Source organism: Anolis carolinensis, chromosome 2 (genome assembly GCF_035594765.1).
Source record: "Anolis carolinensis isolate JA03-04 chromosome 2, rAnoCar3.1.pri, whole genome shotgun sequence".
Classification (NCBI taxonomy): Eukaryota; Metazoa; Chordata; class Lepidosauria; order Squamata; family Dactyloidae; genus Anolis; species Anolis carolinensis.
Genome location: NC_085842.1, coordinates 8098232 through 8170320, shown reverse-complemented (window position 1 = coordinate 8170320; position 72089 = coordinate 8098232). Strand labels below are relative to the sequence as shown.

The following is a 72089-nucleotide window of genomic DNA, read 5'->3' as shown; positions in this document are numbered from 1 at the left end:
TGGAACATCGGATAATACGGATAACCGAAACTGTCGGATAATAGGGAGGCCCTATCATCTCTCCCGGCAAGCCGGGTGCTTGCCGAAGGGAAAAGTCTTGCTGGAGGGAGGAGTCTTGTCTCTCCGGCAAGCACCTGGTTACTAGGCAGCAACATGCACCAGGCTTCTCCAAAGTGCCGGGTCCTTGCTGGAGGGAAGAGTCTCGTCCCTCCAGCAAGCACCCTGGGCCATGCGGCCTGGAACATCAGATAATATGGATAACCGAAACTGTCGGATAATAGGGAGGCCCTATCATCTCTCCCGGCAAGCCGGGTGCTTGCCGAAGGGAAAAGTCTTGCTGGAGGGAGGAGTCTTGTCTCTCCGGCAAGCACCTGGTTACTAGGCAGCAACATGCACCAGGCTTCTCCAAAGTGCCGGGTCCTTGCTGGAGGGAAAAGTCTCGTCCCTCCAGCAAGCACCCTGGGCCATGCGGCCTGGAACATCGGATAATACGGATAACCGAAACTGTCGGATAATAGGGAGGCCCTATCATCTCTCCCGGCAAGCCGGGTGCTTGCCGAAGGGAAAAGTCTTGCTGGAGGGAGGAGTCTTGTCTCTCCGGCAAGCACCTGGTTACTAGGCAGCAACATGCACCAGGCTTCTCCAAAGTGCCGGGTCCTTGCTGGAGGGAAGAGTCTCGTCCCTCCAGCAAGCACCCTGGGCCATGCGGCCTGGAACATCAGATAATATGGATAACCGAAACTGTCGGATAATAGGGAGGCCCTATCATCTCTCCCGGCAAGCCAGGTGCTTGCTGAAGGGAAAAGTCTTGCTGGAGGGAGGAGTCTTGTCTCTCCGGCAAGCACCTGGTTACTAGGCAGCAACATGCACCAGGCTTCTCCAAAGTGCCGGGTCCTTGCTGGAGGGAAGAGTCTCGTCCCTCCAGCAAGCACCCTGGGCCATGCGGCCTGGAACATCGGATAATACGGATAACCGAAACTGTCGGATAATAGGGAGGCCCGATCATTTGCTTTCCGAAGAAAAAAGTCTCGTCCCTCCGGCAAGCACCCAGTTTGGAGAAGCCCGGAGCATGTTGCTAGGCATCAACACACACCGGGCTTCTCCAAAGTGCCGGGTCCTTGCTGGAGGGAAGAGTCTCATCCCTGGGCCACGCGGCCTGGAACATCGGATAATACGGTACATCGGATAACTGGAAGTCGGATAACTGGAACTCTACTGTAGTTATTCTACTCCAGAAACTTTGTTTTTGTGGCTGCTACAAAGTATGATGCAATTGGTTGCGTCTTGATGAGGAGGCATTCATTGAAATCTGCTGCGGGATGATGTCCCTCCCGCAAAAGACAAATTTTTGGCACTTTAATAAACTTTCCCTCCATGTTTTTATGACAGAACTGATTAGGAAACGGCATTTATAACCCAGGGACAAAAAAATCCTGTTGCGTCGTGTGATGGGAGGCCTTGAAGCCTCTGAACCCGTCCTGGAAACAGGCCAAGAACGGTTGCATAAAACTCGCGTAATAATAAGAAAGAGCCGTGGCTTTTCCCAGCAGGAGCCCCGGCAACTCCTTGCCAGCCCCGTCTGCAACTCCTGGGAGCCCAAAACCCTTTGGAAAAGTAACTTCTCCAGACTCTGGGACGGAACATCATCCAGCCCTGGCTGTATCAGAAGTGAATGTAGAACTTCCTGCAAGTCGCTTCTGGTGTGAGAGAGTTGGCCGTCTACAAAGACATTTCCCGGATGTGTTACCATCCTGCTGGGAGGCTTCTCATGTCCCTGAATGAGGAGCTAGAGCTGACGGACGGGAGCTCACCTGACTTGAGAATATCCTGCAAGTGGTGTTACCATCTTGCCGAGAGGCTTCTCCCATGTCCCTGCATGAGGAGCTAGAGCTGACGGACGGGAGCTCACCTGACTTGAGAATATCCTGCAAGTGGTCTTACCATCTTGCCGAGAGGCTTCTCCCATGTCCCTGCATGAGGAGCTAGAGCTGACGGACGGGAGCTCACCTGACTTGAGAATATCCTGCAAGTGGTGTTACCATCTTGCCGAGAGGCTTCTCCCATGTCCCTGCATGAGGAGCTAGAGCTGACGGACGGGAGCTCACCTGACTTGAGAATATCCTGCAAGTGGTCTTACCATCTTGCCGAGAGGCTTCTCCCATGTCCCTGCATGAGGAGCTAGAGCTGACGGACGGGAGCTCACCTGACTTGAGAATATCCTGCAAGTGGTCTTACCATCTTGCCGAGAGGCTTCTCCCATGTCCCTGCATGAGGAGCTAGAGCTGACGGACGGGAGCTCACCTGACTTGAGAATATCCTGCAAGTGGTCTTACCATCTTGCCGAGAGGCTTCTCCCATGTCCCTGCATGAGGAGCTAGAGCTGACGGACGGGAGCTCACCTGACTTGAGAATATCCTGCAAGTGGTCTTACCATCTTGCCGAGAGGCTTCTCCCATGTCCCTGCATGAGGAGCTAGAGCTGACGGACGGGAGCTCACCTGACTTGAGAATATCCTGCAAGTGGCTTCTGTTGTGATAGAATTGGCCATCTACAGAGACGCTGCCCAGTGGATGTGTTACCATCCTGCCGAGAGGCTTCTCTCATGTCCCCGCATGGGAAGCTAGAGCTGACGGACGGGAGCTCACCCCGTCTTGCGGATTCAAACCACCAGCCTTCAGGTCAGCAGTTCAGTCAGCACAAGAGTTTAACTCATAGCACCACTGTGGCCTCTGGCTGTAAGAAATATTGAAGCTAATCCGTGCAATCTCTGCCCGAGGTCCCATCCACACTGTCATACAATGCGCTGCGTTATGTAGGAGTCCACACTGCCTCGCTTCTGGTGTGAGAGAATTGGCCGTCTGCAAGGACGTTGCCCAGGGGACACTGTCCAGATGTTTTACCATCCTGGTGGGAGGCTTCTCTCATGGGAAGCTGGAGCCTGCAGAGGGAGCTCACCCACTCTCCATGGATTTGAACCGCCAACCTGTCATTCAGCAGTCCTATACACACACACATATACATATACACACACACACACACACAGACACACACCTGCAAATATATATATACACACACATACACACATATATATACACACACATACATATATATACATATATGTACACACACATACACACACACATGCAAATATATATACACACACACACACATATATACACACACATATACATATATATACATATATACACACATATACACACATACATATACACACACACATATACATATATACACACACATACACACACACACAGACACACACCTGCAAATATATATATACACACACATACATATATATACATATATGTACACACACATACACACACACATGCAAATATATATACACACACACATATATACACACACATATACATATATATACATATATACACACATATACACACATACATATACACACACACATATACATATATACACACACATACACACACACACAGACACACACCTGCAAATATATATATACACACACATACACACATATATATATACACACACATACATATATATACATATATGTACACACACATGCAAATATATATACACACACACATATATACACACACATATACATATATACACACATATACACACATACATATACACACACACATATACATATATACACACACATACACACACACACAGACACACACCTGCAAATATATATATACACACACATACACACATATATATACACACACATACATACATATATATACATATATATATACACACATATACACACAGACACAAACATACAAATATATATACACACACAGAGAGACACATACATACACATACATACGTACATAAATACGTTGCTTACTTGTTAAGAGCATACAAATGATGATGATGATGATGATGATGGTGTCTAGTCAAAGGCTTTCACGGCCGGAATCACTCGGCTGTTGTGTGGTTTCCGGGCTGCATGGCCATGTTCTAGCAGCATTTTCTCCTGACGTTTCGCCAGCAAATGTCGGTGAAACGTCAGGAGAAAATGCTGCTAGAACACGGCCACACAGCCCAGAAATCACACAGCACTCTAATAGTAGTAGTAATAGTAGTAGTACAGTAGAATCTCACTTATCCAACACTTGCTTATCCAACGTTCTGGATTATCCAACGCATTTTTGTAGTCAATATTTTCAATACATCATGATATTTTTGTGCTAAATTCGTAAATACAATAATTACTACATAGCATTACTGCGTATTGAACTACTTTTTCTACCAAATTTGTTGTATAACATGATGTTTTGGTGCTTAATTTGTAAAATCATAACCTAATTTGAAGTTTAATAGGCTTTTCCTTAATCCCTATTAATTATCCAACATACTCGCTTATCCAACATTCTGTCGGCCCGTTTATGTTGGATAAGTGAGACTCTACTGTACTAATAATAATAATAAAATACATCACACAGTCCTTGACACTTGGGAAGTGTTCGACTTGTGATTTTGTGATACGAAATCCAGCATATCTATCTTGTTTGCTGTGCCATAATAATAATAATAATAATACATCACAGAGTCCTAGACACTTGGGAAGTGTTCGACTTGTGATTTTGTGATACGAAATCCAGCACGTCTATCTTGTTTGCTGTGTCATAATAATAATAATAATAATAATAATAATAATAATAATAATAATACATCACACAGTCCTAGACACTTGGGAAGTGTTCGACTTGTGATTCTGTGATACAAAATCCAGCATGTAGATCTCGTTGGCTGTGTCAGACTATGTCTTTGTGTCAATAATAATAATAATAATAATAATAATAATAATAATAATAATAATAATAATAATAATAATGCATCACACAGTCCTAGACACTTGGGAAGTGTTCGACTTGTGATTCTGTGATACAAAATCCAGCATATCTATCTTGTTTGCTGTGTCATAATAATAATAATAATAATAATAATAATAATAATAATAATAATAATAGTAGTCCTGCCCTTACCTCTCAGCGGACTCTCCCGGGTTCCCAACGAGGACCAGTGCCAGGAACACGGCCACAGGGACAGAGGAAGCGCCCAGCATTTTGGAAATGAGAAACTGAAAAGAACTGGAGAGAGACAGGACTCTTGGGTTAGGAGAAAAGACATGCGCCCCATGCAAAATCACAAAGCCCGCTCCCCTTGCAGCCAGGTACCTTCCAGAGACGCTTTGGGGTCCAAGGGGGGACTGGGGCGCTGCTGCTTCTGCCTCTCCTCCTCCTCCTCCTCCTCTTCTTCTCCTCTTCTTCTTCTCCTCTTCTTCTCCTTCCACCGTCTTTCCTCCTCCTTCTCCTTCCTTCCTTTTAAACGCGGCTCCTGGCACCCGTCAGACGTGGGCACCAGGCCAGGATCAGCAGCGGTTGTGTAACGGGAGTTTTGTAACACCCCAAAACACACAAACACCCCCTCCCTCCTTCCCCAGGGGAGGTGTCCGGGGGACAAAGGGTCAGCATGTCCGGCCCAGGCCCATTTCGCCCCCAAAGAAGGCCCGGCTCAGCCTTTCCCTCCAGAACCTGCTGAAGTTGCCCAGAGAGGGCAGCTGGGGACAACAGGCCTTGCGGTTGGGGACGAGAGGCTCTGGTCTGGCCTGGGTTTTGGAGTTGGGGATAATGGGTCCACGGTTCTTCTTCCTCAATGGGGTGCCTAAGCATAGCTCCCATCTCCCTTTCTCTGCTCCAAGCTCAACAGCCCTTCTTCCATCCAGACTTGAGACTCCTCTCGATGTAACACAGGATCGCATTGGCATTTCGAGCTGCTGCAGCACACTCCTGGCTCACCTCCAGTTTGTAGTCGCCTCCAAGGCCCTTTTCACTCTCCAAGTCCCACCCGTCCCGCCTCTATGCATTTCCTTCCTGTTGCCTAAGTATCGCACTGCACATGCTGTCAGGATTTGACAAAGCAAGTGTCCGATGCCACCGGAAACGTGTGCTGGCCTCAGGCAGAAGAGACCACCATGAATGTATTATTGCATTGTGCGGATGTGAATAAAAGCAGGACAGGCACCGTGTGTTGTTTAACGGTGGTGTTTGTGGGTGGAGAGGAGAGCCTGTATGTTCGTATATACTTGTTGTGACTCAGCCACAGTATAGACAGAGTCAGGACGAAGAAGGGGATTCTGGGTTTCAGATACAAGAGCCAGTTGAGCCAGAAGATGATGGCATGGGAATGCAGGCTGATTCAGAGGCTGGAGAACTGCAGTTTGAGCAGAATGAACTGTTGACCCCAGAAGCCATAGATAACAGCCAGGATGACATTCCCATGGGAATTAATGAGCGAGAAAGCTCTCAAGTCCCGGTTCAGGTGCAAGATAACAAAGACCTTGAATTATCTAGGGCTGACTGTCTGTTATGGAGAGGTTTTCAGGTCCGTAGGAGTGAGAGGCTAGTGGGAAAGAAAGAGGCCAGTTCTGGGAAAAGAAATGCCTTTCTCGGGTACTTTTAAAAGAGTGTGTTTGCAGGTAGTTCATTGTCACAGCAAATCCTCGCTTCAGCTGTGTGGATGTTCTTGTTTCATGCTTAGGAAGAGTTTTCCTGGATCTTTGTACCTTTGGGCCTTGTTTTTTGGGATCTACTGACTACTGCCTTGCCTTATGGATTATTAGATTGCTATGGTTTATGGACTAATGGATTTTCATGACTTATGAACTATTTGGATTCCTATTGACTCTTTTACTGCAACTTTGAAAAACCTTTCAACTGCCTGCTTTGATTTATATATTTGCTTTTGCTCAATAAAACTTCAAAAGACTGTCTTGTGTCTGACTGAGTGTCTATAGCAAGGTGAACTATTCTGAGGTGCGACAATACTCGATTTCCCCAAAATAAGACATCCCCTGAAAATAAGACCTAGTAGAGGTTTTGCTGAAATATGGAAATATTGGTAATTCTTGATAGGATTCAGAGTTTCTCTGGTTATGCTGATTTGTGATGACAACTATTGTACAGTATATAATAAATGTTCATTTTTTAGGGTTCAACAATAAATGTGAATTCTTCTTCACGGAAAAATAAGACATCCCCTGAAAATAAGACCTAGCACATCTTTGGGAGCAAAAGTTAATATAAGACACTGCCTTATTTTTGGGAAAACATGGTAGCTGTCTGTGTCTGCCTTGCCGAACTTCCATATGATTTGGAAGGAACCTTTGCTGTCGGCTGTATTTGCTGTTCCTTCAGGTGCCTCCTGAACATATACAGACTGGGGAGCAGGCATGGGCAAACTTCAGCCCTCTCTCCAGATGTTTCCAACTTCAAACAGCTGGTTAATCGCCAGCAGAAACAGATCACTGCTGACCGGAAGGTGGCAAGTTCAAAGCCCAAGTTGGATTGAGCACCCAGCGGTTAAGCGTAGCTGACTATCAACCTAAGCTAGTGGTTCTCAACCTGTGGGTCCCCAGGTGTTTTGGCCTACAACTCCCAGAAATCCCAGCCAGTTTACCAGCTGTTAGGATTTCTGAGAGTTGAAGGCCCAAAACATCTGGGGACCCCAGGTTGAGAACCACTGACCTGAGCAGTTTGAAAACAGCTGAGCTGAGAGTAGAGAAATTAGGGACCGCTTAAAAGCGGGGAGGTGTTTAACGACACCACAAAAATGCCGGCGATCAAAAGAGCAAGGAGGAAATACTACGGTCAAAAAGGACTCGGCATCATAGTGGATGAAGCAACAGCTCTCCCTGTGGCCAGAGTCAGGCATAACCTCCTGAAGCCGAAGTTGGAAAATGCTGAATTACCTCTATCTGTTGTCGAAGGCTTTCATGGCCAGGATCACAGGGTTGTTGTGTGTCTTTCGGGCTGTGTGGCCATGTTCCAGAAGCATTCTCTCCTGACGTTTCGCCCACATCTATGGCAGGCATCCTCAGAGGTTGTGAGGTATGGAGAAAACTAAGCAAAGAGGTAAATATATATCTGTGGAAAGTCTAGGGTGAGAGAGGTCAGTGTGAATGCGTGTAGTTAATCACTTTAATTAGCATTGAAAAGCTTATCTGCTGTCTTCTTCCTGCCTCTGGGGCATCCTTTGTTTAGAGTCGTTAACTGCCCTAGGTTGATTCATGTCTGGAAATCCTCTGTTTTCAGAGTATTGCTTTTTATTTACTGTTCTGATTTTTGAGTTTTTTAATACTGGTAGCCAAATTTTGTTCATTTTCATGGTTTCTTCCTTTCTGTTGAAGTTGTCCACATGCTTGTGGATTTCAATGGCTTCTCTGTGCAGTCTGACATGATAGTTGTTAGAATGGTCCAGCATTTTTGTGTTCTCAAATAGTATCCTGTGTCCAGGCTGGTTCATCAAATGCTCTGCTATGGCTGATTTCTCTGGTTGAATTAGTCTGCAGTGCCTTTCATGTTCTTTGACTCTTGTTTGGGCATTGCTGCATTTGGTGGTCCCTATGTAGACTTGTCCACAGCTGCATGGTATCCGGTAGACTCCTGCAGAAGAGAGAGGATCTCTCTTGTTCTTCGCTGACCGTAGCATTTGTTGGATTTTCTTCGTGGGTCTGTAGATAGTTTGTAGGTTGTGCTTCTTCATCAGCTTCCCTATGCGGTCAGTAGTTCCCTTGATGTCTGGTAAGAACCCCTTTCCTCTGGGTGGCTCTCTGCCTTGACTCTCATGGCTTGTTCTTGGCCTTGCAGCTCTTCTGATGTCTGTGGTGGAGTCTCCATTGGCCTGGAGAGCCCAGTTTAGGTGGTTTAGTTCACCTTGGAGGAGGTGAGGTTCGCAGATTCTTTGTGCACGGTCTGTCAGGGCTTTGATTGGGCTTCTTTTTTGACTTGGGTGATGGTTGGAGTTTTTATGAAGGTATCTATCTGTGTGTGTAGGTTTTCTGTAAACTGTGTGGCCCAATTGTTGATTGGGTTTGCGGATGACCAGAACATCTAGAAATGGCAGTTTTCCTTCCTTTTCTTTTTCCATGGTGAATTGGATGTTTGGGTGGATGCTGTTAAGATGGTCCGGGAACTTGCTGAGTTCTTCCTCTCCATGGCTCCAAATTGTGAAGGTGTCATCTACGTATCTGAACCAAACAGTTGGCTTTTTTGGTGCTGTTTCTAGGGCCTGTTTTTCAAAGTATTCCATATAGAAATTTGCTACTACTGGGCTGAGAGGGCTCCCCATGGCCACTCCATCCTTCTGTTCATAGAAACCAGTGTCCCACTATATTTACCTCTTTGCTTAGTTTTCTCCATACCTCACAACCTCTGAGGATGCCTGCCATAGATGTGGGCGAAACGTCAGGAGAGAATGCTTCTGGAACATGGCCACACAGCCCGAAAGACACACAACAACCCTGCTTACCTCTATCTGTCTGTATGTCTAAAAATGGCACTGAATATTTGCCATTTATGTGTGTGCATTGTGATCCGCCCTGAGTCCCCTTTGGGGTGAGAAGGGCGGAATATAAATACTGTAAATAAATAAACTCCCACCATTCCTAACAGCCTCAGGCCCTTTCCTTTCCCCACTTTTCCTTGCAGTCCGCACAGGCAACAGAGTCTTCCATAGGTTATGGGCCCAGTACTCAAATGCTTCTGTGTCTGGAGTGAACAAGGCTGTGCTATAAAGTGTGGCCCTGTCTACAAATGGGATCAGCATGGCTTTTACTTGTAAAGATCTCAATCAGCCCCAAAAGTCCGTCATGAAAATAAATGATGTATGGCTTGAATGAACTGAAAGAAAGATGAATGAATGAGAGCTAATCATTTTGAAGACACCATTCTAAAAATGAACTACAGTAGAGTCTCACTTATCCAACATAAACAGGCTGGCAGAATGTTGGATAAGCGAATATGTTGAATAATAAGGAGAGATTAAGGAGAAGCCTATTAAACATCAAATTAGGTTATGATTTTACAAATTAAGCACCAAAACATCATGTTATACAACAAATTTGACAGAAAAAGTAGTTCAATATGCAGTAATGCTATGGAGTAATTACTGTATTTATGAATTTAGCACCAAAAAATCACGATATATTGAAAACATTGACTACAAAAATGCGTTGGATAATCCAGAACATTGGATAAGCGAATGTTGGATAAGTGAGACTCTACTGTACCTGCTTGTTGAATTGTAATTAAAACCTGCGAATGAGAAGTGAAATGGTTACTTGCCTGGTAAACTGTGATAAGAACTGTGACAGTGATAAGAGAAATGTCAACATTTTCTGACTTGATTAACTTTTGGGGGAAAACAACGCGTTTACATTAATCAGAGGCAATGACTCTTTCAAGTTAAGGAAATGTTCACAAGATTCATTACTTGAGAAGGCTAACACCAATCAAGAAGAGTCAACATCTGCCAGGAAACTGAGATGGAGCCAGGATGGAAGACATCATTAATTTACAGCTTTGTGAAACTATCGGTGAAATATTGCTATATAAGAGACCTTATAGACATGTCATGATGAATTACGATGTGCAGATTTGATAAATATGTGTGGGTATGAATGAATTTTATGAAAGGTGTAAGGATGGGGCCTAATTTGGCTGAAGACACAATTCTAAGATTAAGGCCTGCAATGACTCACTGCCTGCTTGATGAACTGCCATTAAAAGTTGCTGAACTGTGATAAGAACTGTGACAGTGATAAGAGTAATGTTTTCAACTGTTTACATGTGTCAACATTTGCTGACTTGATGATCTTTTGGGGGGAAACAACGTGCCTGCATTAATCAGAGACAATAGCTCTTTTTAAAGTTAAGGAAAAGTTTACAAGATCCCTTATGTTAAGAAGGAAGTTGCGTTGCCAACACTAATCAAGAGTCAACATCTGCCGGGAAACTGAGATGTGGCCAGGATGTTTCAAGATAAAAGACGTCTATTATTCATTTACCCCTTTGGGACATCAGCGGAAATATTGCTATAGAAGAGACCTTATTACAATCCAAAAATTGTGACGGACAGCGGAGCTGTTCCCCCGCCTCTCTGCTCCTGGGGAAGGAGGTGGTGTATCTGTATGGAGAGGGTCAGGTCTGCCACAAAAAGCAGAATCCTGGACATTTGGCCTCCTTTTCTCAAGGGAAGAGAAAGGTGTGCATTTTGGAGTCATGTTCTTTTTGGCATTCTGATGCTTTAGAGGTTTTGTGCATTGGCAGATTTGCAAGAAAGCCGTCCGGTCCAACAGGAGTTCTTCACGGCGGAAGAATGGAGAAATGGTGATGTATGCATGTAGATGAATTATGTACACGTACATGTGGTTGCAAATCTGATGTAGTTGCATAGAATCTATATGCCTGAATGTCTAAATGTTGGTCATCCAGAGTTTTGGAGTGCGGTGACACCTCTACGCAGATGACACCCAACTCTACTACTCTTTTCCACCAAACTCCAAGGAAGCCCCTCGGATACTGGCCCGTTTGTGTTGGATAAGTGAGACTCTACTGTATATACCTTTATAAGGTAAAGGTTTTCCCCTGATGCTAAGTCCAGTCGTGTCCGACTCTGGGGGTTGGTGCTCATCTCCATTTTTAAACTGTCCGTAGACACCTCCAAGGTCATGTGGCCACTGGCATGACTGCATGGAACGCCGTTACCTTCCCGCCGGAGCGGTACCTATTGATCTACTCACATTGTCATGTTTTCGAACTGCTAGGTTGGCAGGAGCTGGGGCTAACAGCGGGCGCTCATTCCGCTCCCGGGATTTGAACCTGGGACCTTTCGGTCTGCAAGTTCAGCAGTCAGCGCTTTAACACACTGCGCCACCACCAGGGGGCCATATATATATTCTCACTTATCCAACATAAGCTGGCGAAAATGTTGGATAATAAGGAGGGATCGGGGAAAGCCTATTGAACATCAAATTACGTTATGATTTTGCAAATTAAGCACCAAAACTGCGGGCTGTGGCGCAGGCTGGAAAGCAAGCCAGCTGCAACAAATCACCCTGACCAAGAGGTCATGAGTTCGAGGCCAGTCCGTGCCTGCGTCTTGTCTCTGTCTCTGTTCTATGTTATGGCATTGAATGTTTGCCTTTATGTATATACAATGTGATCCGCCCTGAGTCCCCTTCGGGGTGAGAAAGAAGGGCGGGATATATAAATACTGTAAATAAATAAATAAATAAATAAATACTGGACCGGTGCCTGGCCGCTGTGACGGACTGGATGAAGGCGAACAGGTTGAAACTTAATCCCGACAAGACAGAGGTCCTCCAGGTCAGTCGTATGTCTGATCGGGGCATAGGGTGGCCACCTGTGCTTGACGGGGTTGCACTCCCCCCGAATACACAGGTCCACAGTCTGGGGGTCCTCCTGGATTCGGGGCTGACGCTTGATGCTCAGGTGTCGGCGGTGGCCGGGAGGGCCTTTGCACAATTAAAACTTGTGCACCAACTGCGACCATACCTCGAGAAGTCTGACTTGACCAGGGTGGTCCACGCAGAGGCGGCCCAACCACCAGGCAATCTAGGCATTTGCCTGTGGCGCCATCGTCCCGGGGGCGCTGTCGAGGCCCCCGGAAGGGTGGCACTTTGGGACGTGCCTTCCACAAAAATTCCGTTTGCCTACTCCAAAAAATTACCTAAGGACGGCTCTGGGTCCACGCCTTAGTTACCTCTAGAATGGACTACTGTAATGCACTCTACGTGGGGCTGCCTTTGAAGACGGCTCGGAAACTACAATTAGTTCAAAGATCTGCAGCCAGATTGTTAACTGGAGCTGGTTACAGAGGGAGGTCGACTCCTCTGTTTAAACAGCTCCACTGGCTGCCACTAAGTTTCTGGTCCCAATTGAAGGTGCAGGTGCTTACCTATAAAGCCCTGAACGGTTCGGGACCGGCCTATCTCCGTGACCGCATCTTCCCCTACGAACCTGTTCGATCTCTTAGATCCTCTGGGGTGGCCCTTCTCTCGCTTCGCAAACGCGGTTGGTGGGGCGCAGGAAAGGGCCTTCTCAGCGGTGGCTCCCCTCCCGGCTCTGGAACTCCCTCCCCGGGGAGATTAGGTTAGCTCCGACCCTCGCCGTCTTTCGGAAACAGCTAAAAACAGCCCGAGGCTGTGGCGCAGATGGGAGAGCAATGAATCACTGACCAGGAGGTCATAAGTTCGAGGCCCGCTCGGAGGTATGTTTGTTGTTTGTCTTTGTCCTATGTTAAAAAGGCATTGAATGTTTGCCTGATGTGTGTAATGTGATCCGCCCTGAGTCCCCTTCGGGGTGAGAAAGAAGGGCGGAATATAAATGCTGCAAATAAATAAATAAATAAATAAATAAAAACATGGATGTTTGGTCGTGCTTTCCACCAAACCAGTCCGTTACAATTCTGGTCCTCATCTATATTGAAATTTGCTTGGTCACTTTATAGCTGATTTCCACCTCAGAATTCATCTTTACTGGCTCTTTACTAGAGCTTTTAATCTAGGTTAATTTTATCAATATTTGTGTGTATGTATTTTCCCCCTTAACAATTTTATCTTGTAAATCGCCTAGAGCATCTTGGATGGAGGGCGATTAATAAGTAATTAAATGATGATGATGACGATCTTTCCCTTTTGTGGGCCTTTCATGTACGTCCGATCTGGTACAGGCACTTTTGCCAGTTTGGTTGTTGCCCATTCATGTCCTATTGGACTTTTTACTGGCATGTGATGTCTGTTAATTATTTTGTGTTTTTAATGATTTTTTAAAAAATCACGACCTGTTTAAATTGTTTTTATTATGATGTTGCTGTATAACTGATGACTCTGTGATGTTAAATGTGTTTATGGGGCCTGGACCCCATGTGAGCCGCTCCGAGTCTCCGTTGGCTGACAAAAATAAAGTTATTATTACTATCTATATAATCTTTATTGTAATTTTTAATCTTGGATGACTTTTAATTTGATGTAAACTGTGTTTGTGATGTATGTTGTAAGCCGCCCTGAGTCACCTGATGGGTGATAAGGGCGGGGTAGAAATGATGTAATAAATAAAATAAATATATATATAAAAGGGTAATGAAATTTCGGCCTAGGACAAAACTACAAAACTACACATCCCAGAAACACTCAACTTGGCAGCACAACCCCTCATCCATGCCTCTATGTTCATACAACAAAAAGAAAAATCAAGTCCTAATTAGAGGGAGAGGAATAATGGTCTTTTATCCAATTGCTGCCAGTTAGAAGGCTAAGCTCCGCCCACTTGGTCTCCTAGCAACCCACTCAGCCCAGGGAGCAGGCAGAATTAGGCCTCACTTAGGCCTCTTCCACACTACCTATAAAATAAAGATTATCTGATTTCCCATACCACCATACTTCGCCACAGCAACGCGTGGCTGGGCACAGCTAGTTAGTCTATAAAATTTCCGATATATCCTCTCACACTGAAAATCGTGATAAAAAGAACCTTTGTTTAAAAGGTATTCATGACCAGGCCCCCGAAATAGTCCCTCCGAATAGCCACAGGAGGGGAGCTCTCTCTAGGTTCGGCCGTTCAGCCCATTCCCAATTTTTGTTTTGGGGTGGGGGTGTCTTCAATGGAGAGACAAACAAACAGCACCGGCTCCAAACAGATCAATAAATATTTATAGAGAATGCTTTGCTTAATCCTCCCCCCCCCCCCCCCCAAGGTCTCGGTCTGAAAAAGGCCCCAAACCAAAGAGTTTACAAAAAGAGAGGAGACAGTTTCTAAACTACAGAGAGAGAGAAATGAAGGGGCCAAATGCTTAACCCACGGAGGATATTGGGGAGGGTGGGAGTATTATTATTATAAACATATAATAAATATAATGCCGTGTCCCAGGGGACATGGATTGCCACTCCCACAAGGGATCGGCTCCTAGATACACATCCCCCCTGTCAATCACTGAAGTGGGGAGGGGGCTGCCATTCTGCAGAAGAAACAGCACCATGATGGGATTTGTGGGGCAGGGGCTCTCAATGTGCCGTACTTTGTTGCCACGTAGAATCCTAGAATCATAGAGTTGGAAGAGACCTCGCGGGCCATCCAGTCCAATGCGATTCTGCCAAGAAGCAGGAAATCGCATTCAAAGCACCCCCGGCAGACGGCCATCCAGCCTCTGCTTCAAAGCCTCCAAAGAAGGAGCCTCCCTCCGCCCAAAGTGTGCGTGTATGATCTCCTGTTCTTGCAGAGGGCAAACCCTCCCATTTCCGAAAGTGAGACGTTGCGGCAGGCTGAGGCCATGGGTCAAGGGAAGCAAGTACGAGGGTGATCCGGAAAGTGAGGTTACAATATAAAGAATGAATATATTTTAAGAAAACTGACATGGATTATAGCAGTGATTCCCAAATTGGGTGCTACCGCCCCCCGGTGGGCGCTGGAGAGATCCAGGGGGGCGGTGATGGCACCCATTAGGACACGGGGGCGGGGCCAGGGAGGGGCGGGGCCTCTTCCCAAGTGCCGGAGACAGGGCTGAGCACCTGAGGCGCCTGTTAGGAAACAGGGGGCGGAGCTAGAGGAGTGGGCGTGGCTTCTTCCCAAGAACCAGAGACAGGGCTGAGGATCTATACCTCTCCTGAGGCGCTTGTTGGGACACAGAGGGCGGAACTAGGGAAGGGGGCGGGGCCTCCTTCCAAGAGCCTGAGACAGGGCTGAGCCTCTATACTTCTCCTGAGAGGCCTTTTAGGACTAAAGGGCGGGGCTGGGGGCGGGGCCTCTTCCCAAGAGCCTGAGACAGGGCTGAGCCTCTATATCTCTCCTGAGAGGCCTTTTAGGACTAAAGGGCGGGGCTGGGGGCGGGGCCTCTTCCCAAGAGCCTGAGACAGGGCTGAGCCTCTATATCTCTCCTGAGAGGCCTTTTAGGACTAAAGGGCGGGGCTGGGGGCGGGGCCTCTTCCCAAGAGCCTGAGACAGGGCTGAGCCTCTATATCTCTCCTGAGAGGCCTTTTAGGACTAAAGGGCGGGGCTGGGGGCGGGGCCTCCTTCCAAGAGCCTGAGACAGGGCTGAGCCTCTATATCTCTCCTGAGAGGCCTTTTAGGACTAAAGAGCGGGGCTGGGGGCGGGGCCTCTTCCCAAGAGCCTGAGACAGGGCTGAGCCTCTATATCTCTCCTGAGAGGCCTTTTAGGACTAAAGGGCGGGGCTGGGGGCGGGGCCTCTTCCCAAGAGCCTGAGACAGGGCTGAGCCTCTATATCTCTCCTGAGAGGCCTTTTAGGACTAAAGAGCAGGGCTGGGGGGCGGGGCCTCTTCCCAAGAGCCTGAGACAGGGCTGAGCCTCTTCCTCTCCTGAGAGGCCTTTTAGGACTAAAGAGCGGGGCTGGGGGCGGGGCCTCTTCCCAAGAGCCTGAGACAGGGCTGAGCCTCTATATCTCTCCTGAGAGGCCTTTTAGGACTAAGGGGCAGGGCTAGGGGTGGGGCCTCTTCCCAAGAGCGTGAGACAGGGCTGAGCCTCTTCCTCTCCTGAGAGGCCTTTTAGGACTAAAGGGCGGGGCTGGGGGCGGGGCCTCTTCCCAAGAGCCTGAGACAGGGCTGAGCCTCTATATCTCTCCTGAGAGGCCTTTTAGGACTAAAGGGCGGGGCTGGGGGCGGGGCCTCTTCCCAAGAGCCTGAGACAGGGCTGAGCCTCTATACCTCTCCTGAGAGGCCTTTTAGGACTAAGGGGCAGGGCTAGGGGTGGGGCCTCTTCCCAAGAGCGTGAGACAGGGCTGAGCCTCTTCCTCTCCTGAGAGGCCTTTTAGGACTAAAGGGCGGGGCTGGGGGCGCGGCCTCTTCCCAAGAGCCTGAGACAGGGCTGAGCCTCTATATCTCTCCTGAGAGGCCTTTTAGGACTAAGGGGCGGGGCTAGGGGTGGGGCCTCTTCCCAAGAGCCTGAGACAGGGCTGAGCCTCTATATCTCTCCTGAGAGGCCTTTTAGGACTAAAGAGCGGGGCTGGGGGCGGGGCCTCTTCCCAAGAGCCTGAGACAGGGCTGAGCCTCTATACCTCTCCTGAGAGGCCTTTTAGGACTAAGGGGCAGGGCTAGGGGTGGGGCCTCTTCCCAAGAGCGTGAGACAGGGCTGAGCCTCTTCCTCTCCTGAGAGGCCTTTTAGGACTAAAGGGCGGGGCTGGGGGCGCGGCCTCTTCCCAAGAGCCTGAGACAGGGCTGAGCCTCTATATCTCTCCTGAGAGGCCTTTTAGGACTAAGGGGCGGGGCTAGGGGTGGGGCCTCTTCCCAAGAGCCTGAGACAGGGCTGAGCCTCTATATCTCTCCTGAGAGGCCTTTTAGGACTAAAGAGCGGGGCTGGGGGCGGGGCCTCTTCCCAAGAGCGTGAGACAGGGCTGAGCCTCTATATACCTCCCCCGAGGAGCTTGTTAGAACACGGGGGCGGGGTATAGAGGTTCAGACCCATCAGGCGTGTGGGAAGAGGCCACGCCCCCTCCTCTAGCCCCACCCCCTGTGTCCAGGACAGGGATAGAAGCTCAGCCCTGACTCAGAGCTCGTAACTCCGCCCACCCCAGTCCTGGCCGTCCATTGGTGGCCCCGCCCACCTCCCCTCCCAGCCCTGCATCTTGGACTAGGGGAGAGGCTCAGCCCCGCCCTCTTGAGCAGGAGCCACGCCCACCCCTCTAAGCCATGCCCCCTTTCCAGGGGGCACTGAGTCATATTTTTTCTGGAAAGGGGGCGGTAGGCCAAGTAAGTTTGGGAACCACTGGATTATAGCATAGGTATTACATTATGTTTCCACATAATCACTATTCAGGCGAGGAGGCAGACCCCACTTGTGGATGCCACCCGGGGAGGAGGAGGAGGAAGAAGGCAACGGGAAGGAAGAGGAGCAACCACCGCCGCCTCCGGCGGCGGTGGTTGCTCCTCTTCCTTCCCGTTGCCTTCTTCCTCCTCCTCCTCCCCGGGTGGCATCCACAAGTGGGGTCTGCCTGGTCTGGTAGCAACCCACAGATGAGAGAGAGATCTGGGCCGTAAGGAAGGCTGAGTGAAGGAAGAGAGGAAGGAAGGAGGAAAGTCCTGAGAGTGCCTTGGACCACAAGAAGATCCAACCAGTCCATCCTCCAGGAAATAATGTCCAGCTGCTCACGGGAGGGAAGGACACTAGAGGCAAAAATGAAGGACTTTGGCCACATCATGAGAAGGCAGGAGACCTTGGAGAAGATCATGATGCTGGGGAAAAGGGAAGGAAAAAGGAAGAGGGGGAAGGAAAAAGGAAGAGGGGCCAACCAAGGACAAAGTGGGTGGGTGGTCTCCTTGAAGGGACTGACTCCACCGTGAAGAAGCTGGAGGTGGCCACGGCCAACAGGAAGATCTGGCCAGGAATGGTCCAGGAGGTCACCAAGAGTCAGAAGCTACTGAACAAATACAACAACAACAATGGAGGTCCTCTACATATCAGTTTTGTGATCTTAAAGGTGTTGTGATTTGGGTTAGGTAGGGGAATGTAGGCTCACAGCATAAGTGGTGGGAAAACATGGAAATATTCTCCCAGCTCCGGCTCTGTTGTTGCTGCCACTGCTTTCTCCGGCGGGAGACTTCTTTGACGCAGGGACAAAAAACTCGTCCCACGGATGACAAAATGTATTGATTATGTGGAAAAATAATGTAACACCTAGGCTAGTTTGATTAAAATATATTCATTGCGTTGTTGTGAGTTTTCTGGGCTATACGGCCGTGTCCCAGAAGCATTCTGAGCAAGCGTTTAATGAGTGAATTCTGTTGGCTTCGACTCGGTCCGGATTAAGGTTTACGTACAAGGTCTTGCGGATGAATGGTTAAAGTATTCTATATTGTATTGTTTTCAATTTATTTATTGTACTCTGTTAAATTGTTTAACTGTTTTAATTGCTTATGTTCTATCTTTTTGTATTGTATTTTGGCACTGAATCTTGCCAGATTGTGAGCTGCCCTGAATCCCTTCGCATGAGAAGGGCGGGATAGAAATGATGGAAATAAAAATAAATAAATTCTCTCCTGACAGAAGTATTCTCTCCTGACGTTTCGCCCACATCTATGGCAGGCATCCTCAGAGGTTGTGAGATATGGATAAACTAGGCAAGGAAAAGAAAAATATATATATCTGTGTAGAGTCCAGGGTGTGGCAAGAGTCCTTTGTCACTGGGAAGCCAGCATTAATGTTTCAGTTAATCACCCTAATTAGCATTTGAAAGGTTTTGTCTCTTTCCTGGGGGCATCCTTTGTTCAGTCAAGCCCTCAGAGTGTTGCTTCCCATCTACTGTTTTGATTTTAGAGTTTTTTAATACTGGTAGCCAGATTTTGTTCATTTTCATGGTTTCTTCCTTTCTGTTGAAGTTGTCCACATGCTTGTGGATTTCAATGGCTTCTCTGTGTAGTCTGACATGATCGTTGTTGGAATGGTCAAGCATTTTTGTGTTCTCAAATAATATCCTGTGTCCAGGTTGGTTCATCAAGTGCTCTGTTATGGCTGATTTCTCTGGTTGAGTGAGTCTGCAGTGCCTTCCATGTTCTTTGACTCTTGTCAAAGGATGCCCCGCAGGCAAGAGACAAAACCTTTCCAATGCTAATTAGGGTGATCAACTGAAACATTAATGCTGGCTTCCCAGTGACAAAGGACTCTTGTCACACCCTGGACTCTTCACAGATATATATTTTTTCCTTTCCTTGCCTAGTTTATCCATGTCTCACAACCTCTGAGGATGCCTGCCATAGATGTGGGCGAAACGTCAGGAGAGAATGCTTCTGGAACATGGCCACACAGCCCGAAAGACATACAACAACCCTGTGATCCCGGCCATGAAAGCCTTCGACAACACATTGAACATCTCTCCTGACTTTTTTCCCACATCCGATGCCTGCCATAGATGTGGGTGAAACATCAGGACAGAATGCTTCTGGAACATGGCCAGACAATCCGGGAAACACACAACAACCCAGTGATTCCGGCCATGAAAGCCTTTGACAACACAATATATTCATTCTTTGCATTTTTAAAATCTCGTAATCTTACTTTTCGGATATCCCTCGTATGACGTGAGGGGGTAGAGGGTCATCTCCCGCCCTTTTCTATCAAGGGGTCAGACCACGGCCTCTTTGCCCTCTGACTCATCTCCCAGGGCCTTCTTTTGCAGCAAAACTTGAACCCAGGGCCTCCTGCAGGCAACGCATGGAGCTACATACAGACCCCTCCTTCCCATGACATTAATATGGGGAGAGAAGACACACGTGTGTCCCCCGCCCCACACGAAGCACCCATTTCAGCATTCAGTTCACTCCTCCCCCCTGAACACAGACATCAACAAGTGGAAGTAGGGGGTCGTTACAAGTGACCCCCAACTCAGGACAGAGAAAAGGGGGCCCAGACGAAGAACCGGTTGTCCCGCATGATGAACGTCCACGTCTGGCCACCGTCTGGCTCTGAAGTCTCCTCCATTGAACCCAGTGCATGATGGGAGGAGCCCAAAGAGGGGTGTCCCTTAAGTCTAGGAGAGAGATAGGGGTCCACGTGTGCCCACCCTCCATGTCCAAATTCAAGCCCAGTGCATGATGGGAGGAGGCTGGAGGGAGGGAGGGGCTCACAGGTTGCCCCCCCCAAACGCAGTCCATGCTGCCCACCCACCCACCCGCCATGATGGGGAGGGGGCTGCCAGAGGAAGGGGCCCAGCAAGAGAGCCCCCCAACGAAGGAGGACCGGGGTTCACATCTTGCTGCTCCCGGGGGCAAAGCCGAGTTCACTCCGGGGGGACTTCCCGGGGGGTCCGCTTCCGCTGCCGCCCCACTCGGCCTCGGCTGCCGCTGACATGGGGGAGGGAGACCCCTCCTTCTTGGCGCCCCCTCCCCCTCCAGGAGGCCCGGCGCTCCCCGGGGGGCCCAGGCGGTGCCGGCGCTCGCAGTGGCCCTTGTGGCGCATGAAGCTGTCCCTCCACATGAACTTCTTGGCGCAGACGTCGCACTCGTAGGGCTTGAGGCCCGTGTGGGTCTTCATGTGCTCCGTCAGGTGGTGCTTCATCTTGAACTTCTTGTTGCAGACGGGGCAGTCGAAGGGGCGCAGGTTCAGGTGCATGTTGACGTGCCGGTCGCGCATGCTCTTGTGCGAGAAGGCCTTGCCGCAGTGGCACATGAAGATCTTGTTGCCGTCCCCGCCCGAGCCGGACGCCAGCTGCACCGCCCCGTGTTCCACCGTCGACGCGGCCAAGGAGGCCCCTGCGGCGGGGCCGGACCCCGCTGGGAAGAGCACCACGTGGTTGCCCTGCATGTCCATGGGCAGGAGGGAGGCCCCGCGCCCCGGGAAGGAGGAGGAGGAGGAGGCGGCGGCGCCCGAGGAGGAGCCCCCCAGGCCCAGCGCCCCCAGCCCCAGCGCCCCCGCCTCCTCCTGCAGTGCCGCCTCGTAGGGCGAGGGGAAGTCCTCCGAGGACTCGCAGAAGTTGACCTGCTCCTCCAGCTTGCCCCCGGGGCCGGTGAGTGTTCGGACGTCGGTGATGCTGAGGCCGGCGGACTCGGGGGCCCCGGGACCCACCTCCACCTCCTCCACGGGGTCCTCGTCCTCCTCCTCGCAGGTCAGCACCAGGTCCTCCTGCGGGCGCTCCTTCTTGACGAAGACCCACTGCCGCTGGGGCACGATGCTGGGGCGCAGGTAGGCCGGGCGGTGGAGGGGCGGGCGGCGGGAGCCCCCGGGGGGGACGCTGCAGCCGGGCTCCCCGCCGTCGCTGCCCTCGTCGTCCTCCATCTCCAGGATGAACTTGCTGCTGCCCCCGCCGCCAAAGGGGTCCTTCTGCCCCCCCGGGAAGACCACCGTGGCCGTGATCTCCTCCTCGTGGTCCTCCGAGGCCTCACGCTCACCCCCCAGGAGCGGCCCCCCACGGGGGTGGTACTTCCCCACCTCGGAGGGGCCCCCCTCGCCCGAGGAGTCGCGGGGGCTGAAGTAGTTGCTGCTGCTGGGGGACTGGTTCTCGCTGGTGCGGCTGGAGTGGGCCCGGAAGGAGGACGAGGAGGGGGCCAGGGAGGAGGAGGAGGAGGAGGGGGCCAGCGAGGAGGAGGGGGCCGCGGCCGACCCCAGCAGCAGGGCCCCCCTCCGCTCCTTCAGCAGCTCGGTGCACTTGTCCACAATGTGCCACATCTGCAGGACGCTGCCCACCGTCAGGAAGTTGACGATCTCGTCGGCGGCCATGCTGAGGTGTCCCGTGTAGGCCGAGCCCAGGACGGCCTCGAAGGCCACGGGGTCCATGACGCTGGGCAGCACCACCGAGGTCATGTTCTTGAGCAGCACCTGGTCGTGGAAGTAGGGCGAGGAGGCCGCCAGCACGGCCCGGTGCGCCCGGAAGACCCTCCCCTGCACCTGGATGGCGATGTCGCAGAGCTTTCCCTCGAGGCGCTGCTGGTTCAGGCTCTCCAGGAGGGCCCCCGTCACCTCAGGGAAGGCCACGTGCACCACGGACAGGGGCCCCGCCGAGGAGGAGGAGGAGGAGGCTGCGGCGGAGGAGTCCATGGCGCCCAGGAGGGGTCCGCGGGGGGCCCTTCTCCTAGAGGAAACAAAGGCAGAATGAGCAGGAGGAGGACGGGGGGGGGGGGCCAGGAAATGCAGCAATAAAACAAGGAGCAGAAAGGAAAGCGTGGAAGAATTTAAGACAGGTCATGATGAATTATGATGTGCAGATTTGATAAATGTGAATTTAGTATGTGTGGGTATGAATGAATTTTATGAAAGGTGTACAGATGGGATCTAATTTGGCTGAAGACACAATTCTAAGATTAAGGCCTGCAATGACTAACTGCCTGCTTGATGAACTGCCATTAAAAGTTGCTGAACTGTGATAAGAACTGTGACCGTGATAAGACTAATGTTTACAACTGTTTACATGTGTCAACATTTGCTGACTTGATGAACTTTTGGGGGAAAACAACGTGTCTGCATTAATCAGAGACAATGGCTCTTTCAAGTTAAGGAAATGTTTACAAGATTCCTTACTTAAGAAGGAAGTCAACACAAGACTAACACCAATCAAGAAGAGTCAACATCTGCCTGGAAACTGAGAGGGAGCCAGGATGGAAGGCGTCTATCATTAATTTACAGCTTTTTGGAACAATCAGAAAAATATTGCTATATTAGTGACTTTATTACGATCCAAAAATTGTGACAGACAGCGAGCTATTCACCTGCCATGCTCTGTGGAGATGGTGTATGGGGAGAGGCACATCGGCTTGTGGGAAAGCAGGATTCTGGTCACTTGGACTCGATGATGGCGGGAGAAATTGTGATGTATACATGAGGATGAATGCATGTACATGTGTGTGAATGCGGAGTTTGTTTGTTTGTTAGCCAATGTAGTAGGTTATTGTGAATCCAATGTAGTTACACAGAATCTGTACGTCTAAATGTTGGTTCTGTAAACGTTGTTCTAACATACCCCCGCACACTGGAAATGGCAATAAAAAGAACCTATGCTTTAAAGTTATTGAACATGACAGACAAATCAGTTTGGTTTAATCTGAGCTACAGAGACCCCAGGGTCCCTATACTGGGAGAAAGAACAATCCCGGCCTTGCTAGAGATTAAAAACATTTTAAAAGCTTTTTTTATCTCTGTAGCAAAAGAAAGGAGAAGAAAATGGGGAGGCAGCTGTGTACGGGGGATGGTGAAATGCTAACCAAGACAGAGAAAAGGCAGAACTACTCAACTCCTTCTTTGCCTCAGTTTCGTCCCTAAAGAAAACAGAGGATTCCCCCCCCCCCAAGGCAGGAAGCAGGCAGGCTTTGAAGCTGCAAGGCTATTCAATGCCAATCATTCACACTTGCCTCCAACAGACTAGAGTTCCTTCTTTCTCCCACCCTGGACATCCTTCCACAGATACCCTTCTTGCCTAGTTTCCAACAGACCTCACAACCTCTGAGGGTGCCTGCCACAGGTGTGGGCGAAACATCTGGAGAGAATGCTACTGGAACATGGCCAGGCAGCCTGAAGAATACTCACAGCAACCCATGAAAGCCTTCAACAACATATTATCATTATTACTATTACAATATTATATTGCTATTATATTACAATTATTATATTGCTATTACATTATTAAGTTATATTACTAGAGTCTTATGGGGTTGCTGTGAGTTTTCCGGGCTGCCTGGCCATGTTCCAGAAGCACTCCCTCCTGACGTTTCACCCACATCTGTGGCAGGCATCCTCAGAGGTTGTGAGGTCTGTTGGAAACAAGGCCAGTGTTATATCTATCCCTGTGGAATAATGTCCTGGGTGGGAGGAAGGAAGGAAGAAAGAAAGAAAGAAAGAACTCTTGTTCTGTTGGAGGCAAGTGGGAATGTTGCAAGGGAACCACTGACTGATGAAGGAACTATCTCCAGACCCACCACGAAAACCCAAGGAATGCTCCGTTCATCAAAGGACAAGAGGGATCCTCTCCCCTCTGCAGGAGTCTACCGTACACCATGAAGCTGTGGAGAAGAAGTCTACAGAGGGACCACCACACGCAGACATGAATCAAGGAACAGGAAAGTCACTGCAGGGTAACTCAACCAGAGAAGCCATCCAGATCAGAGCACTTGAGGCTGGACCACTGTCTGATTCCTGCCTGGGGGGGAATCCTGTGTTAGGAGGTGTTAGCCGTCCCTGATTGTTTCACAACCAACTACACAGAGAAGCCATCAAAATCCACAAGAAGCAGGTGGACAATCTCAACAGGAAGGAGGAAGCCATGAAAATGAACACAATCTGGACTTTAAAGTATTTTAAAAAACTATAAAATTAGGACAATCAATAAAGTGCAACAATGTGTTGTCGAAGGCTTTCATGGCCGGGATCACAGGGTTGTTGTATGTCTTTCGGGCTGTGTGGCCATGTTCCAGAAGCATTCTCTCCTGACGTTTCACCCACATCTATGGCAGGCATCCTCAGAGGTTGTGAGGCATGGAGAGACTAGGCAAGGAAGGTTAATATATATCCGTGGAGAGTCTGTGACAAGAGTCCTTTGTCCTTATCAATAGTATATATATTAACCTTCCTTGCCTAGTCTCTCCATGCCTCACAACCTCTGAGGATGCCTGCCATAGATGTGGGCGAAATGTCAGGAGAGAATGCTTCTGGAACATGGCCACACAGCCCGAAAGACATACAACAACCCAAAGTACAACACTTTAGAAGACTAGCCAAGTGGGGTTTATGCCTCGTGAACTTGAATGTACACTGTAGTTGTTTTTCGAAAACATGCAAATGTGAGTAGATCAATAGGTACTGCTCCAGGGGGAAGGTAACGGCGCTCCCTGCAGCCATGCCTATGGTCACATGACCTTGGAGGTGTCTATGGACAACACCGGCTCTTGGGCTTAGAAATGGAGATGAGCACCAATCTAATAATAATAATAATAATAATAATAATAATAATAATAATAATAATAATAATCTATATATATAAAAGGGTAATGAAATTTTGGCCTAGGACAAAACAACAAAACTACACATCCCAGAAACACTAAACTTGGCAGCACAACCCCTCATCCATGCCTCTACGTTCATACAACAAAAAGCTCCAGCTACTCCAGAAAACGGCCAGACTTTGAGACTGCAAGGCTATTCACTGCTATTCCACCTGGCCAACAAAGGATTCCCATCAGCCACAGCAACGCGTGGCCGGGCACAGCTAGTAATAATAATAAATCTTTATTTATATCCCTGACGTTAAGTCCAGTCGTGTCCGAGGGCAAAACCTTGACCTTTTATACCTCTTATCCTATTATGCTTATATTATTGATGTACTCTCATTGTTGTTTACGTGATTTTAATATGTGGTAAGCTGCTTTGGGTCCCGTGGGGGAGAAAAGTGGGATATAAATAAAGATTTATTATTATTATTATTATTACTTGAAACACAAGATGAGTCCACAGCAGACACTCTGCTGGCTGTTGTATTGGATGGATCACATGTCGGACACTTCCCAAGTGTCTAGGACACTTATTATTATTGTATTATCATATATTATTATTATTATTATTATTATTATTATTATTATTATTATTATTAGTGTCTAGGACACTTAATAATAAGTGTCCTAGACACTAATAATAATAATATATAATATATAATATAATAATAAGTGTCCTAGACACTAATAATAAAAATAAAAATAATAAGTGTCCTCGACACTAATAATAATAATGTTATATTTTATATAATATATTATTATTATTGTTATTAGTTTCTAGGACACTTATTATTATTATTATTATTATTATTATTATTATTATTATTATTATTATTATTGTGGAATGATGTCCAGGTTGGCAGAAAGAACAAACTCTCGTCTGTTGGAGGCAGGTGTGAATGTTGCAATGAATCACTTTGATTAGCACTGAATGGCCTTGCAGCTCCAAAGCCTGGCTGCTTCCTGCCGTAAATTAACAGCAACGCTCAGAAGACAGGGGAATTCCAGTCAGGAAACAACCAGGGCCAGCTAACACCTCCTCCCAACAAAGGATTTCTCCCCCCACTGGCCACCTTGATTAGCACTGAATGGCCTTGCAGCTACAAAGCCTGGCTGCTTCCTGCCGTAAATTAACAGCAACGCTCAGAAGACAGGGGAATTCCAGTCAGGAAACAACCAGGGCCAGCTAACACCTCCTCCCAACAAAGGATTTCTCCCCCCACTGGCCACCTTGATTAGCACTGAATGGCCTTGCAGCTACAAAGCTTGGCTGCTTCCTGCCGTAAATTAACAGCAACGCTCAGAAGACAGGGGAATTCCAGTCAGGAAACAACCAGGGCCAGCTAACACCTCCTCCCAACAAAGGATTTCTCCCCCCACTGGCCACCTTGATTAGCACTGAATGGCCTTGCAGCTACAAAGCCTGGCTGCTTCCTGCCGTAAATTAACAGCAACGCTCAGAAGACAGGGGAATTCCAGTCAGGAAACAACCAGGGCCAGCTAACACCTCCTCCCAACAAAGGATTTCTCCCCCCACTGGCCACCTTGATTAGCACTGAATGGCCTTGCAGCTACAAAGCTTGGCTGCTTCCTGCCGTAAATTAACAGCAACGCTCAGAAGACAGGGGAATTCCAGTCAGGAAACAACCAGGGCCAGCTAACACCTCCTCCCAACAAAGGATTTCTCCCCCCACTGGCCACCTTGATTAGCACTGAATGGCCTTGCAGCTACAAAGCTTGGCTGCTTCCTGCCGTAAATTAACAGCAACGCTCAGAAGACAGGGGAATTCCAGTCAGGAAACAACCAGGGCCAGCTAACACCTCCTCCCAACAAAGGATTTCTCCCCCCACTGGCCACCTTGATTAGCACTGAATGGCCTTGCAGCTACAAAGCCTGGCTGCTTCCTGCCGTAAATTAACAGCAACGCTCAGAAGACAGGGGAATTCCAGTCAGGAAACAACCAGGGCCAGCTAACACCTCCTCCCAACAAAGGATTTCTCCCCCCACTGGCCACCTTGATTAGCACTGAATGGCCTTGCAGCTACAAAGCTTGGCTGCTTCCTGCCGTAAATTAACAGCAACGCTCAGAAGACAGGGGAATTCCAGTCAGGAAACAACCAGGGCCAGCTAACACCTCCTCCCAACAAAGGATTTCTCCCCCCACTGGCCACCTTGATTAGCACTGAATGGCCTTGCAGCTACAAAGCCTGGCTGCTTCCTGCCGTAAATTAACAGCAACGCTCAGAAGACAGGGGAATTCCAGTCAGGAAACAACCAGGGCCAGCTAACACCTCCTCCCAACAAAGGATTTCTCCCCCCACTGGCCACCTTGATTAGCACTGAATGGCCTTGCAGCTACAAAGCTTGGCTGCTTCCTGCCGTAAATTAACAGCAACGCTCAGAAGACAGGGGAATTCCAGTCAGGAAACAACCAGGGCCAGCTAACACCTCCTCCCAACAAAGGATTTCTCCCCCCACTGGCCACCTTGATTAGCACTGAATGGCCTTGCAGCTACAAAGCTTGGCTGCTTCCTGCCGTAAATTAACAGCAACGCTCAGAAGACAGGGGAATTCCAGTCAGGAAACAACCAGGGCCAGCAAACACCTCCTCCCAACAAAGGATTTCTCCCCCCACTGGCCACCTTGATTAGCACTGAATGGCCTTGCAGCTACAAAGCTTGGCTGCTTCCTGCCGTAAATTAACAGCAACGCTCAGAAGACAGGGGAATTCCAGTCAGGAAACAACCAGGGCCAGCTAACACCTCCTCCCAACAAAGGATTTCTCCCCCCACTGGCCACCTTGATTAGCACTGAATGGCCTTGCAGCTACAAAGCCTGGCTGCTTCCTGCCGTAAATTAACAGCAACGCTCAGAAGACAGGGGAATTCCAGTCAGGAAACAACCAGGGCCAGCTAACACCTCCTCCCAACAAAGGATTTCTCCCCCCACTGGCCACCTTGATTAGCACTGAATGGCCTTGCAGCTACAAAGCTTGGCTGCTTCCTGCCGTAAATTAACAGCAACGCTCAGAAGACAGGGGAATTCCAGTCAGGAAACAACCAGGGCCAGCTAACACCTCCTCCCAACAAAGGATTTCTCCCCCCACTGGCCACCTTGATTAGCACTGAATGGCCTTGCAGCTACAAAGCTTGGCTGCTTCCTGCCGTAAATTAACAGCAACGCTCAGAAGACAGGGGAATTCCAGTCAGGAAACAACCAGGGCCAGCTAACACCTCCTCCCAACAAAGGATTTCTCCCCCCACTGGCCACCTTGATTAGCACTGAATGGCCTTGCAGCTTCCAAGCCTGGCTGCTTCCTGCCGTAAATTAACAGCAACACTGAGAAGACAGGGGAATTCCAGTTCAGGAAACAATCAGGGCCAGCTAACACCTCCTCCCAACAAAGGCAGGGAGGCAGGCAGGCAGGAAGCAGCCAGGCTTTGAAGCTGCAAGGCCATTCAGTGCCAGGACAAGAGTTCTTTCTCCCACCCTGAACATCATTTATGTATATATACATATACATATACACTCCACTGGCCTCGTTCCCAACAGACCTCACAACCTCTGAGGATGCCTGCCATGGGTGCAGGCGAAACGTCAGGAGAGAATGCTACTGGAACATAATAAGATAATCTCAGGTCATTGTAATATAGGCTGTTCTCAATATCATAACAGGAACCGTAATAAATAATAATAATAATAATAATAATAATAATAATAATAATAATAATAATAATAATAATAATAATAGAACAGTAACAGTGACAGGCCGAGCGCCTCTGCCCCCTGCAGGCCCTCCCGTGATGCTCCGCGCGCCCCGCGGCCTACCTGCCCGCCCGCCTCGGCCTCTCTCTCTCCTGGGCTCGCTCTCCGTCCTTCCTTCCTCCTCGGCGGCAGGCTTAAAGGCGCAGGCGCCGCCGCCGCCCCTCGCCGCGGACGGGACCGCCTCAGCCCCGCCGCCTCCCCTTTAAGGCGCCTCCTCTCGGCCCGCCTCCTGCGCGCCTGCCCACGGCGCATGCGCGGCGGGGAAAGGAGGCGGGGCTCCGGGGCCGTGACGCAAGGGGCCTCATTTGCATACGGCCAAGAGGCCGCCTGGGCCAAGAGGCGGGGCTTCGCGCTCCTATGCAAATGAGGATGAATGACGCAGGCAGCTTGGAAATGAACCTGCCATTGTCTTTCGGGCTGTGTGGCCAGAAGCATTCTCTCCTGACGTTTCGCCCACATCTATGGCAGGCAAGGGGGGGGGTGTGCTTTGCTAGTGCTTTTGGTGCAAAAAGGCAGAAAGGGGCTGGACTAAATGGCGCAAGGGGTCTCTTCTAATCCTCTTTATTATTATTATTATTATTGACACAAAGACACAGTATATATGCAAACAAGCAAACACAGCAAACACGATATACAGTAGAGTCTCACTTATCCAACACTCGTTTATCCAACGTTCTGGATTATCCAACACATTTTTGTAGTCAATGTTTTCAATACATCGTGATATTTTGGTGCTAAATTCGTAAATACAGTAATTACTACATAACATTACTGCGTATTAAACTACTTTTTCTGTCAAATTTGTTGTATAACATGATGCTTTGGTGCTTCATTTGTAAAATCATAACCTAATTTGATGTTTAATAGGCTTTTTCTTAATGCCTCCTTATTATCCAACATATTTGCTTATCCAACATTCTGCCGGCCCATTTATGTTGGATAAGTGAGACTCTACTGTATATGCTGGATTTTGTATCATAAAATCACAAGTTCCCAAGCATTTGGGGCTGTGTGATGTATTATTATTTATTATGACAGAGCAAACAAGATTATTACTATTATTATTATTATTAACAACATTGAGGCTGGGTGGCCATCTGTCAGGGGTGCTTTGCTTGTGCTTCTGGTGCACAAAGGTAGAAGAGGGTTGGACTAAATGGGGTCTCTTCTAACCTTCTTTATTATTTTATTATGATTGTTAATGAAAGGGGTGATTTGGGAGTACCCCAATCACATGAAACCCCGGGTTTGCCAAGCCGTTATGAGCACCACTCGGAGACCAATAAAGTTGAGGACAAACACCTTTATTTTAGGTAGCTACCGACAGACAACAGCGACACGGCAGTGAAGCTGGCAAAAATTGTCTGCCCCGAATGAATCTGCTCGGGGTCTTATATACCCTACTTGTTTATCACATTTCTAGTTCCTCATTCTGGACTGGGTTTTACTGGAAAAACCACCAGCACGGTTTGTGGTGGGCAGGCACATCCTGACTTGTAAACAACTCCAGGATGTAGCTCACCACAAACTGTAGAACATTTCAACAGGTTAGGCAAAGGTACATGTATTTCATACATTTCTCAGAATCGGCTAACCACAACTGATTCTTGCTAAACATACAGGACACATGCTATCTTGTCGCAAGACAGCAAGCTGCAAATTTTAAGATCATTTCTGAAGGAGAGACTGATCTCTGGTTTCAAGCAGACAGGCATTCTAAAATGGAGTCACTCTGGTTCAGTGACCCCTTCAGTTATTAACATTGAGGCTGTATTTGTTCCCGTTTGGCATTTTTTAACTTCAAAATAAGAGATGTGCAGTGTGCATAGGAATCTGTTTATAGTTTTCTTTTTTCCAACTATAGTCCGGCCCTCCAACGATCTGAGGGACCGTGAACTGGCCCCCTCTTTAAAACGTTTGGGGACCCCTGGTCTTGAGGCTTTTCTGTGCCCAGTTTGGTCCCGGTCCATTGTCGGTGGGCGTCCCTGTTTGTCTGGATGCAGGTGAACTATAAGTCCCCTTTTCCCAAACTTGTCCAATATGTTGCATGAGGGTTCTGTGTGCCAAGTTTGGTCCTGGTCCATCATGAGTAGGGTTCCATTGTAGGTGAACTATACATCCCATACCTACTCCTCCCAAATGCCCAGGCCAATTCCCCTCCAAACCCACCAGTATTCAAATCTGGGCCTATCGGGTCTGCATGGCAAGTTTGGTCCAGACCAGGGGTCCTCAAACTTTTTAAGCCGAGGGCCAGTCCACAATCCTTCAGACTGTTGAGGGGCCGGATTATCATTTGGAAAAAAAAATACAAACAAATTCCGATGCACACTGCACACATGTCTTATTTGTAGTGCAAAAATAACAACTGCAACAAGAAGAACAATGAAAGAACAATACAATATTTAAAAATAAAAACAATGTTAACCAACATACAATTATCAAGATTTCAATGGGAAGTGTGATCCTGCTTCTGACCAATGAGATAGTCAAGTTAATTAGGATTGTTGTTGTTGTTGTTGTTGTTGTTGTTGTGTGCCTTTCAGACTTTGGGCGAGCGTAAGTCTAAAATTTATTCATTTAATATTTATTTATTTACTACATTTGTATCACACCCTTCTCACCCCAAAGGGGACTCAGAGTGGCTTACAAATTATATGTACATACAATATATTATATTATTAGCATAGCACAATATTAGCATTATATATTACTTTATTGAACTATACCACTATACTGTAATATTATTAGCAATATTATATGTAATATAGAATATATAATTAATATTATTATATGGTATTATTATTAGTGTTAGATTGGATTACATTATAATATTATTATCAATATTATATGTACATACAATATATTATATTATTAGCATAGCACAATATTAGCATTATATATTACTATATTGAACTATACCACTATACTGTAATATTATTAGTAATATTATATGTAATATATAACATATAATTAATATTATTATATGGTATTATTATTAGTGTTATATTGTATTACATTATAATATTATTATCAATATTATATGTACATACAACATATTATATTATTAGCATAGCACAATATTAGCATTATATATTACTATATTGAACTATACCACTATACTGTAATATTATTAGTAATATTATATGTAATGTAGAATATATAATTAATATTATTATATGGTATTATTATGAGAGTTATATTGCTTTACATTATAATATTATTATCAATATTATATGTACATACAACATATTATATTATTAGCATAGCACAATATTAGCATTATATATTACTATATTGAACTATACCACTATACTGTAATATTATTAGTAATATTATATGTAATGTAGAATATATAATTAATATTATTATATGGTATTATTATGAGAGTTATATTGCTTTACATTATAATATTATTATCAATATTATATGTACATACAACATATTATATTATTAGCATAGCACAATATTAGCATTATATATTACTATATTGAACTATACCACTATACTGTAATATTATATGTAATATATAACATATAATTAATATTATTATGTGGTATTATTATTAGTGTTATATTGAATTACATTATAATATTATTATCAATATTATATGTACATACAACATATTATATTATTAGCATAGCACAATATTAGCATTATATATTACTGTATTGAACTATACCACTATACTGTAATATTATTAGTAATATTATATGTAATGTAGAATATATAATTAACATTATTATATGGTATTATTATGAGAGTTATATTGCTTTACATTATAATATTATTATCAATATTATATGTACATACAACATATTATATTATTAGCATAGCACAATATTAGCATTATATATTACTATATTGAACTATACCACTATACTGTAATATTATATGTAATATATAACATATAATTAATATTATTATGTGGTATTATTATTAGTGTTATATTGAATTACATTATAATATTATTATCAATATTATATGTACATACAACATATTATATTATTAGCATAGCACAATATTAGCATTATATATTACTATATTGAACTATACCACTATACTGTAATATTATTAGTAATATTATATGTAATGTAGAATATATAATTAATATTATTATATGGTATTATTATGAGAGTTATATTGCTTTACATTATAATATTATTATCAATATTATATGTACATACAACATATTATATTATTAGCATAGCACAATATTAGCATTATATATTACTATATTGAACTATACCACTATACTGTAATATTATTAGTAATATTATATGTAATATAGAATACATAATTAATATTATATGGTATTATTATTAGTGTTATATTGAATTACATTATAATATTATTATCAATATTATATGTATATACAATATATTATATTATAAAACTGAGGGCGGGGGCCAGGTCAATGACCTCGGAGGGCCGCATCCGGCCCCCGGGCCTTAGTTTGGGGACCCCTGGTCTTGAGGCTTTTCTGTGCCCAGTTTGGTCCCGGTCCATTGTCGGTGGGCGTCACTGTTTGTCTGGATGCAGGTGAACTATAACTCCCCTTTTCTCCAAACTTGTCCAATATGTTGCATGAGGGTTCTGTGTGCCAAGTTTGGTCCTGGTCCATCATGAGTAGGGTTCCATTGTAGGTGAACTATAAATCCCATACCTACTACTCCCAAATGCCCAGGCCAATTCCCCTCCAAACCCACCAGTATTCAAATCTGGGCATTTCGGGTCTGCATGGCAAGTTTGGTCCAGACCCATCATTTGGGTTCATAGGGTTCTGGGTGCAGGTGAACGACAACGCCTCTCCATTCCCCAGAAGGAGTCACAGGGCTCTGACTTGATGCAGGGTGAACTACTGAAGGGATCACTGAACCAAAGTGACTCCATTTTAGAATGCCTGTCTGCTTGAAACTAGAAGATCAGTCTCTCTTCAGAAATAAAGATAAAATTTGCAACTTGATGTCATGTCACAAGATAGCATGTGTCCTGTATGTTTAGCAAGAATCAGTTGTGGTTAAGCCGATTCTGAGAAATGTATGCAATGCATGTACTTTCGCTTAACCTGTTGAAATGTTCTACAGTTTGTGGTGGGCTACATCCTGGAGTTGTTTACAAGTCAGGATGTGCCTGCTCACCACAAACCGTGCTGTGGTTTTTCCAAAGAACTGAAATGTAATAAACAAGATGGGTATAAAAGACCCCGAGCAGATTCGTTCGGGGCAGACAATTTTTGCCAGCATCACTGCCTGTGTTGCTTTGTCTGTCGGTAGCTACCTAATAAAAGGTGTTTTGTCCTCAACTCTTTGGTCTCCGAGTGTGCTCATAGCGGCTTGGCAACCCGGGGTTTGTATGTGATTGGGGGGGACTCCCAAATCACCCCTTTCACTACAACTTCCACCCCGTGGAGTCAATCCCCAAACTCCGCCAGGAAGTGTAGTTTTGCTCTGTTTGTTATGGAGACAGATTTGAAAGGGAAAGGCAGTGGGCGGGGTCATGCAAATTCCACACAATGGAGAACCCTGGGATGCCTGCCTGTGGTGGAGGGAAATGCAAAATCTATTATGAAATTGTCCCCAAACGAAAGCATTGCTTGGGTGGTGGTTCGTAGTGTTTGGGAAGGACGTTGGCAGGGGTTGGTCTGTGGCGCAGGCTGGAAAGCAAGCCAGCTGCAACATATCAACAAATCACTCTGACCAAGAGGTCATGAGTTCTCATTTTTTAGAGAAAGCCCACTCATATACCAGCTTTATTACTTTTTGTGCCTTAGAAAAGATCACCATAAAACCTCATGGTGATGTTAAAAGGGTTCTACTCCAGAGAGAAGCTTTCTGGATTTCCAAATTACAAACTATGCATCCACATGGTCTGAATGATAAATTAGATCTCTCTTGTTACCTGTGAATTAGCTTTGCAATTAGCTCACAATCCTTAAAAGGGAGTAGCCCTTATCAGTCAATTTGCTCGCTCTCGGAAAAAGAAAAATTGCTATCCTGAGCTGGAATTACAGCAGAGCCACTACCTAGAAAAGTGAAAGTAAGTTTTTTAGCAAATATCCTTAAATTTTGTTTCCTGCTACTGGGTGCTGGTAACAGCAAATCTATTATATTGTCTCCTTATAATACAGTTTGTAATAATCTTCAGAAGACTATACAAGAAGCAACTAAACCTGAAGAAGGGACACCCATCCTGAAACAAGGACATAGAATACCCCGGGAACCCTTGTTGCTTTTTGCTGTTGCTTTCTTTGAATGTACATTCTGAAGACTCTTTCTTGCTTGGGACTTTGATAATTTGTTTAAAGGGCACAACCCTCATTTATAAAGATCATCCATTGAGATGCTTTTTCTACCAAGCTTCAAGACAACACTGAATACTGAGTTTTAACCTCAGTTTATGAACTCCTTTATTTTGGCAATATATAAACATGAATGCTACGTTTGCTATAATGCTGTGAAATAGTTTATATAATGCTGTAAAATAGTTTATATATGTGCCTTGGTGATTATACGTTGGCTACTTCGATTCTATTATATACTGTGTGTAACAGGGCAACCTTTCTCTACGTCATGAGTTCGAGGCCAGCCCGGTGCCTGCGTCTTGTCTCTGTTCTATGTTAAAAGGCATTGAATGTTTGCCTTATTATGTGTGCAATGTGATCCGCCCTGAGTCCCCTTCGGGGTGAGAAAGAAGGGCGGAATATAAATACTGTAAATAAATAAATAAATAAATAAATAAATAAATAAATGGTGCTCGCTGTAACCACAATGTCAGTGGAAAAGAGTGACTTGGTGGCTCCTCAGCACTGGGAACGCAGCTGGGCATTATTTCCTGGAGGATGGACTGGTTGGGTTTTAATAATAATATTGGGTTTTCTTGCAGTCCAAGGCACTCTCAGCATTTTCCTCCAGCACCAAAGTTCAAAAGTGTCTCTCTTCCTTCCTTTGCTCAGTCTTCCTTATGGTCCAGCTCTGTCTCGCAGCCATAGGTTACTATAGGGAATATCATTGGTTTCATTTATTTATTTATTATTATTACATCACTTCTACCCCGCCCTTCTCACCCATCAGGGGACTCAGGGCGGCTTACCGTATAACCATACACATTAAAAACAGTTGTCATCAAATTTAAAAATCCATCAAGATTAAAAATTACAATAAAATTAAGAATATCCATTAAAATAGACATAATTATACATTTAAATATACATTTAAGGCGCTTTCCATGTTCCTGTGGGGTCTGTCAGTAGGTCATATATTCTTATCTCATTTTTGCTGCTACTCATGCTCAAATGCCTGGTCCCATAACCACGTTTTTGTCCTCTTTCGGAAAGACAGGAGGGAGGGAGCCTGCCTGACTTCAATGGGGAGGGCGTTCCATAGGCGGGGAGCCACCACTGAAAAGGCCCCGTCTCTCGTCCCTGCCAGACGCACCTGTGAGGCCGACGGGACCGCAAGCAGGGCCTCATCTGACGATCTTAAGCTTCGAGGTGGGTCGTAGCGGGAGACACGTTCGGACAGATAAGCTGGGCCGGAACCGTTTAGAGCTTTATAGGCTAAAGCCAGCACCTTGAATTGTGCTCGGTAGCTAATCGGCAGCCAGTGGAGCTGGCGTAACAGAGGAGTAGTACGCTCCCTGAACGCCGCCCCAGTTATTACCCTGGCAGCCTCCCTCCCGTTGGACTAATTGAAGCTGCCAAGCAGTCTTCAAAGGCAGCCCCACGTAGAGTGCGTTGCAGTAGTCTAAACGGGATGTAACAAGAGCGTGGACCACCGTGGCCAAGTCCGGCTTCCCAAGGTACGGGCGCAGCTGGCACACAAGTTTTAACCGTGCGAAGGCTCCCCTAGCCACTGCCGAGACCTGGGGCTCCAGGCTCAGCGATGAGTCCAGGATCACCCCCAGACTGCGCACCTGCGTCTTCAGGGGGATTGTGACCCCATCCAGCACAGGCTGTAACCCTATTCCCTGTTCAGCCTTGCGACTAACCAAGAGGACCTCCATCTTGTCTGGATTCAATTTCAATTTATTGGCCCTCATCCAGTCCGACACAGCGGCCAGAAACCAGTTCAGGACCTGGACAGCCTCCTGAGTGACAGGTGGGAAGGAGTGACAGAGCTGGACATCATCTGCGTACAGATGACATCTTACCCCGAAACTCTGGATGATCTCTCCCAGCGGCTTCATGTAGATGTTAAACAACATGGGGGACAATATCGACCCCTGCGGGACCCCACAGGACAATGGCTGTGGAGCCGAGCAGGTGTCCCCCAGTGACACCATCTGGGATCGTCCCTCCAGGAAGGACCAGAGCCACTGCAGAACAGTGCCTCCAATGCCCAACCCGGCAAGTCGTCCCAGAAGGATACCGTGGTCAACGGTATCGAAGGCCGCTGAGAGGTCCAGCAGAACCAGCAAGGACACACTCCCCTTGTCCAGTTCCCGGCGAAGATCGTCAACTAAGGCGACCAAGGCTGTCTCGGTACCATGCCCCGGCCTGAAGCCAGACTGTGCCGGATCTAGAATATCAGCATCTACCAAGAATGTCTGGAGTTGCGCTGCCACCACCCGTTCCACGACCTTGCCCAAAAAGGGGAGATTGGAAATCGGCCGATAGTTATCCAATTGAGTGGGGTCCAGTGATGGCTTTTTCAACAGCGGTTTTATCACAGCCAATTTGAAGCTCGCTGGAAAAATGCCGTCCCTAAGGGCGGCCTTCACCACCACCTTCACCCCCTCGGCCAAACCCCTCTGGCTTCTCTCACCAGCCAGGATGTGATTGCCAGTGTGATGTCTCTGCTCTTCACTCTTTTATCATCGAGCTTGGTCCTCGCTCTCCTCCCAAGAAGGAAACGTCTTCGGATTTCCTGGCTGAAGAATCTGGGCACCTGGAAATACAAAGCCTGTCCCTGTCTCCGCATTTTCCCCCTCTATTTGCCAGTCATCAATCTGCCTGGTTGCCATCATCTTAGTTTCCTTGATGTTTAACAAAAACCATTATCCCTTAAATGGCCTTCCGATACTAATGTTATTGTTGATGCACTTCTATGTACCATGTGTGTTGTTAGTGTGAGACACAAACCATTATCCCCCTCCCAAATGGCCTTCTGACATTGATGTTATTGTTGACGCACTTCTTTGTATCATGTGTGCACCATGTGTGTTTTTAGTATGAGACAAAAACCATTATCCCCCCTCAAATAGCCTTCTGATGCTGATGTTATTATTTATGCACTTCTGTGTACCATGTGTGTACTTAGCATGTTCATATTTTATATTTTAACTATATTGATTGGGCTCGTCCCCATGTAAGCCGCCCCGAGTCCCTTCGGGGAGATGGAGGCGGGGTACAAAAATAAAGTTATTATTATTTTATTATAACACAGCAAACAAGATAGATATGCTGGATTTCGTATCACAAAATCACAAGTCGAACACTTCCCAAGTGTCTAGGACTGTGTGATGTATATTATTATTATTATTATTGTATTATTATTATTATCACTATATTATTATTATTATATATTATTATTATTATTATATATTATTATTATTATTATTATTATTATTATTATTATATTATGACACAGCAAACAAGATAGACATGCTGGATTTCATATCACAAAATCACAAGTCGAACACTTCCCAAGTGTCTAGGACTGTGTGATGTATATTATTATTATTATTATTGTATTATTATTATCACTATATTATTATTATATATTATATTATGACACAGCAAACAAGATAGATATGCTGGATTTTGTATCACAAAATCACAAGTCGAACACTTCCCAAGTGTCTAGGACTGTGTGATGTATATTATTATTATTATTATATTATTATTATCACTATATTATTATTATATATTATTATTATTATTATTATTATTATATTATGACACAGCAAACAAGATAGATATGCTGGATTTCGTATCACAAAATCACAAGTCGAACACTTCCCAAGTGTCTAGGACTGTGTGATGTATATTATTATTATTATCACTATATTATTATTATATATTATTATTATTATTATTATATTATGACACAGCAAACAAGATAGATATGCTGGATTTCGTATCACAAAATCACAAGTCGAACACTTCCCAAGTGTCTAGGACTGTGTGATGTATATTATTATTATTATCACTATATTATTATTATATATTATTATTATTATTATTATTATATTATGACACAGCAAACAAGATAGATATGCTGGATTTCATATCACAAAATCACAAGTCGAACACTTCCCAAGTGTCTAGGACTGTGTGATGTATATTATTATTATTATCACTATATTATTATTATATATTATTATTATTATTATTATATTATGACACAGCAAACAAGATAGATATGCTGGATTTCGTATCACAAAATCACAAGTCGAACACTTCCCAAGTGTCTAGGACTGTGTGATGTATATTATTATTATTATTATATTATTATTATCACTATATTATTATTATATATTATTATTATTATATTATAACACAGCAAACAAGATAGTTATGCTGGATTTCGTATCACAAAATCACAAGTCGAACACTTCCCAAGTGTCTAGGACTGTGTGATGTATATTATTATTATTATATTATTATTATTATCACTATATTATTATTATATATTATTATTATTATTATTATTATATTATGACACAGCAAACAAGATAGATATGCTGGATTTCGTATCACAAAATCACAAGTCGAACACTTCCCAAGTGTCTAGGACTGTGTGATGTATATTATTATTATTATTGTATTATTATTATCATTATATTATTATCATTATATTATTATTATAATATATTATTATATATTATTATTATTATTATATTATGACACAGCAAACAAGATAGATATGCTGGATTTCGTTTCACAAAACCACAAGTCGAACACTTCCCAAGTGTCTAGGACTGTGTGATGTATTATTATTATTATTATTATTTTATTATGACACAGCAAACAAGATAGATATGCTGGATTTCATATCACAAAACCACAAGTCGAACACTTCCCAAATGTCTAGGACTGTGTGATGTATTTTCGGATGATGCGCGCAGATCCCAGTAGGGTGGCCTTTTGCAGTTGGCAGATCGTGATTTTATTATTATTATTATTATTATTATTAACTGAAGCCCGGCTTTTGTACTTTCTTCTTCCTTTCACCTTGGTGATGAGGCTCCTCAGCTCCTCCTCACTTCCAGCTTCCATCAGAGTGGTATCATCTGCATATCTAAAGTTATTTTTTTTAAAATAGATTTTTATTGAATTTTCTTGGGTATACATGAATAAAATGTGAAAGTGGAGAACTTGGAGAGCAGCAGAGAGGAAGAAAAGGAAAAGAGAGAAAAGAAAGAAAAAAGGGGGGAAGAAGGCGAGGGAAAGCTGCGGGAAAGTCGGGTAGGTTAGGAATAAAAGTCTTGGTGGTCCTCCGTTTTCTCATACTCTTTGCAGTGTCATCCTTTGTTGTATGATATTTTATTAAAATAATATTTTAAATTGTAAGTCGCTCGGTGGAGAGTGACTAAGAAATAAAGTGAAGTATCATGCAGTGTCATGCTTCGTTGTATCATTTGTTTCTTGTTTCTTGGTCTCTTCTTGACTTTCTGTTCTCAGGTGCTCCTTTCTTTTATTTTCTAATCCTTTGCTTTCTTTTTGTAGTCTTCCAAAAATCTGTTTTTCTTATTGGTTTGCCTCTGTTTACTTTCATTAAATAAGTTAATTTTGTCCATATCATAAATTTCATTAATTTTTTTTCTAGCCAGAGATCTTTTGTTGGGATTTCTTTTAGTTTTCACCATCGAGCAAAGGTTATTCTTGCGGCCATAGATTTCCTCTTGGATCTTGTCGTCTGTTAGGTTGTCATCATCATCATCATCATCATCATCATCATCATCAAGTCCAGTCATGTTTGACTCTGGGGGTTGGGGCTCATCTCCATTTCTAAGCCAAAGAGCCGGCGTTGTCCGTAGACACCTCCAAGGTCATGTGGCCACTGGCATGACTGCATGGAGCGCTGTTACCTTCCCGCCAGAGCGGTACCTATTGATCTACTCACACTCTGGGGGTTGGGGCTCATCTCCATTTCTAAGCCAAAGAGCCAGTGTTGTCCGTAGACACCTCCAAGGTCATGTGGCCACTGGCATGACTGCATGGAGCGCCGTTACCTTCCTGCCAGAGCGGTACCTATTGATCTACTCACACTCTGGGGGTTGGGGCTCATCTCCATTTCTAAGCCAAAGAGCCGGCGTTGTCCGTAGACACCTCCAAGGTCAGGTGGCCACTGGCATGACTGCATGGAGCGCTGTTACCTTCCCGCCGGAGCGGTACCTATTGATCTACTCACACTCTGGGGGTTGGGGCTCATCTCCATTTCTAAGCCAAAGAGCCGGCGTTGTCCATAGACACCTCCAAGGTCAGGTGGCCACTGGCATGACTGCATGGAGCGCTGTTACCTTCCCGCCAGAGCGGTACCTATTGATCTACTCACACTCTGGGGGTTGGTGCTCATCTCCATTTCTAAGCCGAAGAGCCGGCGTTGTCCATAGACACCTCCAAGGGCATGTGGCCACTGGCATGACTGCATGGAGCACTGTTACCTTCCCACCAGAGCAGTACCTATTGATCTACTCACACTCTGGGGGTTGGTGCTCATCTCCATTTCTAAGCCAAAGAGCCGGTGTTGTCCGTAGACACCTCCAAGGTCATGTGGCCACTGGCATGACTGCATGGAGCGCCGTTACCTTCCCGCCAGAGCGGTACCTATCGATCTACTCACATTGGCATGTTTTCGAACTGCTAGGTTGGCAGGAGAAGGTGGTTTACAGAAAGCAGGAAAAGGTTGGATTTTGGGGTGAGAAATCCCACCCGAACTCACACACAAGAAACCATCCGTACACAAAAATATTCTTTATTCCATCCTGTTTTTTTTGTTTGTTGTTTGGAAAAAAAAAAAAAACCCAAATCCCACAATTTCCAAAGAAAGAAAAGACCAAAAGCATAAATATACAAAGACGAAAAGAAAGTAGCCCCCAAAGGGGATGAATTAAAAAAAGGGAAGAATTGAAAGGCTCCTCCCTCCCCTCCCTCCCTCCCCCCCCTCCCTCTTTCCAAAAAAGCAAACCTGGATAATAGAAAAATCCTTGGGCCGAGCCACGGGGTCCGGGGACAGCCCCCTCCCCAAAACACGCTCCCAACACTGCAGACACCCATGGGGAGGGGAGGGGAGGGGAGGGGAGGGCTAGTCGGAGTCCGACAAGACAATCACTTCCTCCGGGTCGCACTGCGTGGCCACACTCGTCTGCAGAGAGACAGAGAGACATAGAGAGGAGGCATCAGAGCATGCGCAGAGCAGGAACCGACTATACATAAATGCCAGAATAGGTATGTACCAGGCGTGGGCAAACTTGGGCCCTCCGGGTGTTTTGGACTTCAACTCCCACAACTCCTAACAGCCGGTAGGCTGTTAGGAGTTGTGGGAGTTGAAGTCCAAAACACCCGGAGGGCCCAAGTTTGCCCATGCCTGGTATGTACACATGTAACTATCTTGGTAGGTATTTGTGGTGGGGGGGGGGGGGGGGGAGATCTAGTGTTGGAAATAGCAACCTTCTCCAAGACTCCACTAGCTATTTGTTTGTATGTAACTCAGATTGCTGTAAAGGGGTTGATATACTGTATATCAGGGGTCCCCAAACTAAGGCCCGGGGGCCGGATGCGGCCCATCGAAGCCATTAATCCGGCCCCCACGGCACAAGGGCAGAAGGGGGTTGGGTTAAATGGCCCAAAGGGGTCTCTTCTTCTCTTACAACCATTATTATTATTATTATTATTATTATTATTATATGACACAGCAAACAAGATAGACATGCTGGATTTCGTATCACAAAACCACAAGTCGAACACTTCCCAAGTGTCTAGGACTGTGTGATGTATTATTATTATTATTATTATTATTATTATTATTATTATTATTATTATTATATGACACAGCAAACAAGATAGACATGCTGGATTTCGTATCACAAAACCACAAGTCGAACACTTCCCAAGTGTCTAGGACTGTGTGATGTATTATTATTATTATTATTATTATTATTATTATTATTATTATTATGACACAGCAAACAAGATAGACATGCTGGATTTCGTTTCACAAAACCACAAGTCGAACACTTCCCAAGTGTCTAGGACTGTGTGATGTATTATTATTATTATTATTATTATTATTATTATTATTATTATATGACACAGCAAACAAGATAGACATGCTGGATTTCGTATCACAAAACCACAAGTCGAACACTTCCCAAGTGTCTAGGACTGTGTGATGTATTATTATTATTATTATTATTATTATTATTATTATTATTATTATTATGACACAGCAAACAAGATAGATATGCTGGATTTCGTATCACAAAATCACAAGTTGAACACTTCCCAAGTGTCTAGGACTGTGTGATATATTATTATTATTATTATTATTATTATTATTATTATATGACACAGCAAACAAGATAGACATGCTGGATTTCGTATCACAAAACCACAAGTCGAACACTTCCCAAGTGTCTAGGACTGTGTGATGTATTATTATTATTATTATTATTATTATTATTATTATTATTATTATTATTATGACACAGCAAACAAGATAGATATGCTGGATTTCGTATCACAAAATCACAAGTTGAACACTTCCCAAGTGTCTAGGACTGTGTGATATATTATTATTATTATTATTATTATTATTATTATTATTATTATTATTATTATTATTATGACACAGCAAACAAGATAGATATGCTGGATTTCGTATCACAAAATCACAAGTTGAACACTTCCCAAGTGTCTAGGACTGTGTGATGTATATTATTATTATTATTATTGTATGACACAGCAAACAAGATAGATATGCTGGATTTCGTATCACAAAATCACAAGTTGAACACTTCCCAAGTGTCTAGGACTGTGTGATATATTATTATTATTATTATTATTATTATTATTATTATTATTATTATGACACAGCAAACAAGATAGACGTGCTGGATTTCGTATCACAAAATCACAAGTCGAACACTTCCCAAGTGTCTAGGACTGTGTGATGTATATTATTATTATTATTATTGTATGACACAGCAAACAAGATAGATATGCTGGATTTCGTATCACAAAATCACAAGTTGAACACTTCCCAAGTGTCTAGGACTGTGTGATATATTATTATTATTATTATTATTATTATTATTATTATTATTATTATTATTATTATTATTATTATGACACAGCAAACAAGATAGACATGCTGGATTTCGTATCACAAAATCACAAGTCAAACACTTCCCAAGTGTCTGTGTGATGTATTTTCGGATGATGCGTGCAGATCCCAGCAGGGTGGCCTTTTGCAGTTGGCAGATCGTAATTTTGTCAATGTCTATTGTTTCCAAATGCCGGCTGAGATCTTTTGGCACGGCACCCAATGTGCCCATCACCACCGGGACCACCTGTACTGGTTTCTGCCAGAGTCTTTGAAGTTCAATCTTGAGGTCCTGAGAGCGGCTGAGTTTTTCCTGTTGTTTTTTGTCAATGCGACTGTCACCTGGGATGGCAACATCAATGATCCAAACCTTTTTCTTTTCCACAATTATATTATTATTATTATTATTATTATTAATTATATTATTATTATTATTATTAACATTGAGACTGGGAGGCCATCTGTCAGGGGTGCTTTGCTTGTTCATTTTGTGCACAAAGGCAGAAAGGGGTTGGACTCAATGGCCCAAGGGTCTATTATTATTATTATTATTATTATTATTATTATTATTATTATTATTATTATTATTGACATTGAGACTGGGAGGCCATCTGTCAGAGGTGCTTTGCTTGTGCTTTCGATGCACAAAGGCAGAAGGGGATTGGACTCAATGGTCCAAGGGGTCTCTTCCAACCCTCTTTATTATTATTATTATTATTATTATTATTATTATTATTATTATTGCTCAGTGGCCATCTATAGTCCGGCCCTCCAACGGTCCAAAGGATTGTGAACTGGCCCCCTGTTTAAAATGTTTGGGGACCCCTGCTGTATATACTCGAGTATAAGCCTAGTTTTTCAGCCCCTTTTTTTAAGACTGAAAAAGCCCCCCTCGGCTTATACTTGGGTGAGGGTCCTGGTTGGCTTGTATTTGGATCAGCTTATACTTGGAAATATTGTTTGTTTATTTATTCACTTAAAGTATTTATACTCCGCCCTTCTTTCTCACCCCGAAGGGGACTCAGGGCGGATCACATGACACATATAAGGCAAACATTCAATGCTTTTTTAACACAGGACAAAGACAGAGACAAACGCAGGCTCCGAGCTGCCCTCAAACTCATGACCTCTTGGTCAGAGTGATTCGTTGCAGCTGGCTGCAGCCGGCTGCTCACCAGCCTGCGCCACAGCCCGGGCCTCGAGAATATATGGTACATTTATTATTTTTCTCTATTATTATTGGTATTATTACATTTTTTATTTTTCTCTATTATTGTTGCTACTATTACATTTATTTTACTCCATTTTATTATTATTATTATTATTTATTTCACTCTGATCTTATTATTACATTTACTATTTTACTCTACTTATTATTACATGTATTATTTTCCTGTATTTATTATTATTATTATTATTATTATTATTATTATTATTATTATTACATGTATTATTTTACTCTATTATTATTAAATGGATACATAAGCACATTTACATTGAAGAGGCTAGTGTGAATGTTTCAATTGGCCACCTTGATTAGCATTGAATGGCCTTTTCATAATTTTCCTCATTGTTACCTGTCCTGATTCTAGAGTTGGAGAACTCTTGTCTGCTGGAGGCCAGTTTGAATGTTGTAAATAATCATTTTGTTTAGTACTGAATGGCCCTGCTGCTTCAAAGCCTGGTTGCTTCCTGCCTGGGGGAATCCTTTGTTGGGAGGTGTTAGCTGGCCCTGATTGTTTCCTGCCCAGAATTCCCATTTTCTGAGCGTTGTTTCTTACTTATTGTCCAGATTTTAGACTGACATTGGTAGCCAGATGGTGTTCATTTTCATGGTTTCCTCCTTTCTGTTGGAATTCTTCACCTGGTTCTTGTGGATTTCCATGGCTTCTCTGTGTAGTCCAATTGCGAATCAATCAGGGCCAGTTAACACCTCCTAACGAAGGATTCCCCCAGGCGAGAATCAGCCAGGCTTTAAAACTGCAGGCTTCTCAATGCGAATCAAGGTGATTCATCGAAACATTCCCACTTGCCTCCAACAGACCAGAGGTCTTTCTCCTACCCTGGACATCATTCCAGATATACGAGGGCTATCCAGAAAGTAGATTACGTTTTGGAATTAAAAATGAACTAAGTATAGGAGAAAGCATTTACCATATGCAGTTGAAAGCCAGACCCAAATACCACTTCTCAACATTGTCCCCATTGAAATCTAGGCACTTATCATAGCGATAAAAGAGTTTGGAAAGTCCTTCCCTACCAAACCTTCCCACTTGGCTTGCGTCCTCAACTAGACAGGCGTCCCTTTCCGCAGCTGCGCATGTGCATGTGCTCAACTTTCCCCCACTCTCGTTCTGGATCGCTCATCTAAGGTTTGGCAAGAAGCACGCCTTTCCTGTCCCAAAAAACGGTCGCCATAACCTTCCTTGCAAGCACTTGCAAAACAGAAGCGGCAAAGTTTGGTGGGGAAGGACTTTCCAAACTCTTTTATCGCTATGAGAAGTGCCTAGATTTCAATGGAGACTATGTTGAGAAGTGGTATTTTGGTCTGGTTTTCAACTGCATATGGTAGATGCTTTCTCCTATACTTATTTCATTTTTAATTTCAAAACGTAATATACTTTCTGGATAGCCCTCATATAAATAAACCCCACTGGCCTAGTTTCCAACAGACCTCACAACCTCTGAGGATGCCTTCCATAGATGCGGGCAAAACGTCACAAGAGAATGTTTCTAGAACATGGCCAAACAGTCCGGAAAACTCACAACAACCTATTGTATTTTAATCTCCTTGTTCTCGTTTGATTGGGAAATAACAGACTAGAAACATTTGGGCACTGTGCCTCAACCAACACCGAGAAAACCTGACCTGGGGAGTGGTCTTTCCAAGCCCCCCTATGACAGCTGGCAAGTAACCTTCTGTCTCCCCACCCGACCCTGTCAGAGTAATTCGCAGCGTAGCAGCAGTTGTATGTTGTCAATGGAGCACAGAACGAAGAGACGTTACAGACGATGGTAAAAAATATATACAAAGCTTTACCGTACAAGACAAACAGATTTGCAGACGAACACAGGACTTGGCTTTCACTCTAGGCAGACACAACTCAGAACAGAGCAAGATCTCAACTGATGCAATCAGTAATGGACAAACACACTTGTATCTGGACACTCCCCAGGTTCCAGCCACACATCAAGGTCAACACAGCTTCTCAGTCATTAACTCTTTACTCTGGATGATGCAATCAGTATGCAATACATGCCAGACACAAATTTCATTTAAACACTACTAATACACAAATCTCACATTAACAGACCCACCCTCCCACTGACTTGCCTTGGTGGTCTGCTGGCGCGGAGGGCTTCCCAGGGAGCTGGAGACCAGGCCTTGCCCGGGGGAGTCGGCACAGGTGGAGTCCGGCTGCGGAGGGGCCGCGGGGGGCAGCGGACGAAAGAGCACCACCTCAGCATCGGCATCGTGGCCGCCCTCCTCCTCCTCCGCCTCCGAGGAGCCCGTGCTGGGGACCTCGATGCAACTGCTGCGGTTGGGGAGACAAGAGAAGAGCGGATTGGCCTCCCTGACCCCAATGGCACCCACTGGTGCTCATTCATGCTCCCTGTTATGTCATGAGGAAAAATAGCATGTATGGTTTGAATGAAACTGTATGAGAGATGAATGAATGAGAGCTAATACATTCTAAATAGGAAGGGTTTTGGAGCTAACTAACTTTCTAAATCTCCGATTCAAAGGAAGGCAAAAGGTGAAGATATCAATAATATACATCTTGCCTAGAATGGCAAGAATGCATCCTCACGGGAGGAGACAAAAGGCGGAAGAGACAGAAAATGGATATCGCACCTCAGGTTAGCTTCACCTTGCTAAAGACGCCAGGATGCATACAGATCGTAGTCTTTTGTAGTTTATTAGGAAATAAGGAAAAGATAGTTCATAAAAGGTAAAAATTCAGTTCCAAAAGATGGTTACAAAAACAAGGCTATAAGAACAAATCCATGGAAACATCAGGCATGAAGCAAGGTCCTTAAAATGAAACCAAAGTCCCAGAAATGAGGATACATCCAGGCTATAAGATAATGCAGGAAAGCAGACTTAGTTCTTGATTCAAGCGAGGAATTGCTTTGATAAAGATTTCCCTCTCAGCAGACTGTTTTAATAGAATACCATGAAGGCATTTCTTTGCCCTTTGACCTCCCTCTTATTTGCTATTCTGAGGCTACTACGAAACTCCCGAAATTCCAAACGACTGGCCCGATCTAGAGACGCGGCCTCGTCATCGCTTTCAAGGCCACAGGGTTTGTTAGTGTTATCAGGCTGGGAGCTACTCTCCCTTTCTGCTTCTTGCACCTGAAAACCATCATCAGTAACAACATCATTTCTTCCCGTGGGAAAGCCTCCCTGCTCCTCATCTCCCACAGCAGGGACATCCTGCACCTGAAGCCCTAGGGGAGTGGCGGCATATAAGTTTCAATAATAAATAATTAAATAATTCCCATCAGAGTCATCTTGAAACTCATCCTGAACCTGAATCCCATCATCCAACCTGAAACTGCATCCCAGAATCCTCATCAGAGTCACACAAAGGCTGAGTCACAACAATGGAGGCTGACGATGTGGTCAAAGCCTAGGCCCAAACAAGACAACAACAGAGAGGAAGTTGCCTCATACCTCAAAGAGATCACATTAATACATCAATCAAATGGGGGAGGAGAGGGTAGTAAACAGGAAGAGAGGAGTAGAGACAGAAAGGCCCTTCTAGGAAGGCATGCGGAGGAACAGGGAAAGAAATCCCTCGTTCCCATCCTGTTTTCCTAATCTTGATACTCATTGGGGACTGGAGACTTATGGAGTCCAGCAATAAGAACTGTCACAAATGATTAACTGATGAACGTTTGGGGAAAAACCATGTGCTTACATTAGTGAGAGACAAGGGCTCTTTTAACTTACGGAAATGTTAAGAAGGACATCAACACAAGACTTGCGTTTGCTAACACCAATCGAGAAGAGTCAACATGTGCCAGGAAACTGAGATGGAGCCAGGATGTGTTTCAGGATGGAAGACGTCGATCATTCATTTACAATTTTGCAACACCGGCGAAATATGGCTTTATAAGAGACCTTATTACAATCCAAAAAGAGGGACAGACAGCGGAGTTGTTCACCTGCCGTGCTCTCTGGAAAGAGATGGTGTTGTGTAGGGAGTGTCAGATCTTCAATGGAAAGCAGGATTCTGGACACTTGGCCTCCTTTTCTCAAAGGAAGAAGGAGGAATGTGTTTTGGCGTCGTGTCCTTTTGGCGTTCTGACATTTTAGAAGTGTTGGAATTGGGCGCTGGCAGGCTGCATGGAAAGCAGGGCCTGGCTCAAGTAGGTGCTTCTCCAAGGACGGAGAAAAGGATACGGTAATATGTGGATGCATGAGGATGAATGCATGTACATGTGAGGGATGTTGGATTATGGTTGTATGTGTATGAAATGTAAATCAAGTGTTTCTGCTGCTTTGCAAGAGTGTGTGTTTCAGCAATGAAACAGTTAACAGCAGGCTAGTTTTGACTGACAGCCTGTTGTGATTGCTATGACCTATCAGGCATGGTTTTGGAGGTCGGAACTTCCTTCGGACTGAGGAATGTGTTTTCTTATCTCTCTGAGTTGAGCTGTGCCTGCCGAGGCAAGAGGCTAAAGAGAATGCCAGCTCAGAGCGATGGCTTTTGCTGTGCGTTGTAAATATGTATTATAACAGGAACAGAGGAATTGGTGTGGCAGACGACTGCAACCAATTCATCAGGGTGCTGGAGAAGATGATTGATGGAGTTTGAAGAAACCCACCCAACTCGCACCCTGACCCTCCACTCACGCCGACAAGGGAATGCTGAGTGAAGCCAATGTAGTTACATAGAATTTATAGATCTGTCTGTCCAATGTTGTTCTTTGTGTAAAAGATTACACCAGAAATTTCAATAACAACAACCTTTGTTTTAAAAGGTATTTGTGACAGTCACAGCTGCAGAAGGGGGCTCATAACCCTTGTGTCCCCCGTCGCAGCTGCACCCACGCCCCGCTCCCCCCGAGCATGCGCTCACCTGTTGGACCCCCGCCGCTCCGTCCTGGCCCGCTTCCCCGGAGGCTGTCCGTTGAGGCCCTGGATGCTGGTGAGCCCCGCCTGGGGGGAGCCCCCGTTCTCCTGGAGCCCCCCCTTCCGCTTGGAGGCCGCCCGGTCCGACAGGATGGGGGAGGGCGGAGGGGTCTCCCTCTTCTCCGGCAGGCGTGGCTTCCCCGCCTGGGGGGCGAGGGGCGCCTCCAGGGCCCCCGGCTGGCCCTCCTCCGCCCCTCCGGCTCCTTGGCTGCTGCGGGCATCGCTCTCCTCCTCGTCCTCCTCCTCCTCGTCTTCCTCGTCCTCCTCCTCGTCTTCTGCAGAGGAAGACATGACCTCCACCACCTCCAGGTCCATGCGCTGGTCGGCCTCCACCTCCTGCGCCGGGGGCTCCTCATCTGTGGGGAGGGAGAGAGAGCAATGAGAAGGTGGTTGTCATGGGCCACTTGTTGTGTGGCTCCCCTTTCCTTGGGTTTGTACAAGTCCGTGAGAGGGATGGTCATCGGGACTAAACCTTGGATGACCTGCGTACCTGGTGGGGGCCCCTCCTCCTCCTCCTCGTCCTCTTCGCCCTCCAGGCACTTGGCCAGGTCCTCCTCCATGTCCCACTCCAGGGAGGAATCCTCCTCTTCCTCCTCCTCCTCGTCTTCCTCTTCCTCCTCCTCCTCTTCCTCCCTGGGGGACCCTTTGCTGCCCTGCTTTGGACTCTGGCTGCCCTGTGAGGTGAGAGAGAGTTTTGTCAAAGGCTTTCATGGCTGGAATCACTGGGTTGCTGTGAGTCTTTCGGGCTGTCTGGCCATGTTCCAGAAGTATTCTCTCCTGGCATTTTGCTCACATCCAGGGCAGGCATCCTTAGAGGTTTTGAGGTCTGTTGGAAACTACAGAACAATAATGTATGTGTATATACACTCTTGTAAAAAGCGAGAGGAATAATTGTTTTTATCCAATTGCTGCCAGTTAGAAGACTAAGCTCCGCCCACTTGGTCTCCTAGCAACCCACTCAGCCCAGGAGACAGGCAGAGTTAGGCCTCACTTAGGCCTCTTCCACACTGCCTATAAAATACAAATTATCTGATTTTAACTGGATTATATGGCAGTGTAGACTCAAGGCCCTTCCACACAGCTATATAACCCATTTATCATGGACTTCATGTCAGGGGAAAACCTTTACCCTTTACCTTAACTACTACCAATTCCTCAATACTTTATTTCCCAGAACACCAGACTTCGCCACAGCAGCGCATGGTGTATGTGTGTGTGTATATATATATATATAAACATTCACACTTCCCTCCAATAGACACCCTGGACATTATTCCACAGATATATATACAGTAGAGTCTCACTTATCCAAGCCTCGCTTATCCAAGCCTCTGGATAATCCAAGCCATTTTTGTAGTCAATGTTTTCAATATATCATGATATGTTGGTGCTAAATTCGTAAATACAGTAATTACAACATAACATTACTGCGTATTTAACTGCTTTTTCTGTCAAATTTGATGTAAAACATGATGTTTTGGTGCTTAATTTGTAAAATCATAACCTAATTTGATGTTTAATAGGCTTTTCTTTAATCTCTCCTTATTATCCAACTTATTCGCTTATCCAATGTTCTGTCGGCCCGTTTACGTTGGATAAGTGAGACTCTACTGTATGTGTGTGTGTATATGTGTGTGCATATAATTTTATACACACACACACACATACTAGCTGTGCCCGGCAATGTGTTGCTGTGACTAGGACTTTATTTTTCTTTTCTTTTTGTTGTATGAACGTAGAGGCATGGATGAGAGGTTGTGCTGTCAATTTTCGAGGTTGTGGGGTGTTTAGTTTAGTTGTTTTGTCCGGTGCCGTGATTCCATTACCTATATATAAACATTCACACTTCCCTCCAATAGACACCCTGGACACTATTCCACAGATACACACACACACACACACACACACACACACACACACACATACTAGCTGTGCCCGGCAATGTGTTACTGTGACTAGGACTTTATTTTTCTTTTCTTTTTGTTGTATGAACGTAGAGGCATGGATGAGAGGTTGTGCTGTCAATTTTCGAGGTTGTGGGGTGTTTAGTTTAGTTGTTTTGTCCGGTGCCGTGATTCCATTACCTATATATAAACATTCACACTTCCCTCCAATAGACACCCTGGACACTATTCCACAGATACACACACACACACACACACACACACACACACACACACATACTAGCTGTGCCCGGCAATGTGTTACTGTGACTAGGACTTTATTTTTCTTTTCTTTTTGTTGTATGAACGTAGAGGCATGGATGAGAGGTTGTGCTGTCAATTTTCGAGGTTGTGGGGTGTTTAGTTTAGTTGTTTTGTCCGGTGCCGTGATTCCATTACCTATATATAAACATTCACACTTCCCTCCAATAGACACCCTGGACACTATTCCACAGATACACACACACACACACACACACACACATCATGTGTTGGTTTCCAACAGACCTCACAACCTCTGAGGATGCCTACCACAGATATGGGCAAAACATCAGGAGAGAGTGCTTCTGGAACATGGCCAGGAGGCCCAGAAATCTCACATCAACCCAGAAGAGAAAGACTTAGCAACACGGAACTCAGCGTCTGCACATTTGCAGCAACCGGTCTGTCCCGGCTCCCTTCCCGAGTACCTTTTGGGGGGTGGTCTCCTTGTGGGCGGAGGGTCCGGGGTGGGTGGGGGTGGGGGCCCGCCCGCCCTTCCTGCGCCGGCGCCACTCCTGCTCCTCGCTCTGGTCCTGCAGCTGCGCAAACTGCGAGGTGACCTCCTCCAGGCGCTGCACGGCCCGCTCCCGGTTCTGCCTCAGCCGCAGCGCCAGGGCCTTGTCCGTCAGCGCAGGGTCCGTGCCTGGGAGGGGAGGGGGCCACCCATGGAGAGATGAACCACACTGAAAAGCACCTTACATGTACATTTAAATGTATAATTATGTCTATTTTTTGATGTATACTCTTAATTTTATTGTAATTTTTAATCTCAATGGATTTTTAAATCTGATGTGTATGTTTATATTGTAAGCCGCCCTGAGTCCCCTGATGGGTGAGAAGGGTGGGATAGAAGTGATGTAATAATAAATAAATACATACATACATACATTGTATGAATGGGGTCTGGCTAAGGCAGGCACGGGCAAACTTTGGCCCTCCGAGGGTTTTGGACTTATTTGTTTATTTCCATCATTTCTATGCCGCCCTTCTCACCCGAAGGGACTCAGGGCGGCTCACAATCTGGCAAAATTCAATGCCATAGACCAGGGGTCCCCAAATTTTTTAAGCCGAGGGCCAGTCCACAATCCTTCAGACTGTTGAGGGGCCGGATTATCATTTGAAAAAAAAATACAAACAAATTCCGATGCACACTGCACATGTCTTATTTGTAGTGCAAAAACAACAACAACAACAACAATGAAAGAACAATACAATATTTAAAAATAAAAATAATTTTAACCAACATACATTTATCAGGATTTCAATGGGAAGTGTGGTCCTGCTTCTGGCCAATGAGATAGTCAAGTTAATTAGGGTTGTGGTTGTTGTTGTTGTTGTTGTTATGTGCCTTCAAGTCATTTCAGACTTTGGGTGAGCCCAAGTCTAAAATTTATTTATTTATTATTTACTGCATTTATTTACAACATTTGTATCACACCCTTCTCACTCCAAAGGGGACTCAGAGTGGCTTACAAATTATATGTACACACAATATATTATATTATTAGCATAGCACAATATTAGCATTATATATTACTATATTGAACTATACCACTATACTGTAATATTATTAGTAATATTATATGTAATATAGAATATATTATATTATAAAACTGAGGGCGTGGGCCAGGTAAATGACCTCGGAGGGCCGCATCCGGCCCCCGGGCCTTAGTTTGGGGACCCCTGCCGTAGACAGTACAAAAAATAATAAATAAATCAACTCCCACCATTCCCAACAGCCTACAAAGCCAGCAGACCTGGTGGGATCCCTGCAGAAATCTTTAAAGAAGGTGGACCTTGTTAATGTGGGATTTGTGTATTGGTAGTGTTTAAATGAAATTTGTGTCTGGCATGTATTGCATACTGATTGCATCATCCAGAGTATGCTATAGTCTGTAAAGAGTTAATGACTAAGAAGCTGTGTTGGCCTTGATGTGTGGCTGAAACCTGGGGAGTGTCCAGACACAAGTATGTTTGTACATTACTGATTGCATCAGTTGAGATCTTATTCTGTTCTGAGTTGTGTCTGCCTAGAGTGAAAGCCAAGTCCTGTATTCGTCTGCAAGTCTGTTTGTCTTGTATATATTTTTTACCATTTTCTCTGACGTCTCTTCGTTCTGCGTTCCATTGACAACATACTACTGCTGCTATGCTGCGAATTACTCTGACAGACCTGAGCCGCATCTTAATTTCCAAAAGCTTCTGGGTTCTGACACTGAACAGCCTGTTAGGAATTGTGGAAGTCCAAAACACCTGGAGGGAGAGCCAAAGGTTGCCCATGCCTGGTCTAACAGCTCTGATATTCAGGAAGCTCCTCCTAATGTTTAGGCGGAATCCCTTTTGCTGCCATTTGAACCCATGGCTCCACTGGTGTTTCAGCCTCCGGAGCAGCAGAGAGGGAGCCTGCCCCTTCCTCCTCCTCCAGATATTGAAACACAGCTCTCCCGCCCCCTCCTCTTCTCCAAGATCAACGTCCCCCCGTAGCCCCCTCTGCCTTCCCCCCTCATTGGGCTTGGCTTCCAAATCTTCCATCTTTTTGGCTACCCTTCTCTGGACACGTTCTGGCTTGTCAAGGGTGGTGCACAGAACCGGTTATTCCAGGTGAGCAGGTCTTGCCAAAATAGAAGAAAGTGGGAATAAGACTTCATCTTGATATTCTACTTCTATGGATTCAGCCGAGAATCACATTGGCTTTTTTAGCTGCTGCATTACACTGTTGGCTCACGTCTGGCTTGCGGCCTACTAAGACTCCTAGATCCTTTTCCTCCTCCTCCTCCCTTGCCTATCATTACCTTACGATTTGACATAAAGGCATTGTAATGAAGTACAAATTTTGGTTTACAGATGTTATGTTTAATTGTGTGTTTATGTTTTAAAAGGGTAAGTATTACAGTTATTGCATCTCAGCACTCAGAGGCTGGTTGCCATGGAGAAGTAGGCGGAGCCAACTGACGTTTAATTGAAGAAGTGCAGAGTTTAAAAAAAGGTCAGTCTGTGCTCTGATGAGGCACAAGGAAAATTGATTCCAGGTTGATGGGATCAAGGAGACTCAATTGTTCATTTTGAGTCGGTTTTAAATAAGTTTGGTGACTTATTTAATGTAGTCTGTGTCCTGGTAAGGAACAGAGAATCTGTGATAGTATATCACAGGGGTGACTGTGATTTGAAGTCACTGGATAGTCCAAGTTTCAGACTTTGGGAACCAATCCCAGCTGGACTCACAGAGATCCGTTGAAGTAACAGTTTAAAACTGGCAGTGGAAGAAGTTTTAACTACTTTAAGTAAAAGAAGTGATACTTTAGAGAGTTGATTCAACTCATTCTAGTCTTGTAACTGTTAATAAGAATATCTCTAAGTGAGAAACAAAATTGTAACCACTAAGCTCTGTGCCTGAATAAACTTGTTATTGTTCTTCCAACATCTAAGCCTCTGTCGCATATATTCTAAACCAAGTTACGCTACCCTTTAAAGTAAAAGGTCTCCTCCCTGAGTCTTTGGTGGTTGCATCTTTCCAAACTGGTGTTAGTCGTTCATAGCACTTTCCAAATTGACCTTAGTCGATATTAGTCCTTTACAGGCATCTATGAAGTCCCTGAAGAGGAGCCTTGAGGAGCCGACCCCACTGGCTGCCATACGTACACATCAAAGCCCTGGAGACCATGAATAATCCCTCTGAGGAGCGGTTTAAAGAGAAGGCTGAGAGGAGACATGCGAGCCATGTATAAATATCTGAGTGTCAGAAGGAAGAGGGAGCAGGCTTGTTTTCTCTGCCCTAGAGACTAGGACTGGGCCGGGCTTGAGCACAGCTGGCTAATCACCAGCAGCAATAGATCTCTACTGACTGAAAGATTGGCAGCTAGAAGCCCGGGTCGGGGTGAGCACCCAACCTTCAGCCCAGCTCACTGTCCACCCAAGCAGTTTGAAAACAGCTGTGAGATGCGAGTACAGAAATTAGGCACTGCTTAAGCAGGGAGGTATTTTTACGGCACCATAAAAGGAAATACCAGCAATACTGGCGATCAAAGAACAGGAGGAAATCTTGTGATCAAGGGCTCGTCATAATGGTTGGAGCGACAGCACCACCTGTAGCCGGATTCGAGCTCAACCTCCAGGACGACGTAGTTGGGAAAAGGCCTATAAATGCCTCTATCTGTTATCTGTCTTGTATGTCTAACGGCATTGAATGTTTGCAGTGTATATGTTCTGTGATTCACCTGGAGAAGAGTGAATATAAATGCTGTGAATAAATAAATAAATATGACTCAATGGAGCCATGGGTCCAAATTATAAGAGAGTCCACCTGAACATTAGGAAGGACTTCCTGACCATAAGAAGAGCTGTTCAACAAGGGAACTTTCTGCCTCAAAGTCTTCTCTGGAGGCTTTTAAACAGAGTCTGGATGGCCACCGGTCAGGGATGCTTTGATTAGGCTTTGTGGTTGGACTAGATGCCCCTGTGGGCTCCCCCAACTCTAGGATTCCTTCCAGACCCCCCCCCCCCCAATACTCACCAGGCCTGTACTGGTCGGTGAGGTGGCTGCCGAAGTTGTAGATGAGGTCGAGGTGCCTGCGCTCCTGCAGCCGGTTGCCCACCTCGCGGAAGGCGTCGGCGGCCATGCTCTGCATCTGCTTCTTGGGGAGGCCCAGGCTGTGGCGGGCGCTGGCCTTCTGCACGGCCTTGAGGATGTCGGCGTAGTCGGGGAAGGCCTCGGTCTGGCGGTTGATGAGCCGCTCGATGCGCCGGTTGACCTCCGGGTAGCGGGTGCCGCGGTAGGGGATGCGCTGCTCGATGACCCTCCCGGTGAGGCCGTTGCAGTCCTTGAGGGCGCACAGCCGGCGGAAGACCAGCATCATGCGCCGCTTGAGCCGCCCCTCCTGCAGGTAGGCCGAGTCCTCCTCGTCCAGCTCCTCCAGGTTCAGCTCCCGCTCCTGCAGCCGCCGGATCTCCTCCGCGTACAGGCGCAGCAGGTTCTCCAGGTACCGGATCTGCCGCCGGGAGCTGCTGGAGGAGGAGGAGGAGGGCGGGGGGGCCTTGGGGGGCTCCGCAGGGGGTGCCTCGGGGGCGGGGCCTTCCTCCGGGGGGGCGGAGGGGCCTTCGGGCGGGGCCCCCTCCGTGGTGATGGGGACCCTCCTGCGCTGGGAGTGGTTCTTGAAGACGGCACAGAGCTCGTTGATGTAGACGTAGACCTTGCTGCGGCGGGACTGGACCCGGCTCAGGCAGCGGCCCAGGATGTTGCGGAACTCCACCGAGGCCAGGAAGGGCCCCTCCGCCTTCTGGTGCCGGGCCGCCAGGTAAGGCATCACCTCCGGGTGGTCCGCCGTGTGCTGTGTGCAGAAGGCCACAAACTGCGGGGGGGGGGGAGGGGGGGAGAGACCAAAAGAAAGACAGGAGTCAGTGGGGAGGGAGCACCAAGAGTGTGTGTTTCAGCAATGAAACAGTTAACATCAGGCTAGTTTTGACTGACAGCCTGCTATGACCTATCTGGCATGATTTCCGGCCTTGGAGGTCGGCAACTTCCTTCGAACTGAGGAATGTGCTTCTTATCTCTGTGTGTTGAGCTGGTGCTTGCCGAGGCGAGAGGCTAAAGAGAAATGCCAGCTCAGAGCGATGGCTTTTGCTGTGCTTTGTAAATATGTATTATAGATATTGAAATATGTGTTTGGACTTCAGACTACAGATGTGTTTGAGTCTGACATTGAACAGAGGAATTGGTGTGGCAGACGATTGCAACCAATTCATCAGGGTGCTGGTGTGGAGAAGATGATTGATGGAGCTTGAAGAAATCCACCCAGCATGCATCCTGACACCCACGCTGACAGTGTCCCCACTCGCCCTCCCTCCCTTTGCCAGAGAGTGGAGAGAAGGAAGGAGGGAGGGAGGGAGGGAGGGAGGGAAGGAAGGAAGGAAGGAAGGAGAGTGAAAGAAGGGAAGGAAAGAGAGAGAAAGAGGAGGAAAAGAAGGAAGGAGGAGAGAGGGGGAGTAGGGAAAGAAGGAAGAGCGAAAGGAAGGAGGGAAGGAAAGAGAAAGAGGAAGGAAGGAGAGAGAGAGAGAGAGAGAAGGAAGGAGAGAGAGGGAGATGGGAGTGAAGGAAGGAGAGAGAGAGAGAGAGAGAGAGGGAAGGAAGGATAGAGTGAAAGAAGGGAAGGAAGGAAAGAGAGAAAGGAGAGGGAAAGAAGGAAGGAAGGAGAGAGAAAGGGAAAGGAGGAAGAAAGAGAAAGGAGGGAAGGAAAGAAGGAAAGAGAGAGGGAAGGAAGGAGAGAGAGCGGAGGGAAAGAAGGAAGAAAAGAAATAAAGAGAAAGGAGGGAAGGAAGTTAGGAAAGAGAATAAGGAGGAAAAGAATGAAGGAAGGAAAGAGAGGGAGAGATAGGATGGAAGGAAGGAATGGAAAGGAAGAGGGAAGAAAAAAAGCAGGGCAGAAAGGAGAAAGGGAGGAGGTGTAAGAGGGAAAGGGGGAAAGAAAAGAAAGAGAGAACAAAGGGAAATGAATGGTGAGAGACTGGAGGGAGGGAAGGAGAAGAAAGAAAAAGGAGGGAAGGAAGGAATTAAGAGGAAAGGTCCGAGGAGGGGAACAAAGAGGGAAAGTGTATCAGGAAAAGCAGAGAGAGAGGGAGAGGGTGTAAGAGAGGAAAGGAAGAGAAAAAGAAGAGGAAGGAAGAAACAGTGACGAGAATGAGGAAGGGAAGGAAAGGGGAAGAAAGAAAAAGGAGGGAAGGAAGGAAAAGGAAAGGTATGAGAAGGGAAGAAAGAGAAATAAGGAAAAGAAGGAAGGAAGGAAGGAAGGAAGGAAGGAAGGAAGGAAGGAAGGAAGGAAGGAAGGAAGGAAGGAGCCCCAAAGAAATATCGTGAAAAGGGGGGGGGGGCTTCTTCTCAGAGCTGGAGAAGGGAGGAAGCAGGGAGAGAGAACCCATGGGGCACCCAATGCTGCCAGGGATATACATAAGCGAGTTATATTGATTTGTGCCCCACTTTCCCCTCTTTAACGAGACTCAAAGAGGCTCGTAACACTGGAAGCAGCGCAAATTACTGTACAAGCCCTACAACATGGAAGCATTAGAATGGAATAAATCAGCGAATTGCTAAAAACAATGAGTTAAAACAATAACTGGTCTGGTTTGCTGTGAGTGTTCTGGGCTGTGTGGCCATGTTCAAGAAGCATTCTCTCCTGACGCTTCGCCCGCATCTATGGCAGGCACCCTCAGGGGTTGTGAGGTCTGCTGGAAACCAGGCAAGAGGGGAATAATGTCCAGGGTGGGAGAAAGAACTCTTGTCTGAGATATAAACCTCACTAGTATAGTTTCCAACAGAACTCACAACCTCTGAGGACGCCTGCCATAGATGTGGGTGAAAAGTCAGGAGAGAATGCTTCTGGGACATGGCCAGGCAGCCTGGAAAACTCACAGAAACCCAGCGATTCCTGCCATGAAAGCCTTTAACAACACAAAGAACTCTCCTTCGAAGCCAAGATGGTGAAACCGAGGATATACTAGATCTCCACTATAGGTTTAATGCAGTTTCGCCCTTGATCAAACACCTTGATGGCGTTTCGGAAGAGCCTGAAAACCTGGCTTTTCACCCAGGCCTTTGGTTAAGACCACTCATCCCCATCATAATTACAATTATACTCCTCGACCTTTTGTATTGGTCGCACTTCTCCTGATTACTTTAACTCAGGGCTCCTCCCAACCCAATGTGGCCTTAAATGAATCTGTTGCACTTTATCTATTTCTGAATTTGCAACTCATCATGTGCACTTTGCTTATCCACTATTGCAACCTCATTGTTTTTAATTCAATGTTTTAATACTGTGTTTCTGTTTTTTTGTTATTGTGTATATATTATTATTGGTTTTTATTATTGTATTTTGATGTTTTGTAGTTTGTTATTGTTTTGTATCTAATTTTGCTGTAAGCCGCCCCGAGTCCCTTTCGGGGGAGATGGAGGAGGGATATAAATAAATGTACAGTACATATATACAATATAATTTACAATAATATATAAAGTTATAATATATTGTATATGCATATAATATTAATATTATTTTGTAATACAATATAATACTAATACAGTAGAGTCTCACTTATCCAAGCTAAACGGGCCAGCAGAAGCTTGGATAAGCGAATATCTTGGATAATAAGGAGGGATTAAGGAAAAGCCTATTAAATATCAAATTAGGTTATGATTTTACAAATTAAGCACCAAAACATCATGTTATACAACAAATTTGACAGAAAAAGCAGTTCAATACGCAGTAATGTTATGTTGTAATTACTGTATTTATGAATTTAGCACCAAAATAGCACGATATATTGAAAACATTGACTACAAAAATGGCTTGGATAATCCAGAAACTTGGATAAGTGAGGCTTGGATGAGTGAGACTCTACTGTATTAATAATAATAATAATAATAATAATAATAATAATAATAATAATAATAATAACTTTATTTTTATACTCCGCCTCTATCGCCCCAACGGGGACTCAGGGCGGCTTACATGGGGCCAAGCCCGAATAAAAATAATAGCAATATAAAACACAACGATAGACAAAAGACATGCACAATTATAAAAATTTAAACATTAGCCAATAAAAACAAATGACAAGAACAAATAAAAACACGGATTAAAACGGAGAGGTTGTAAAAGTAGACTGGGTAAGGTGCACCATATACATATTGTGAACACGAGATGACTAATAAAGTGCTGCAAATTCTTGGAAGTGCAAATTGGGTTGGGAATAGACCCTGTGTCTTTATCAAGTTGACAAAGGTAAAAAGTGCAAACCGGTACAAGAATGGTCACAGATACAGATTGCTATGGGGATGAGCAGTCTTTATCCAAAGGCCTGAGTGAAGAGCCAGGTTTTCAAGCTCTTTCTGAATGCTACCAGGGTGGGGCTTATTATTATTATTATTATTATTATTATTGACACAACGACGTTGTATGACACAGCAAACAAGATAGATATGCTGGGTTTCGTTTCACAAAATCACAAGTCGAACACTTCCCAAGTGTCTAGGACTGTGTGATGTATTTTAGGATGATGCGTGCAGATCCCACTAAGGTGGCCTTTTGCAGTTGGAAGATCGTGATTTTGTCAATGTCTATTGTTTCCAAATGCCGGCTGAGATCTTTCGGCACGGCACCCAGTGTGCCCATCACCACCGGGACCACCTGCACTGGTTTCTGCCAGAGTCTTTGCAGTTCAATCTTGAGGTCCTGAGAGCGGCTGAGTTTTTCCTGATGTTTTTCATCTATGCGACTGTCACCTGGGATGGCAACATCAATGATCCAAACCTTGTTCTTTTCCACAACTGTGATGTCTGGTGTGTTGTGTTCCAGAACTTTGTCAGTCTGGATTCGGAAGTCCCACAGTATCTTTGCGTGCTCATTTTCCAATACTTTTGCAGGTTTGTGATCCCACCAGTTCTTTGCTGCTGGGAGGTGGTACTTGAGGCATAAGTTCCAATGAATCATTTGGGCCACATAGTTGTGCCTCTGTTTGTAGTCTGTCTGTGCAATTTTCTTACAGCAGCTGAGGATATGATCCATGGTTTCGTCGGTTTCCTTGCACAGTCTGCATTTTGGGTCATCAGCTGATTTTTCGCTCTTGGCCTGAATGGCCTTTGTCCTGATGTCTTGCTCCTGGGCTGCAAGGATCAGGCCTTCTGTCTCCTTCTTCAGGGTCCCATTTGTGAGCCAGAGCCAGGTCTTCTCCTTATCAGCTTTTCCTTCAATTTGTCAAGGAATTTTCCATGCAATGTTTTGTTGTGCCATCTGTCAGCTCTAGTTTGTAGTGCGGTTTTCTTGTACTGGTTTTTTGTCTGCTGTGCTTTGAGGAGTTCCTGATTTTTGACTTCAATCAAAGCAGGTTCTTCACTTTGTTTTACATATTCTGCCAGGGCATGTTCTTCTTCTTTGACTGCTTGTTTTACTTGCAAGAGTCCTCTGCCCCCTGATCTTCTAGGCAGATACAGCCGGTCATCATCACGGTCAACATCATCATCATCATCATTATTATTATTATTATTATTATTATCTGCCCTGACTCAGTGCTATGGAATCCCAGGGATCCACACATTGGCAGAGGAGCCTAAAGAACCGGAAAGACTACGCCTCCCATGATTCCACAGCCCTGAGCCACCGCAATTAAAGTGGCGTTGAGTGGCTTTAATTACAAAGCGTAGAGACACGGTGACGCTGTCAGGCTCTGGCCACACCGTGAGGAGACAGGGAAACCCCCTGGAAAGCACAAGGATCCTTGGTCACGCATGGAAGGACACAATGCGCCAACACAAGCCGACCCCGAGTTCCAAACATCCGCCTTACAAATGAGTCTTACAACAGGACTTCCCCTTGGAAGGAAGAGGAGTTGTGGCCACTGGGAAGATGCCAGGGTCCTGTGACCGGGAGGCCCCTCCTTCCTTTTCATTTTTAAATATTTTTTATTGAAACTTTTTTGTGAGTTACATTGGTGGCCCTATGGGAAGGTTGGGGAGGGGTTGTCCAAGGGAAAGATACTGAGGGGGGGGGATGTGGGTTGGGGGGGCAGGGGGGAGGAGATGTAATAGTTCTATAGCAAATGGTGAGGGGGGGGGAAAGGGAAGGGGGTTAGGGAAGGGTAATTTCTAATGGGAGGGGGGGGGAATGGATGACTTCCGATCTTCTTTCTTCCAGTTTTCTGCTTGTCCTTTAAACATAGTTGTCTTTGAGGTAATCTTCTAGGTCTGTCCAGTCCGTTTCTTTCATTTTGTTATCCATATTATTTTTAAGTAGAAAGGTTAATCTGTCCATATCCCTTATCTCAATGATTTTATCTATCCACAGTTCTTTTGTAGGTGGTGTTTCTGATTTCCAATGCTTAGCTATTATAATCCTCGCCGCAGTAATGAAATAAGTGAAGAGTTTATCTTTGTTTGCATCTAAATTTTCTTTTGGATCTGAGAGGCCTAATAAAATGATTTCTGGTTTCAACTCGAATTTTGATTTTAATATTTTACTACATTCTGTTTGTACTACTTTCCAATAGCTAGTTAGCTTTTTACATTTCCACCACATATGGAAGTAGGACCCTACTTGTTCCTTACACCTCCAACAGTGGTTGTTTACATTTTTCCACATTGATCCTATTTTTTTGGTGCCAAGTACAGTAGAGTCTCACTTATCCAACATAAACGGGCCAGCAGAACGTTGGATAAGCGAATATGTTGGATAATAAGGAGAGATTAATGAAAAGCCTATTACACATCAAATTAGGTTATGATTTTACAAATTAAGCACCAAAACATCATGTTTAACAACAAATTTGACAGAAAAGGTAGTTCAATACACAGTAATGCTATGTAGTAATTACTGTATTTATGAATTTAGCACCAAAATATCATGATGTATTGAAAACATTGACTACAAAAATGTGTTGGATAAACCAGAACGTTGGATAAGCGAGTGTTGGATAAGTGAGACTCTACTGTACTACCTGTGAATTACTTTTAACCAATTTTCTTTAAGTTCTATCGCATATGTGTACTTCATTTTTTTTGTCCAAATTGCTTCCCATTCTTCTACTTTTATTGGTCTGCCTATGTTTTGTGCCCATTTTATCATCGAATTAGTAATCTCCACTTCAGCCGTTGCCCATTCTAACAGTTTTTTATATATGACTGATACAATTTTGTTCTTTCTTTGGATCAGAATATCCCAAAAACTGTTTTCTGTTGTGAAGCCGTTTCGTGAGTCTATCTTGAAGGCTTCTTTAATTTGTATATATTGATACCATGAGACGTTGTTATTAATTTCTTGTATTTCAATCAAATCCTTAATTTGAGGTGATTTTTGAATTATACTCTCTTTTTTCAAAATTTCTTCATAAGTTGGCCATTCTGTCCACCCTAGAAGCCTCCTCTGATTGGCTTCTAGTGGGGATAGCCATAATGGTGTTTTTGTGTATAAGTAATTTTTATATTTTTTCCAAACTTTAATTAGAGATGACCTAATAAAATGATTACAGAAGTTTTTTTCCACATTAACTTTATTGTACCATAGGTAACCATGCCAACCTCTGCGTAGATCATGGCCTTCCAATGTTAAAATTTTAACTTTTTGAAGATTTGTCCAATCTTTTATCCAATCTAAAGCCCCTCCTTCCGAGCCTCGCCAAGAGTCAACATCCAGAAAAGAAAGCGAGGAAGCACCCACAATTGTGCCCATACAGCAGCGTTACTCAACCTGGGTTGCCAAAGACCACCGGAAAACACATACTAATTCACTGTGCTCTCTGGATGTAAGTGAACTACATCTCCCCTAAATCACTGTCAATTCCTCCCAAATCCCGCCAGTGTTTCCTGTTGGTCATAGGGGTTCTGTGTGGGAAGTTTGGCCCAATTCTATCGTTGGTGGGGTTCAAGGGATCTTTGATTGTAGACAAACTATAAATCCCAGCAACTACAACTCCCAAATGTCAAAGTGTATTTTCCCCAGAGTCCACCAGTGCTCACATTTGGGTATATTGAGTATTCGTGCCAAGTCTGGTCCAGATCCACCATTTGAGTCCACAGTGCTCTCTGGATGTAGGTGAACTACAACTCCCACACTCAAGGTCAATGCCAACCAAATCCTTCCAGAATTTTCTATTGGTAATGGGAGTTCTGTGTGACAAGATTGGTTCAATTCAGTAGTTGGTGGAGTTCAGAATGCTCTTTTATTGTAGGTGAACTATAAATCCCAGCAATTACAACTCCCAAATGACAAAATCAACCCCCCTCCCAACCCCACTAGTATTGAAATTAAGTGCATCAGGTATTTGTGTCAAATTTGGTCCAGGGAATGAAAATACATCCTGCCTATCCAATATTTACATTATGATTTATAACAGTAGCAAAATGACAGTTATCAAGTAGCAACGAAAAGAATGTTATAGTTGTGGGTCACCACAACAAGAGGATTAGGGGGTTTGCAAGAACTAAAATATGGTCTGTGGCTTTACCTTTAATTACTACACCATTGTAACAAGAGTGAGTGATCTCGCAAAACCCTCTTCTAGTGCCGAGGCAACAGGATGACTACCCACGAAAGGCAGGTGCAACAACAAGCCTCCTGACTGCTGCTTCTCCTCCCTCCCTCCCTCCTCCTGAGTGGAGCCATTCCATGTGTCGCCTGGAAATGGGATGCCTTGGTGTCTTTGTTTTGCGGCCTGTTCCTGGGGTTATTTGGGGGGCTGATTTGGGAAATGGCATTGGATAGACCACATCAGCTCTAGATTATTAAATATGCTTTTCTGTGGGCGAGCCGATAGTGACTACTGGATGGCATATGATCTGGATCAGAAACTAGAGCTGATGTGGTCTATCCAATGCAGTTTTCTGACTCAGCACCCCAAATAACCAAACTGAATTTAAAGTTGACCAAAAACTGATTCGTAACCCTTTTGGGACTCATGTTGGAGAGTGGCCCCTGGTCAAAAAAATGTTGGGAGCCACTGCTCTAATGGGACCCTTCACCCAACCCCAAGCCAAACAAAGACAATTCGATACTCAGCATTACAAAATACAACCCAGGCATTGCGGGGCACCTACGCTAGTCCAAGCCGTCCCCGAGTTACGAACATCCGACTTACAAGCGACTCCTAGTTAATAGCGGGGCTGAGACAACAGGAAGTGAGAGGAATCTTCCCCTCGGAGAGAAAGGAAAGCCACTCCTGGAATCATAGAATCATCGACCTGGAAAAGACCACCTGGGCCATCCAGTCCAACCTCCTGCCATGCAGGAAAACCATCCCCAACAGATAGCCATCCAGCCTGTTTCACAACTTCCACTGAACTCTGAGGCAGAGAGTTCCACTGGTGAAACCTCTTCTTAAGGGCAGGAAGTTCTTCCTAATGTTCAGGTGGAATCTCCTTTCCTGTAATTTGGAGACATGGCTCCGAGCCCTGGAAGAGACATGATCATGGGGGAAAGGGTGGCTCCAATGGGGCTGTAACTCCAACCCTGGTTTCTACAACAAGCCGCATTTTCCAAAATCTGCTTGTTGGGAAAGGAAGTGAGGTGAAATCCTCTTAACAGGGGCAGAGATAGCAAAGCAAAAACCCCACAAGGGTGTTCACCCTTCCCTATGTATTCAAAGTTTGTGTGTGTGCGCACAGTGTTCCCTCACTACGTTGTGGTTCACTTTTAACGGATTCGCTGTTTTGTGGTTTTTCAATAAACTCTAAAAGACTATTATAAATAATAAAAATTACAATTTACAGCCTAAGGAAGGGAGGGAGGAGAAGCCAAAGGGAGAGAAAAGGAGCCCAAGCGGCAACAAGAGAAGGAGGTGATTTATCAACACACGATTGGTTGATCAAGACTTAAAATAGTGTTTAACTACTAAAATAATGTATAAATATTAAAATAAACATTGTGCCCCTACTTTGCGGATTTTCACTTATTGTGGGTGGTCCTGGGACCTAACCCCTGCAATAAGTGAGGGAACACTGTACACACACACACATTCATGTTTGGCTGGAGTTACACTTAAAATAGCGTCTAATCAAGTTCAACCTAAGAAGAGACTTACAGAAACGCTCTTGTTTGTGACTTGGGGACGGCCTGTATATATGCACAGATACCCATAAATAACCCTTTCCTATTCTTTTCTATGGCACACAGCAAACAGAGGAACGCATCACCAACTGAACATACAAAAGGGGTTTGGGGAGAATTCACCATGATTTATAGTTCTATGGATTGGGATGTATAGTTCACCTGCAATCTAAGAACTGCACTCTGAACTCCACCAATGGCGGACCTGGAACTCACTTGGCACACAGAACCCCCACAACTAAGAAAAAAATACTAAGAAAAAAACCTTCCTTGCTTATGTTTTTCCAAACCTCACAACCTCTGAGGATGCCTCCCATAGATGTGGGCAAAACATGGCCAGACAGCCCGGAAAACATACAACAACCCAATACTGGAGGTCTTTGGAGGAATTTAAAGGTATTGTGGTCCATCTACACCCAGAGTGCATCATGAACCAAAACAAGGGCAGATCTGACCTAACTTGGCACACAGACCCAACTTTTTTTTTTCGTGTCAGGAGCAACCTGAGTTACTTCTGGTGTGAGAGAATTCTCTGTCTGCAAGGACGTTGCCCAGGGGATGCCTGGATGTTTTGATGTTTTACCATCCTTGTGGGAGGCTTCTCTCATGTACTATACAAAATCCCAGAATACTTGTAAAGTACCTACACAAACACAAGATAGTCTATGTACAAAGAAAATATGTCCAAATAACATATAATATTATTAAAGTTCCCCGTACAAAGCTCAATTTGGCAGTACCAGACAAAATGAAAAGGAGCAACAGCTCTAACACAAACGTTATCCAAGTCTGATATTGGTTCCAATGTATATAGGCTTCAGGGATACATAGTCAATGAAAATATCTTCCACTCACTTATCCAACACTCGCTTATCCAACGTTCTGGATTATCCAACGCATTTTTGTAGTCAATGTTTCCAATACATCATGATATTTTGGTGCTAAATTCGTAAATACAGTAATTACTACGTAGCATGACTGCGTTTTGAACTACTTTTTCTGTCAAATTTGTTGGTAAACATGTTTTGGTGTTTAATTTGTAAAATCATAACCTAATTTGATGTTTAATAGGCTTTTCCTTAATGCCTCCTTATTATCCAACATATTCGCTTATCTAACATTCTGCCGGCCCGTTTATGTTGGATAAGTGAGACTCTACTGTATATCTAAAACAAAACATAGAGTAACAAGTATATCCCCGGGTGGGATTCGAACCCGGCAGCCTTCAGGTCAGCAACCCAACCTTCAAGTCACGAGGCTTTAACCCACTACGCCGCCGGGGGCTCAGACCCAACATGACCTACTGCGAATACTTTCAGGGTTTGGGGGCAATTTCCCTGTGGATCTGGGAGTTGTAGTTCACCCTTATCCAGAGAGCATTGAACCTACTAAACCTAGTAAACGACGGATCGGGACCAAAGCTGTGATCAGGCTCGGGCTGTGGCACAGGCTGGAGAGCAAGCCAGCTGCAACCAGCTGCAATGAATCACTCTGACCAGGAGGTCATGAGTTCGAGGCCTGCTCGGAGCCTATGTTTGTCTTGTCTTTGTTCTATGTTAAAAGGCATTGAATGTTTGCCTTATATGTGTAATGTGATCCGCCCTGAGTCCCCTTCGGGGTGAGAAAGAAGGGCGGAGTATAAATACTTTAAGTGAATAAAATAAATAAATACTACCTAGCATCCCAAAACAAGCAAGGCCTTCTTCTAATAACCCGGTTTGTATATACAGTAGAGTCTCACTTATCCAACACTCGCTTATCCAACGTTCTGGATTATCCAACGCATTTTTGTAGTCAATGTTTTCAATATATATTTTGGTGCTAAACTCATACAGTAATGACTACATAGCATTACTGCGTATTGAACTACTTTTTCTGCCAAATTTGTTGTCTAACATGATGTTTTGGTGCTTCATTTGTAAAATCATAACCTAATTTGATGTTTAATAGGCTTTTCCTTCATCCCTCCTTATTATCCAAGATATTGGCAGTCTTCAGAAAGAACTTGAAGACCTGGCCGTTCCAATGTGCCTTCCCAGATTAATAGGAAATCTCCAATACCAAGTCCCATAAGCACTTTATTAGAACTAAGATCGTATATCGCACTCTGCACTTGCCCTATAAGCCTTATTTATATCACCTGTCACATCAGCACTTTTAATCTTGTACCCATTACTCTGGCCCGGCCCAGTTTTATTGTGTTTTAGCGTATTGTTTATTGCTTGTTGTTTATACTGTTTTAATTGTTTTTAATTTGCCTTTTGATTTGTCTGCCCATTTAATTTAATTAGAGAGTGTTCTGCCATGATTATTGAAACCTTGCTGAGTACTTCTGCCACGAAGCTACAGAAGCCCTCTATTTCGGCCTAGAACTGTTTTATCTCCTTGTTTTTAACATGTGATGTATGTATTGATTGTATGACTGCTTTTCATGTTTGATTTTTACAATGTGTAATTTGTCACTGTTTTTATTATTGCTGTGAGCCGCCCCGAGTCCCCTCGGGGAGATGGGGCGGGATATAAGAATAAATTTATTATTATTATTATTATTATTATTATTTTGTTTTGTACTGTTATATTGTGTGTTGAGGCCTTGGCCTTTGTAAGCCGCATCGAGTCCTTCGGGAGATGCTAGCGGGGTACAAATAATGTTGAATAATAATAATAATATGTTGTCGAAGGCTTTCATGGCCGGGATCACAGGGTCGTTGTATGTCTTTCGGGCGGTGTGGCCATGTTCCAGAAGCATTCTCTCCTGACGTTTCGCCCACATCTATGGCAGGCATCCTCACAACCTCTGAGGATGCCTGCCATAGATGTGGGCGAAACGTCAGGAGAGAATGCCTCCATCCCGTCCTCCTCCATCCCATCCCGTCCTCCTCCTCAGAGGTTGTGAGGATGCCTGCCATAGATGTGGGCGAAACGTCAGGAGAGAATGCCTCCATCCCGCCCTCCTCCATCCCATCCCGTCCTCCTCCTCAGAGGTTGTGAGGCTGCCTGCCATAGATGTGGGCGAAACGTCAGGAGAGAATGCCTCCATCCCGCCCTCCTCCATCCCATCCCGTCCTCCTCCTCAGAGGTTGTGAGGATGCCTGCCATAGATGTGGGCGAAACGTCAGGAGAGAATGCCTCCATCCCGCCCTCCTCCATCCCATCCCGTCCTCCTCCTCAGAGGTTGTGAGGCTGCCTGCCATAGATGTGGGCGAAACGTCAGGAGAGAATGCTTCTGGAACATGGCCACACAGCCCGAAAGACATACAACAACCCAATAATAATAATAATTCGCTTATCCAACATTCTGCCGGCCCGTTTATGTCGGATAAGTGAGACTCTGCTGTATGTATACAGAGATGAGTGACAGTGGATTGAGATCCACGTTGTGTGTGTGTGTGTGTGTGTGTGTGGAGACTGACCTCGGCGAAGAGGCGCTCGTTCTCGGCCCGGAGGCCGGTGTGGGCGGCGGAGGGGGCCCGGCCGTTGGCGTGTGGGGCAGGCCGCTCCTCGGGCTTCTTCTCGGGGGCATCGGGGCCCTTCTTGGAGGCCTCCCCTGCCCCTGGCTGCCTTCTTTCTCTTTCTTCTTCCTCCTCCTCGTCGTCGTCCAGGATGAGGCAGCTGCTGTCAGAGGAGGAGGACGGGATGGAGGCGATGGTGACGGCCGAGTCGTTGGCCTGGGCCATGGCTGGAAGGGAAGGGAGGGAAAGAAGGAGAGTGGGGTTAGCCTTGTGTGGGCCTAGGCCAACTTGGGCCTTCCCTTGAGTGGTTTTGGACTCCAACTCCCAGCATTCCTCACCGCCTCAGGCCCCTTCCTTTTCCCCCTCAGCCGCTTAAGCGGCTGAGGGGGAAAAGGAAGGGGCCTGAGGCGGTGAGGAATGCTGGGAGTTGGAGTCCAAAACCCCCTGAAAGGCTTCTCGTTCCCGTCCTTACCGTCGCCTCAGCCTCCTTCCCCGCTCTCGCGCCCAGACGCAGCATTCAGTTCCTCTTATCTCCCTCCGAGCGCACTGCGCAGGACCGGAAGTCCCCGCCTCGCCCGCCTCGCCCGCCTCGCGCGCTCCGCCATCTTTGCCGTACGCGTGTCTCCCTAGTACTACTATTACTACTACTACTACTACTTCCGGCCCGTTTCGAGCCACTTCCGCTTAGCCTCTCAAGGCCGCCGCCATGTTTCCGTACGGAGTTTTGCCCACCTTGGCAACGCTCTCTCCTACCCGTCTCTCCTCCTTCTGCGCATGCGTCTTTGTTTTTTTTTGTTTTTTCCTCCCCTAACTCCGCCCCCCTCCCCCGCTTGTTTTCCGCGCATGCTCTGTTTGCGTCGCGGCGCACCCCGAACGTTTTTTTTCCCTATCCTTTTGAATTTGGCCTCTTCTGCGCATGCTCCGCTCCTCTCTTCCTCCTCCCTACGGCGGCACAGAGGGGACATTCCTGGCGGACGCCTCCCAATTGGCCCGCGGAGGCCACGCCCATCAGGCCAACGGTTGTTGTGAGCCTCCCGGACTCCGTAGCATTCTCTCCTGACGTTTCGCCTGCATCTATTGACAGAGGTTGTGAGGTCTGTTGGAAACTAGGCAAGCGACGTTTATATATTTTCCTATGGAATAACATCCAGGGTGGGAGAAATAACTCTTGTCTGTTGCAGGCAAGTGGGAATATTGCCATTGGACACCTTGATTAGCACTGAATAGCCTTGCAGCTGCAAAGCCTGGCTGCTTCCTGCCTGGGGGAAGGAATCCTTTGTTGGGATAAAGTGTTAGCTGGCCCTGATGGTTTCACGCCTGGAATTCCCGTTTTCAGAATTTTTCCTCATTGTTTCCGGTCCCGATTCTAGAGTTGGAGA

At 45.4% G+C, this 72089-nt stretch overlaps 4 protein-coding genes across 4 annotated transcripts in view; all 4 read right to left on the bottom strand.

Annotated features, from left to right (window-relative positions):
- The window catches only part of LOC134295936 (uncharacterized), a 3723-nt gene extending 1599 nt beyond the window's left edge, over positions 1-2124 (bottom strand). The window contains exon 1 of the mRNA XM_062969461.1: positions 1-2124. This exon is cut by the window's left edge and continues 900 nt beyond it. Coding sequence (XP_062825531.1) covers positions 1-58 — 58 coding nt within the window. The 5' untranslated portion in view covers positions 59-2124.
- LOC134295937 (heme-binding protein 2-like) overlaps positions 1-5390 on the bottom strand; it is a 17146-nt gene extending 11756 nt beyond the window's left edge. Inside the window, exons 1-2 of the mRNA XM_062969462.1 lie at positions 5202-5390; positions 5010-5114 (exon numbers count right to left, since the gene is read on the bottom strand). Coding sequence (XP_062825532.1) covers positions 5010-5089 — 80 coding nt within the window. The 5' untranslated portion in view covers positions 5090-5114; positions 5202-5390. The remainder of the gene's footprint in view (positions 1-5009; positions 5115-5201) is intronic.
- A 14428-nt stretch (positions 5391-19818) lies between these two features.
- zbtb22 (zinc finger and BTB domain containing 22) lies at positions 19819-29268 on the bottom strand. Its single transcript, XM_062969460.1, has 2 exons — positions 29128-29268; positions 19819-22393 (listed from the first exon to the last, which is right to left on the bottom strand). The coding sequence occupies exon 2, from the start codon at positions 22357-22359 to the stop codon at positions 20572-20574; it is 1788 nt and encodes a 595-aa protein (XP_062825530.1). The 5' UTR covers positions 22360-22393; positions 29128-29268; the 3' UTR covers positions 19819-20571.
- Positions 29269-41965: 12697 nt separating this feature from the next.
- On the bottom strand, positions 41966-71340 carry daxx (death domain associated protein). The gene is made up of 8 exons (XM_062969454.1): positions 71183-71340; positions 70672-70937; positions 57190-58024; positions 53108-53322; positions 50966-51149; positions 50423-50831; positions 47665-47866; positions 41966-42371 (listed from the first exon to the last, which is right to left on the bottom strand). Exons 2-8 carry the CDS (start codon positions 70933-70935, stop codon positions 42312-42314), a joined length of 2169 nt encoding a protein of 722 aa, XP_062825524.1. The 5' UTR covers positions 70936-70937; positions 71183-71340; the 3' UTR covers positions 41966-42311.
- Between the last annotated feature and the right edge of the window lie 749 nt (positions 71341-72089).

Excerpts from the sequence above, each read along its gene's own strand:
- zbtb22 (XM_062969460.1), bottom strand. The coding sequence starts at position 22,359 with ATGGACTCCTCCGCCGCAGCCTCCTCCTCCTCCTCCTCGGCGGGGCCC.
- daxx (XM_062969454.1), bottom strand. The coding sequence starts at position 70,935 with ATGGCCCAGGCCAACGACTCGGCCGTCACCATCGCCTCCATCCCGTCC. Across the intron at positions 51,150-53,107 it reads AGGAGACCACCCCCCAAAAG|GGCAGCCAGAGTCCAAAGCA; the intron begins GTACTCGGGAAG and ends CTCACCTCACAG. Across the intron at positions 47,867-50,422 it reads GAGCGGCGGGGGTCCAACAG|CAGTTGCATCGAGGTCCCCA; the intron begins GTGAGCGCATGC and ends CCCCAACCGCAG.